This window comes from Hypomesus nipponensis, chromosome 22 (assembly GCF_054491055.1).
Source record: "Hypomesus nipponensis isolate SF chromosome 22, ASM5449105v1, whole genome shotgun sequence".
NCBI lineage: Eukaryota > Metazoa > Chordata > Actinopteri > Osmeriformes > Osmeridae > Hypomesus > Hypomesus nipponensis.
Genome location: NC_140382.1, coordinates 10,326,720 through 10,395,573, shown reverse-complemented (window position 1 = coordinate 10,395,573; position 68,854 = coordinate 10,326,720). Strand labels below are relative to the sequence as shown.

General features: G+C 44.3%; 5 protein-coding genes across 19 annotated transcripts; 3 read left to right on the top strand and 2 right to left on the bottom strand.

The window, feature by feature from the left end:
* The first annotated feature begins 12,267 nt into the window (after positions 1-12,267).
* On the top strand, positions 12,268-18,355 carry frg1 (FSHD region gene 1). 2 transcript variants are annotated; one of them, XR_014741037.1, is made up of 10 exons: positions 12,268-12,388; positions 12,608-12,675; positions 12,795-12,917; positions 15,355-15,412; positions 15,624-15,738; positions 15,993-16,097; positions 16,318-16,409; positions 16,729-16,810; positions 17,951-18,061; positions 18,175-18,197. XR_014741037.1 is itself a non-coding variant. In XM_084687895.1 (9 exons), exons 1-9 carry the CDS (start codon positions 12,330-12,332, stop codon positions 18,209-18,211), a joined length of 768 nt encoding a protein of 255 aa, XP_084544021.1. In that variant the 5' UTR covers positions 12,270-12,329; the 3' UTR covers positions 18,212-18,355. The 2 variants fall into 2 exon arrangements, 1 of the variants encoding a protein (XP_084544021.1); XM_084687895.1 differs by lacking the exon at positions 16,729-16,810 and having other exon boundaries at positions 12,270-12,388; positions 18,175-18,355.
* A 2,038-nt stretch (positions 18,356-20,393) lies between these two features.
* asah1b (N-acylsphingosine amidohydrolase (acid ceramidase) 1b) lies at positions 20,394-24,764 on the top strand. Its single transcript, XM_084687971.1, has 14 exons — positions 20,394-20,543; positions 20,696-20,742; positions 21,121-21,211; positions 21,318-21,404; positions 21,527-21,605; positions 21,719-21,793; positions 21,941-21,986; positions 22,100-22,244; positions 22,398-22,452; positions 22,531-22,612; positions 22,999-23,130; positions 23,715-23,838; positions 23,958-24,014; positions 24,143-24,764. The coding sequence occupies exons 1-14, from the start codon at positions 20,475-20,477 to the stop codon at positions 24,230-24,232; spliced, it is 1,179 nt and encodes a 392-aa protein (XP_084544097.1). The 5' UTR covers positions 20,394-20,474; the 3' UTR covers positions 24,233-24,764.
* A 1,216-nt stretch (positions 24,765-25,980) lies between these two features.
* pcm1 (pericentriolar material 1) lies at positions 25,981-45,136 on the bottom strand. Its single transcript, XM_084686361.1, has 39 exons — positions 44,927-45,136; positions 43,422-43,529; positions 42,961-43,209; positions 42,506-42,805; positions 41,729-41,899; positions 41,068-41,187; positions 40,740-40,923; positions 40,436-40,545; positions 39,949-40,222; positions 39,698-39,842; positions 38,970-39,358; positions 38,509-38,762; positions 38,258-38,400; positions 38,033-38,162; positions 37,773-37,937; positions 37,359-37,531; positions 36,865-37,080; positions 36,386-36,683; positions 35,960-36,105; positions 35,508-35,749; positions 35,082-35,250; positions 34,614-34,954; positions 34,212-34,373; positions 33,860-33,916; positions 33,244-33,416; positions 32,933-33,064; positions 31,865-31,997; positions 31,379-31,558; positions 31,147-31,238; positions 30,916-31,050; positions 29,021-29,230; positions 28,873-28,929; positions 28,466-28,595; positions 28,220-28,368; positions 27,987-28,059; positions 27,596-27,798; positions 27,241-27,333; positions 26,991-27,114; positions 25,981-26,628 (listed from the first exon to the last, which is right to left on the bottom strand). The coding sequence occupies exons 2-39, from the start codon at positions 43,518-43,520 to the stop codon at positions 26,603-26,605; spliced, it is 6,447 nt and encodes a 2,148-aa protein (XP_084542487.1). The 5' UTR covers positions 43,521-43,529; positions 44,927-45,136; the 3' UTR covers positions 25,981-26,602.
* osbp (oxysterol binding protein) lies at positions 44,215-56,646 on the top strand. 12 transcript variants are annotated; one of them, XM_084686360.1, is made up of 22 exons: positions 45,953-46,262; positions 46,344-46,383; positions 47,195-47,364; positions 48,445-48,653; positions 48,818-48,980; positions 49,150-49,261; positions 49,388-49,586; positions 49,706-49,820; positions 49,893-49,950; positions 50,126-50,293; positions 50,498-50,743; positions 51,562-51,682; positions 51,801-51,904; positions 52,021-52,116; positions 52,325-52,512; positions 52,773-53,002; positions 53,117-53,155; positions 53,364-53,411; positions 53,689-53,727; positions 53,870-53,902; positions 54,550-54,588; positions 54,899-56,646. In XM_084686360.1, the coding sequence occupies exons 2-22, from the start codon at positions 46,357-46,359 to the stop codon at positions 55,039-55,041; spliced, it is 2,547 nt and encodes an 848-aa protein (XP_084542486.1). In that variant the 5' UTR covers positions 45,953-46,262; positions 46,344-46,356; the 3' UTR covers positions 55,042-56,646. The 12 variants fall into 12 exon arrangements, with proteins under 12 accessions (XP_084542480.1, XP_084542478.1, XP_084542486.1 ...); XM_084686350.1 differs by lacking the exon at positions 53,689-53,727 and having other exon boundaries at positions 49,896-49,950; XM_084686349.1 differs by lacking the exon at positions 53,689-53,727.
* Positions 56,647-56,753: 107 nt separating this feature from the next.
* Positions 56,754-64,985, bottom strand: LOC146236434 (putative E3 ubiquitin-protein ligase HERC3). 3 transcript variants are annotated; one of them, XM_084687883.1, is made up of 23 exons: positions 64,698-64,985; positions 64,458-64,569; positions 64,229-64,305; positions 63,266-63,487; positions 62,820-62,911; positions 62,552-62,682; positions 62,225-62,349; positions 62,022-62,095; positions 61,835-61,929; positions 61,471-61,530; positions 61,243-61,348; positions 60,900-61,098; positions 60,466-60,617; positions 60,245-60,370; positions 59,876-59,977; positions 59,580-59,744; positions 59,309-59,449; positions 58,918-59,081; positions 58,737-58,800; positions 58,111-58,181; positions 57,821-58,004; positions 57,594-57,696; positions 56,754-57,190 (listed from the first exon to the last, which is right to left on the bottom strand). In XM_084687883.1, the coding sequence occupies exons 1-23, from the start codon at positions 64,921-64,923 to the stop codon at positions 56,979-56,981; spliced, it is 3,003 nt and encodes a 1,000-aa protein (XP_084544009.1). In that variant the 5' UTR covers positions 64,924-64,985; the 3' UTR covers positions 56,754-56,978. The 3 variants fall into 3 exon arrangements, with proteins under 3 accessions (XP_084544009.1, XP_084544010.1, XP_084544011.1); XM_084687884.1 differs by lacking the exon at positions 64,698-64,985 and having other exon boundaries at positions 64,538-64,557; XM_084687885.1 differs by lacking the exons at positions 62,225-62,349; positions 62,552-62,682; positions 62,820-62,911 and having other exon boundaries at positions 64,698-64,984.
* Between the last annotated feature and the right edge of the window lie 3,869 nt (positions 64,986-68,854).

Sequence of the window (68,854 nt, the reverse complement as noted above, 5' to 3'; positions counted from 1 at the left end):
TGAGGACCATTGTTCTGGTCCATAGGTAAGTGCCGGGATTTTCACTTTTCTGGCTCCAAAAGCGTAGACACACACACCAGTCCCATGCACACATATACACACATTCAGACTCACACACATTCAAACACACACACATACACAGGGACCAGATGTGTTCATACACTAAGGCTTTCTGTCAGGGTTTTGCTACAGTATTCTGTCACTGAGAGTTGCCTTGACTCTTCTACTCACTGAGGCCTCACCAAAACAACAATATGCAGTTTATTACTGACACAGAGCCCAGAAAATATGTTACAACTGTTATTTCAAATGTAAAGATTAATATAATCAAATAACACACAGGAATAGGTGAGTGAAAGGTGAGTACACACATGGGAGGGGAAAAGACCTGCAAGACAGAGCACCCCAGCTTGACCTGCAAGCAGAGCACCCCAGCTTGACCTGCAAGCAGAGCACCCCAGCTTGACCTGCAAGACAGAGCACCCCAGCTTCTCACAGACAATTTTGCACCTTAACAGGGAGTGTTTTCCCAGCGCTTGAAATCCCAGAATTTTGCAGTAATTTTTATTTCAGTTGGCAGGTTTCCCACACTGACAGGTGCTAGACTCTATTGGGAATCTCATGAATACATTTAAGACTATTAAACACATTTTAAGTTGCTGCTTTGCATGCATACAGCCCAATAATTACAATGGTTATGAGACCCATGGGATGGTAAATAAGAAGCTGGTGAGAGGTGGAAATCTGTGGTGGCCATATTGTTTTGGGGGGTCTGGTGCAGCCAATTTCAGTAATGTTATAATAATGTATGTACGTAGTTACCATCTGCTTTTACTCTAAGAGTACAGAGGATTGCACGTGCTAGCTTTTGGTCTGCTGTCAAGTAATCTCTGAGTAGCACCCTCCCCCAGTAGCATAGAGAGACAACCTTTTTATAATGGGAAGAAATGTAATTAAAACTGCAGCGGGAAGTTGGATGTCTATACAGGTATCTTCGTGGATATACATATTTCATCAATACAATATACAGTGCTTTCTCAGTAGAGCAATTACAGTTGTCTGCCAGTTTCTGCAACTTGTTTATCTCCAAGTTGTGCTTCAGAACCAGTCTCACACAGCTAAAATGACAAATGATAATAACATATCTGCATATGCTTACCGCTGCAAATGGGATTTTCTGCACCAAAACAAGAACCTAAAAATTGACATCTGTCACCATAACTTTACGCCATCCCCTTCATTACCCTGCTGGGGACACAATGAATATAAACACATGATGTGTGACAGGAGACCCATTCTATCGGGGGAACAGAAAGGTGGCATTTGCAGCTGCAGCGTACGGTGACGGCAATCTGCCAGAGGCGCTCTGGGAAGCGTGACCTTCCCAGCGCTCTGTGACCCGAACAGGTCGCTCAGATAAACCCCCTGGGGCTGCTGTGGTGCTCCTCAGCCCTGGAGGGGTGAGGTTTGACGGCCACGCTCTCAAGCTATTTTCATCCATCACAGGTAAACAAGAAAACTATTTAGGCCTCATGCCTGGAAATCATTGTGTCAAATGCCACCCTACTGAACACAGAGGCTTTCTAACATGAGTAGCACATGTAATACAATTCAAACAAATGTACATGAATTATAATGTTTATATTATCATTCATTGTAAACTATGTAAGTAAATAAACGACACGTTACAATTAGCTACTTTCAGCATGCAGTGTCATGGAAATTCATGTTATGGTTCTCCTGACACTCATGAGAAAAGCAGTTCTCCTTGTTTTATGACTCCGGTACCAATATGAACTTACTATTCCAACATGGTACTAGGAACATCATGATACACACACACAGTGAGAATATCCCTGTAAAATCAGTGACCATATTCCTCTGTCCCAGGTCACATTCAGGTCTGGATTCAACTCACAACCACAACAATAAATATCACTGTAAACCTCCCACCACAACTTTACGTTAAAAAGTATGACCCGATTGATTGACAGATGGGCCAATTGATGGCAGATGAGTGGCTCGAGGCATGGTAAGTTGAGCATAAGTTGAAGTCCATCACTGCTGTTTGTCAGAGATGAATGTGTGGAGTCAGTATGCCAGACAGAGTGGGCTGTGTCCACCTCTCAGAATAGATGGAGATCCTGTCAACTCTCTGCAATTATATGTTGGGGCAAACCTCTCATCAATCTGCAAACTGACCATATTTTGATTTGCGAAATTAAACACAAAGGGTAGTGAGTACTACCTGGAGTTTCGCTAAGCACGTAATCTGAACAGGAAAAACACCAAGCTCTAGGCCTGACTTATGGCTGCGGGACCCACAATATAGCTCTTCCCTGTAATATCATGAGATAAGGTTAGAAACTTGTTCCCATAGTGAGAATGATAGGAATGTACTGTGTGACACAGAGTAAAGATTTCTCCAGTTTTAGCCTCACTGTAGGTAGAAAAAAGTTATTATCAGGGCTAATTAAACTAGAGGGTGAGACTGCTGCATTGGTGTTACCAGCACGGCAGTTTATTTTTCCTGTATGAACAGTTGAGTGGCAGTCTGGAAAAGAGGCTGACCCTTCTCTCCCTTCTCAGTCTCTGCCGTTTATGCTCAACCTCCTTACATAAGCCAGCAGCTGAGGTGCATGGTCCTCACACACACACACACACACACACAAAAACTCCCAGTTGATAGGTGTTCATTGTTCCAGAACAGAAAGGAATGTGCACCTGAAGCCTAGATCTAGTCTAACTACTGAGAAATCTTGGCAGTCTAATTGTTTTACTGAAACATACTTAACAAGAGATTTGCAGCTCTGTTTAGTTATTCACTTTTATTTTGGAGGTTATGCTTTGTGTCTTATTACACAGGCAAGTAGAGAAGAGGCTTGGGGAACATTCAGGGAAAGAGTATTACTCATAAGCGAGCACTGCCAATTTTGTTTTCCTTGCTCAGCCCTTTTTTAGAACCACAGGAATGATTTGGTGATACTGGAGACTGTGACACCACGAGGGGCTATGTGCTGGATGGAAGATATGTCCCCCTCCAGTGGCTGAGGTCATGCGGGACTACAATCCACAATGGTGGCCTCAGCTGCACGTCAGACAGTTCTAGCCTCCGCATCATCCATTCATTCCTGATAATGGACACCTCGTCGGGCATTATCCCTCGTCTTTAATGCGCTATTTGTCTTCTGAGGGTTCTAATTCTGTTCTTTCCTGTGTTCCAAAGAACCATCAAACCTGAACCACGCGCTCACCGTCTAATCGCCGTCTGCTTTCCATTTACCTGCCGACCCGCTACCTGCCTGCCCATTCTGCCTAGCCACCCTGCCAACCGGTCCCACACCCTCCCCTTCGGCCTGGCCGCCGTCCCTCTACCACCCCAACCTTCAGTAAACCCTCTTGCTCTCCTGAGTTTGTTGTGTTGTGCACATGGGTCCACTAGCTGGCTCTCATAACTGCTCATGTAATGCCTGGGAATTTGTCTTTTCTCTACAAGCTGTATTTGAAATCCTTTTAGTGTCACTGTTGTATAAGAGACAGCACCCACAATTGTGTGATGTTGCACTTCAGGTAAGATGTTTTTGCTGCACTGTTCTGTGTAATAATGTTATTTTTGCACTGTAGTTGAGAGTTATTATTGAATATTGTTGCACCATGCCTGGTAGCTGAGACGCGATTGCTTTATACTATGCCACGTAAATACAGACCGTTCCTTGACCACAGAAATGATGTTATAATTGTGCACTTCTGATCCTTGATTTGCTGTGGTGTACGTGGACTATTTGTATGTCACTTTGGATAAAAGCATCTGCTAAATGGGTAATGTTTAGGTAACCCATGTAACCTTGCCTTTTTTACCACTGCCCAGCTCTTTTCAAACAACCTCCCTCTTTATTCTTTTTACCACTCTTCTTTCATTTCTCTATCTATTCTTGTAGTCTGGCTGTTTGTATATTCTTCCTCCTTTTCACCTTGCCACTCTCTCTCTCTCTTTCATTCCTCATTTCTCAACTTTGTCATTAGCATCCTGAAAGGTTACAAATGGGGGACTGGAGGGGAAAGACAAGGGTAGACGGATGGGGTGAGGGATAGAGGCAGGTAAAGAGGCAGAATGAGAGGCAGGCAGGAAGGCAGGCAGACATCTGGAGCCTGATTGCCAATTAATCTAGAGAATAGAGACAAGCTAGTCATGTGTGTTTGTTGACTCGGGCTGTCAAGGGGGTGGAGACTTGAAGATGCCCAGGACATCTGTGAAGTAATCATGGCATATGCTCTCTGGAGTTGTACAGTGGCTGTGAGAGAAAGTGAGTGTATGTATTTGTCGGGAGGGGATTATGTGTGTTGGGGAGAGAGTTTTCTACCCTTTAAAGTTAAAAGTTATGACTCTGACCTTTGAGTTAACTTTCAATAAAGGCAACATGTTTTCAGTTCTCTATAGGGTGATCTTGGCATTATGGTCTTCATTCCATATGATTCTGTTTGTTTTCTAATAGACAGTGCTGCTGCAGTTGAAAATGTCCTAACAGACAGGGATTTCAGACAGAGTCACCTCACCATGAAGCCAGAGTGTCATGCTGTCAGGTCACAGTAGATGTTAATGAGAAATGTGCACTTGCATCACAATGACCGCTGACCCACACAACGGGTTTTCATTGGCTCTGTCTGGCCCTCTGGGTGTCCTCTGAGCAAGGTCTCCACCAACCGCTGCTCAGAACCTGCTCAGAATATTCATAGCCTGGTGTGTTTATGGAGCCAGGAGACAAGAATTGATTTGTTTAAAATGACCCAGGGCTCTTCTGGTGCTCTGTGGCAGCAGCTCAACTTCTCTTCCCTGAGAAGGAAAGAGATTTTGAACCTTTGTTTGTGTCTCGGAACAATCCATTGTAAACCTATGTTCTCAGTAGGGGTGAAGTGGTGCTCTCACATGGGGATGAGATATTGTGGGTTTTTTGCATCCCGGAGGGTACCATTAAAACCCCATTCTTTAAGGTAAAGAGATGCCAGTATAAGGAGGGTCTTGCCTTTTGACACAATTCGATGATCCAGTTTGTCACATTGGCTGTAATCTCTAAGCTGGTGTTTGTGATGGGATAGTTGACCTCATGCCACTCAATGAGTGGAGACTTTCTCTGATTGAGTTCTGGCAAAAATGTCATTTTTTTTAATATAAGAACAGATGAACTGAAGCGTGTATGTATGTATGGTGCACATGTGCGTGCATGTGCATGCATGCGTATGTCTGTCTGTGTGTGTGTGTGTGTCTGTGTGTGTGTGTGTGTGTGTACTGTACTCAGTATTTCCATGCTGTACTGAGTCTCCTCAGCCAGAGTGCTGCTGGGACTGAGTTCCATCTATCATTGATGAATGCCACCATCTCCTCACTGCTCCACTGATTTGTGTCTCTGTCCCAACTGTGATTTCCAGTGCTGGGTCATATGCTAGGACTTGAACCCTCTAGCACACGCAAATCAAAATACCTCCATCCCTTGTTTTGTGCCGAGTCGGGGTAATACGAACAAACTCATCTTTATTAAATATTTAGGCAGAAACATGTTGGTTGTATAATGGTTGCATTTTTGTATACAGTTTTGTCATCAAAGAATAGCTTGGTTTGATGGTGATCGAGTAGCATTCACCTGGATCAGGAGTGGCCATGTTCCGAGTCCTCCTCCACTATGTGACACGAGGGAGAACATTCTTGAGAGTTTAACACCTTTAGCCTCTTGAGTCTCTCTCCCTGGAGCAAAGTGTTGTCTCTCAGATCTGGGGATTAAGAAGCAGCGTGGCGGCCCAGGGGCATTCCCTAAACTCCCCAAATCGGAGAGGAGATATGGCTCCTCTTAGATAAGCAAATCTGTGTGTCAATCCATTATACATGAACGCCACAGGATGTGCATTTGGTGTTGGTTTTTACACAAAGAAAAGGTTAGAAGAAACAGACAGATGGTAAACAGAACAGAAGCCGTTAGAGCTGAGGGAAATGTAATATGACAGAGTAGTCTCGCATTTACAACGCGTTTTGTTAATGCATGTGTAACAGACTGTACAGAGGGTGATGCATCAATGATGTGTGGAAAAGAAGCGAAAGGGCCTCAACAATGCAGATCCACTATATCTCTCTTGCTTCTTTTTGAAGATGTCTAAAATGCAAATGGAGGACATATTTGATCCCGCTCTCTGTTGATTAGAGCCCACTGTCAAGCGCAAAGATCTGCCTGTGCGGCTGATTATTGAGACTCGAGACTCACACATCTGTCTCTCTCTGATATGCCAGCAAAGGGGGAAAAAAATGCCTCCAAGAAATTATCTGGGTGCCCAGACTTGAAGATGAGTAATGTGTGTTGATTTAAAAAAGAAAAAGAGGCGTGCATCGTTTTAATGTGTCAGAACAAGATGGTGCTTCTCTGAGAGCCTCCATTACATGGTTTTGCTAATCCAGACATGCTAATCCATGTCCGAAATGCGTCTTTTGTGTATAATCCCGACACAATTTCCATGGGATTAGGGTTTAAGAGGGGACTGGAAAGATACACTTTGTTGGCCAATATGACCCAGTATGCGTTTGCTGAGTACCACTGGTTGAGAATCACACAGAGCATTCAACTTCAGAGACTACAGTTGGACTTAGCTGTTTTAGGATGGTGAAGGAGACATATTGAGAATATTTTGAGCCTAATCCTTTATGCTAATGTCCTGGTGTGTTTCTTAGAGCCTGAGCCTGTGCATCTCTATGTAAAATCCCATGGTCTCATGGCCCCAGGAAACTGCACCTCCTCAACAAACAGAGTCCGGGACATTACGTGTGTGTGCTCTGGGAGGAGGACCTGCCGATTGCAATGACAAACCTAAAGAACACTCACACATATGCACAGCAGCTGAACTTCAGTAAGAATCACCACGTGTCTGTATGCGTGATCCTGATACAGTAACTGGACTGGACGAGACAATTCATCCAATTATAATTATGCTTTTGGTAAAACTTCTTATCTCCTTATACCAGGTGCTAGTAATAAGTGTTAGTTATGTAATAAGGCCTTTCTAAATTAGTCATATTAACACATATTAATGTTAATAAACATGTTAATAAACGTGTCTCAGACATATTAACTCTTGCCCTTACAAATATTTTTAACACTTACGTCGTTTTATTAACACACTGTTAATAAGTATCTTACGAGGGCTACTTTCCTTCATCTCACTAAACTATCCTTTTACTGAGTTTTCTTTGAACATTCGTAACACTTGTTTCCAACCCTGACCTTTATAAACTTTCATTGTTTTCACTGTTTAGTTCATCCTCATTATGCAGTATATCTTTGCTGCGTATAAACGCGCCACAGGAAGGATTTAAGCAGCTACAAGGCATAAAGTACACACCGCTTAACATTGAAGGCACTGATTTCAGCTGACTCCCTATTATGTCAGGTTGAATCTCTCTCCCACAATTACCCTCCCTTCTCACATCGCTCTCCGTGGCTTTGTTTGGAGCATTTATAATTCAGAGAGATTATGCTCCACTTTCCAACTTCCTTTCCCTCGTCCTATTCCCTCATCCTACTCCTCTCTTTCATCCTCGAGTACAGATTTCCAATTTTCCCTCTTATCTTTATTTTTTTTTAAGTTGACACTCTTTTCCTCTCCATAGTAAGGATCAGTCTTTACACATACACTGTCACCTTCTTCTTCATTGAGTCGGATGCGTCTGTTAACGATGGGCTCCTGCTGGAACGTTCCATTGTTGCGGTGATATGACTTAAAGTAGCCTACGGCAATCGCAGATGAGAGCATCAAGAAAGTAGAGAACCAGTGAGAAACAAAGAGAGCAGGAGCTAATCTCCCTCTGTGGGAGCCCGTCACATTCCAGGGCATCTCTCACTCCAGAAGTGTGTGTGCTTTCGAGAGACAGAAACAGTGAGAACAGCAGAAGGATATGTTTGTGTGTAGGTGTGTGTGTTCTTTGCAATGTGGAGAGTAAACACCGACTTCACTCTGTCCATCAAGATATTGAAGAATACACTTCTGATCTTTTATCTCCTACAGTACTTTCGATTTTCACCATTCATACGTCACTTAGGATACAAGAGTCTGCTGAATGAGAATAAACCAAATGTTTATGAACGTGTGTGTGCCCATGGGTGGAGGTAGACACTGAAGGATTAGCAGTATGCCAGTCTTGTGGCAGCTGGAATATGATTCACATCTCAATGCATTATAAATGTATGGAATGGTTTAAAAATATACAGGATTTTAAATTATTCAACCTTGCCTTCACTCTGGGAGAAACATCTTAGCCTGAATGCTGTTCTGCAACTGCGTAATGGGACAAACAGCTTGAACATTATGTTTGACGATATGGAAAAGGAGAACATTTTAGGCACTGGAATACACAGATTGCACAAAAACAAGTCATCCTGCTCGACAAATGCACCTGTGGTTCTGTCTATCCAACACTGGACATGGGTTTGGGAGATGATTCTAAGTAGAATTTAAGACAGTGCCACATAACATTTGTGTCTTCGGAAACAGACTCTCTTGTATGTGCATTAGGAAGTAGATTTATAAAACCCAGCAAGAGTTGAAAATTAAAAAAATAAAACTTTAAAACCCTCTTCTACCAATTCAAGTTACCGGTAAACTAACGTTATCCAATCTCCTCAGGTTGTCTGACCTACAAAAAAAGCACTCAAAACTGTTTAATTTATTTATTTCGAATTACCTCCTAAAACTAGAATTGGCACACAGACATGACAGGATGTGTTGTCGTGCAGACCAATGTGGATGTGCCTAAGACCATGATGGACATCCATGAGTGCATTACGCCCCCCAGTGGCTGCATGTGGAAGTCCAGGAGACGATGAGTCATTCCTGCTGTAAAACAACTTTGCCCAATCTGCAGGTTAGGCCTCATTTGAGAGACAAATGTGTCTCTTTTAACAGTCAGCAGTGATGGAGTGATGAAGCTTCAAGGTCTGTGAAAGGATGGGCACTGAAGGAACAGTACAGGGTTATAGGAAAAAGATGGAAGGGGCATGAAAGGAGGTGCAGAAAGTGACAGAAGGAGCGGGCGAGGGAGCCGAGGTGCCGTGATGCGGAAATGTAAGTGTGTGCCAACAGTGAGCAGAGACTCTCCCAGCATGCAGCTGCCTTTGAGACAGGAGGTGTGTGTGTTTGTGTGTGTGTTTATGCATGCAGGTGTGAGGGCCACACTGAGAACAATTTGGTAAGAGCCAGAGTCTGTGCATCCATACGGTAAGATATGAAAATTATAATGATTTAATGCCTCATACAGCTTTCCATCTGTGATTGGAAGATGCCCACTGAATGATTGTCTTCAGACTCAGAGCACATGCAGCAGGTCCACTGCAGTATCATTTTCCCTAAACAGATAAAACACAAGCCGGGAGGTTTTCAATTTTTTTTATTTTCATTGGGCACCAAAATGACTAGTTTCATCACCGCTGAGAGTTTGTAATTACAGAGGACCGGCTGTATATTTAACCCTACCAATGAACATTATATGGCATGGCAGAACATTGAAAACCCATTATTTCACATATTTTAATTTCTCCAAAACTAAAAGTTAAAATGATAGTTGATGTACCTCTACTATCCAGTAGTAGTAGATTGATCAACAATAACATATTTCTTTATCATGTCTCGCTTTGAAAATAGGCAGAAATGCTTTGGTGAGGATTGTATGCCCGGTAAGCACATGTAGTCCCCTACCTATACGCACCTTTACACACCTTTATTTACTCTTTGTTACAACCAAATGAAACCCTTCAGGCCAGGGCCTGTGTTTCCTCACCAGGAGGTGTGAGTAAGCCCCTCTCCTCTATGTCCCTCCTCTCTCCTCTCTTTGGTGAACTGGAACAGGAAAGCTTGTCTGTTACCTCAAACTAGGCACTGAAAGGGTATTTCATGGGTGTTTATCCATTCGCTCAACTCCTCTCAGCCGTATATTCCTGCAAAATTGCAAAAAAAAAATGTTTTACTTAAGACTGTAGCCAATTTCTAAACTCAGAGCCCCATGAAGCTGAGTATTACCAGAGACCAATCCACTATGTGAAAAGTACTCACCTGAAAAACACTGTTTTCACAGTTAATCCATTTCTAAACTGTATGAGTAACAGGAGGGTTGAGGACATTAGTCACACCAGCATTGTGTCCAACACCCTGACACCCTGACACTTGCATGTATTCAAATTGTACTTACTTCACTCTGCTTTCAGTTGACTCAAAATATTTTGGGGGGAAAACTAAAACTATCACCTTTCCACAACAAGAAATACCCACCTGTCTTACACGTTCGTCAATTAGACTAACGTCTCCTTTAAACCTCACCCTTTTAAAACGTGGGAAGAAATGACATCATTATGTCATTTTTAACCAGAGGGCCTCCTATGAGACTGCCTCCTAAATGTTAGGTTATCGAATCGGTCTTGGTCTCTCTGATATCTCCTATTTCAAAGACCCCCACCCGTTTGAGAACTTACATGAATGCTATGCGTTTGGCCCTCTGTGACATTGACAAAGTGAGAGTAGGGCTACAGGGCCTCAGCGCTGTGCGCTGTCACTGAAGAAGAGACACCTGCTCAGTGCTGTCATGACTTAGCCCCACATCACTCGAGTCTTACCCAATTGAGTTTGAGTGACCCCGCATTGAGAGATATCAAAAGAGGTAGCGAGATGGGGGGAGGATAGAAAGAGAGGTAGTAGGAAAGAGAGTGTGGGACATCTTTACATATTTGAGCTGCAGTGTTGTTCATATTCAAGTCTTGTGAATGGAGATAAAGAGAGTTTTCTCTCCATCGTTTTGAGTTTCAGCCACACATAATGGAAGATAAATGCTCTTCTTCACAGTTAAGAGGCAACTAATGGGGTACAGGGAGTTATTAGACAAAAGGCATTTTAACAAGGACAGAAGGTCACATATCAGCGTGGATTCTACTCTGCTTCTTTTAACTGTATTCCTTTGAGAAAGATTTTTTTGTAAACATTATACATAAAAAAACTGATCCGAAATTGGATACTTATTTAAGTAGTGCTGAATCAGCCAAAATGTAAAATAATGTTAACAATGTGTTTGCAGATGAAGTAGGGATTGGCAATTGAGAATGCTACTCACTCCCCAGACTCAAACTGTATATGGTTAGATGCACAAACTTCAAAGCAAATGTCTTCATCATCTCCAAGCATCATGTGGACACTTAAGTCAGCCAGCCAACCGATCTTCCAGAATACCCTTACCTCTTTACTGGAAGTTTTTCTGATGACTTCAGTGAACCATGTCAGCCCTTTTTTGTGTGGTTCTTGGTGCAGTGTGGAGGTAGAGCTCTATCTAGCATAATGTTTTGACGAAGGGCAGGTCACACAGCTTTCTGTCGCATTTAGTTGACTTCCTGACAATGTCAGCCAATGATTTATTACCTCCCGCCATTTTCTACCTGATTGGGCCATTGCTCTATAATAGGGTGTCATTAGCATAAACATTATTTTGAGCATGCCCCTGTCACCTTCCCCTCTCAGGTTCATGTGGTTAGCTTCAAGAGACCGAAAGAGGAATGTGTGCAAAAGAGAAAAAAAGGGAGTGAGAATTATCAGTATGTTTATATAAATTCATAATGTGTTTGTGTGTGTGTGAGAAGGTCTAAGCAGTCTGTGTGTACACATGCATGTGCACACTGTGCTCATACCCACAATCCTTGCATGAAGGAATACGACACAGAGCCAATAAGGTCTGGGCTATAATTTACTGTAGTCGGCTGGTCAGAGACTGCAGACCCACAGTCTACTGAGATACGAGCCAGACTAGCAAGAAGGAAGGCCAGGAGACAGTCACTCACTCCTACACTGCCAGTATGGTTTGGGGGAGTTAGTGTGTGTGTGTGTGTGTGTGTGTGTGTGTGTGTGTGTGTGTGTGTGTGTGTGGGTGTGTGGGTGTGTGGGTGTGTGCATGCGTGCAAATGTGCGTGTAGGGTTTGTGTGAATGTTGTGTGAATTTCCCTCACACAACCATCAGTGACTCACTCAACCACAGTTGAACAAACTCAACAACAATACAAATGAGAGTTTGTACGTTTACATATCTTATTCCACGTTTCATGTTTTACGCATTAACTTTATGAGGACTATGCCTATGTAGGCTCCGTAGGATATATGGATGTTTTTACGTTCATGCCAATGTGTAGGCTACATAGGTACATTTATGGCAGGATCACCAGAGGGTGACGCTGTTCTAGTTTGAAATGAATTGGAACCTCACGGCCACCGTACTTACGGATGTTGTTGTAGTGCTGGTTTGTGTGTGCTAGCTAAAGGCTGAAGAAATGGCTGAATATTCGCATGTAAAATCTACTAAACTCGTATTGAAGGGTCAGAACAAAGGGTGAGTAATTTATAAAAGTAGAGACCCAGATGCAAAACATTTTTTGAGAGTTTTTTTTTTAGCATGCAGGCTACCTAGATAGCTACATACAGTAGCTATCGTGGTTAAAGTCATCCTTTCACACAGAATGCATAACTAGCGAGGAGCGTATATTTTAGAGCTAATGTTTGTGTGTTATGCGTGCGTGTGTGCGCGCGCGCGTACATGTCTTCCATGCAGAAAAAAGAAAAAGAATAAAGACAAGAAAAGGAAAAGAGAAGATGGAGAAGGGAAAGTTGACATTGTTGGTATGTGGCCGATTCGCCTGTGTTAACTGGGACATTCCCCCGTTCTACAGCCAGATATGAAATGTCGAGGCGAGGTTTTTTTTACGGTACATCTTTATCACCTATACTTACACCTACAGGTGGATGGTGGTGCGTCAGCAGCTTTGGAGAAATCTCAGGAACTGTTGCTATAGAGATGCACAGTCATTCCTACATCCATGCCCTGGACACTGGCCTGTTCACTGTTGGCGCTCCACACAAAGGTAAAGGAATAGACCACGTGATGTGGACTGTGCTTGCAACTGTGTAATGTACATCACTCCTTATTACGTGAGCTTCACGACAACGTACATTCGTAAAGACAGCAGGTCATAGTTCTATGAACAAATTCTAAACAAATTTAAGTGTGAAATATTTACAGTAAAATACTCAATACAGGTGCTTTTTGCATAATTGAAAGACCAAAGTCGTTGTCAATGTCTCCATGTGTCCACCCCAGGATACAGTGCAAGAAAGTTACATTCTACAATATTATGCATGATCAAACGTTTTTACTGCTTGTATGGAAACTCAAACTAACTTCACAATTATTGTACACTTGGAGTTTCGAAATGAGCCCTTAAAGGTTTCAATAATTCCACTTTGTCTAACCCCTGCTATTCAAACAGGCAAGGGAAATGGGCCTTAAGTGATGCCTCAGAGGCTTCTAAATTCTTACTGTATTCTCTTTGAGAAAATGTCATACTGAGCCAGGCCTGAGTCAGTAGAAATTACTGCCACAGATTCAGTAAGCCTCCTTTAATTGCACAGTAAATGGAGCCAGTAATTGTTAAGAATTAATAATTCTAAGAGAAGAATAGAAGAGGCTCTCTGGGGGGCCCGTTTCCTGATATCCCCATGCTGGGGAAGGAAAATAATTGAGCAGTAATGGACGTCATGTTCTGTTAGGGTGCCTAGTCTGGCAAAATGGAAGCAATCTTTTACTGTTCATTAATTTTTGAAGGAAGAATCAAAAAAATAATAATTGCCTCCACAAATGTTTATTCCGACTACATTTGCTGCTGTTCTATGACCACGGCATTGAGGTGCATTGCACACTTTTAAAAATAAAACACATTTTGTACTAAGTGGCAGGCTATTTGTTGGTGCTCCTCAAAATCAATATGGAATGACATTCTATCAGAGTGAGTATTGGGAAAAAAAGTGGACTCTATAAGACACTATTGTTCCTAAATCCATTAGCAATACATGCCTGCTATGCTTTCCAGATAACACACACACACACAACTCATTGCTCCTGCCCTTAATCTATTCTTTGACCTCTGAGGCATGTTATTTAAGATCATCAATTGAAGCCTACAGACCAGGGTGATTAATGGTGTCTATTCCACAGCAGAGGAGCACAGTCGGCTTCTCTTACTTGTGAGTTACCGCACAGTGCCTCTCTGTTTCAGAATGCAGAGGCTGTGGCCACGAGAGAGAAGGCGGCTAGGCTTGTCAGTTCTGGTTTTCTCTTTCTTTGGTCTCCCTCTCTCTGTTTACCTCTTCCATTCTTTCCCTATTTTTCTTTTTTCCCTCTCTGAATCTGCCTGACTCTGTCTGCCTCTTTCTCTTGTCCTTCTCACTTATGATGGGGGCACATAATAGGTGCAGAGGGATTGATCAACCGAGTCTCATGTCTGGCCATGGTCCTGCAATGGCTTTCAATTCCAAAGAATAGCAGGAAAGGCCAATTGGGGTTGTGTTTATGACAAGCACAGTAGTTTCCACCTGATTCTCTGCCTTCAGGCAAGAAGTAATGTCCAAAGATTTTAATAAAAGGGTATGGAATCTCTGCACTTGGAATTCATCCAGTTCACTATTTGACCGAGAGACAGTGGAAAAAGTCTGGTAAGTTGAAATATCTCCATTCCCTAGTCGTCCCTCTCCTCCTCTGCATACCCACAGGCTTGAAGAGAGATGAGAGAGGGATAGAGTAAGCTCCACAGAGACAAAGGGAGATACAATTCATCCTTTCTGGGAAATCTTTGTATGGACTACAGTGAGGGGTTCAATCATCCCTTGAAAAAGAGGGGAAAGGTCTTTTAGCTTTCTTCTTGTAAGGGAAAAAGTTATAAACCACCACCACTTTGCATGTGAGAACCTACCCGTAAGTAAATTTTTGATGGGGAGGCCATTTGAATTCAAGTTGTGCATTGATCGAGCATGTTTGGCAATTACCTAGAGAGCTTTGTCTTTGTGTGGCTGCGCATCTGTTTTCAACAGCATCATGAGTCTGAGGTTATAAGATATTAATCACCCTCGCTTGTTAGGAAGACATGAAGGCCCACAGTCTCAAGGGTACGCCCACTGTGTGAAGAAATTATGCACGATGTCCAAATCAGAAAAAATGACACATCATTATTATACCTTTCAATACATGGGAGATTAAGTGACCCGTTTTAGCACAGCGACCGCTTTCTCTTTCAAGTTCATTTCCATGAGACAAGGTGACTCACGGAATGCTAAAGCAGCCGCTAGGATGTTTTTTTTTTTTATCTCTCCGTCCAGGTCCCTCATTAAATACAAATCTGAAGACATAAAAAAAGAGACCTGATTGGGAAACCCTTTCAACCTCCTCTGAATAGAACGTCAGTCAGATTAGTATCCTCCTGATATGCGACTCTTAAAAGGGATATATTGTCTTTGAATTTGCTTCAGATGATGATGGACCAGACCCACCAGAGCAGTTCACTGCCATCAAGCTGTCAGACTCGAGGTAGGTTAAAGTGAGAACTAACCAAGGCCCATGTAAAGTCTCTTCTGAACCATACCCTTCTTTTCCATGTGCAATCTGCAGAGTTGTTCATTCGGCGTTTGAGTCTGGATTGTTTGAATGCCAAGCAACAGGGCTTTGATTTTGAGGCATTGAGAAATAATTGCCTGACAGTATCTTGTTCTATTATAACTGTTTGTCTTGTTTATCTCAGGGTTGCCCTGAAGTCTGGCTATGGCAAGTACCTGGGCATAAACTCTGATGGCGTGGTGGTGGGGCGCTCAGACGCCATTGGCTCCAGGGAACAGTGGGAGCCAGTCTTCCAGGATGTGAGTCGTACAAACTTGCTGTTCATTAAAATTTTGGTCCTTTCCCAAGAAGTCATTATAGAGACCAGGAGACAGGATGTTTTTAAATGAACATTTCCCTCACAGGATGCTCTTTCTGAGATGCATCTAGAGTTCAATGTTTGTCTTCATCCTAGCACACACAGGATATGCAGATGTTTACTGTCAGTGGAATTTTGGCATGTTATGTACTCATCATTTCTTCTCTGTCCTTGTCTTTTCCTCCTTTTTTCCAGGGTAAAATGGCTCTCATGGCTGCCAATAGCTGTTTCATCTCCTACAGCGAGAGTGGCGACATTGAAGCCAAGAGCAAGATGGCAGGGGAGGAGGAGATGGTAAAGGTGAGGGGTTCATATTGTGTTGGTTCACACCCTGATACACACACACACTCACTTCCCCTCACACAAAGACAAATTATTTGGAAAGGGTTCTGGAATAAATACCGTCCTTTTTTCTGTTTGTCTTTCTCCGTTTCTGTCTGTTTCTCTCTCTGGTCCTCTCTTCCTCGCTGTTACTTCCCTCTCTCTATCTCTCTTTCTCTCCATCTGGATACTAAAACAGATCCGTTCATGCGCGGAGAGGGAGGTCAAGCATAACGACGACATCGCAGATGAAGACCGGGGCAACGTGAAGAACTGTGAGATCAATTATGTGTACGTAAACTCCGACGTTCTCTCCCTGGCTCTGAAAGGTGTTGAACCTTAAGCTGGGTTGTAGACCCATACCCTCTGTAGTACCTCTGATGACTGATGTGTGTGCACACTTATGTCTCTCAAGCTTCAATATTATCATCAGAAAATGTATGTTGGAAAGACATACATTTAGTTACAATTTCCAGTGTTAAAATACACTACGGTTGTTGTGGCATTTTGTGTTGAGGAGAGGAGGTAGGTGCCGGGTGACCTTTAGTAGTCTTGACAGCCGTTTTCATCCCAACGGCCTGGTAACCTCCCTGCTCCACAAATCTGACAGCTAAATGACCAGCCCAGACACGGAGGCGGAGCGGGAACGGGGCAATAAGTCTGTCACCCCATCAATCCAGGGCATGTTACAGGCAAGGAAGGAATTGATGTTGTGGGAGTAATATGGGAAGGTGGGTGACCTCCCCACCCTCCAAAAAGCAAGACGCCGCCTGTGGCCTTTTCAGCTCCATTACACTCCCAGCCATTTACATGTGAGGCTCGCTTGTGTCTTCTTTTTTTTTTTCTTTTTTTTTCTCTCCTACTCCACTTTTTCTTCATTGTATTTTTCAGAGGGGTGGGTTGAACAGCAGGGAAATTGAGTCATCACATTGACATGATGATAACAGCTGCCCTTGAGCCCATGCCTTGATCTAGTGCTCAGCATCCAGAATGTTCTTGCGGAACCGAGTGCTGTTTTAGAATCATAAAGCACTGCCAGAATACCTAGTGCTAACTCCACCCTAAATGCTGTTAAAGTGCCTGATAAAATCACTTGTTTGTCCATAGCCACGTTGCGCTCGGAGTTCATTCACCATTCAGGTTGTTTATTGCGATGGAAATAAGCTCAAAATAGCATGCGTTCTCCCAGACACATTTGTTATTGATGAAGCTGTGTTCTGCAGTGATAAGTCAGGTTCATGTTCAGTCACTGAGAGTGCCAAGCTCGGCAAAGTCATTATGAACTCATTCTAGCTGAATAATAGGGGGTATGTTATAAGAGTGATGCAGAAGTAGGTCTCCGAGTTGGCAATTCCTCAGTTTGAAGTCTGCACACAGGCTTGTATTTCTAAGTGTGTATTTTTTTCAGTGAGTGTGTTGTTTGTAAGTCTCTGCTTGTGTGAAGGTTGGTTAGTCTGTTTTGCAAGTCCATGGTTGGTTGGTTGCGTGTGCCAGAGATGAATGTGTACCATGAATGTGTTGATTGTTTTTTTACAGGTACACTTGCACTTTTTGAGTTTTGTGTTGTTTAATTGTAACTCCTTTAACTGCATGCTCTTATGGTTCTTCCCTTTGGCACTCATTTGGTTTTCATAATGTATGCTTCATGTTTTGGCTGCTCGCAATGTTTAGGGCTATCTCGTTGTTATGATCAGTGACCTATGCACTTTTTTGTAAAGCTCTCTCTTGGAAGTTGCTTTGGATAAAAGTGTCCGCTAAATGCATAAATGTAAATGTACCACTTACAGTGGATGTCCCATTGACACAAAAAAATGCGGTATTTTGATTTACAGAAAAAAGTTTCAGAGCTTCCAGGATCGTCGACTGAGGGTAAATGAGGAGGATAGCGTCACACTGAAGAAAGCAAGAACAGATGGGAAATTTCACGAATCTTTGTTAGACAGGTAAGAAACACTACCAATGTGTTGGTTTGCGTTAGTTAAACATGACATGTATATTAATTTGAGGGACAGGCCTTGCCAATCCTATGAATGAAAGTCTATTTCGTTGTCCACAGGAGAGCCAAAATGAAAGCCGACAGATACTGCAAGTGAACATTCATAACTACCTGGATGATCAACGTCTTCAAATTTCCTATTTGCATTAATTAATTTGTTTGCTTCTTTTCTTTTTTAATGTTTTAATGTCAGACAGAACATTTATATACATTATGAATAAATCCTATTTGGTCAAAAGTACTCAGTGCTCCTTCCCCTCTATTTCTGAGTATGTAACTTGGGCCATGTAATACACCTTGGTTGTAATGGTATACTGACTTTTTACCATCTCATCTAAACAATAAACTGCAGAAGTGTTTTTACATATTATTACACAGCAACTCAGCATAGCTTATTTCAACAAAAACAGTTACATTATGAATGACATGGGGACACAAATTCATCTGTTATGTTTAATTGATAGTGGATAAATAATTAGGCGCTCTGACCAGACAGATCTTAAGTAAGTAAATTGTATTTCAAAACTCAAAACACAGCAAGGCTGACCAAGGTGCTGAACAAAAGCACAAAAACAGAATCAAAATACTTTTTTTTTTAAACACTATAAAAAACACATGAAACAAAAAACAAAGTCAACAACAGAAAACAAGTAACAGCACAAGTCAAGTGGTGGGAAACGCCAGAACATAAAGGTGGGTCTTAAGCCTGGATTTAAAAACAGACAATGAAGGAGCCTGCCTAATAGATAGGGGAAGTTGATTCCACAGCTTAGGACCAGCAACTGCAAAGGCCCTATCACCTGTGCGTACACAGCGTGATCGGGGAGTGTATAAAAGAAGCTTGTCCGCAGACCTCAGTGACCTAATGGGTGCGTGCAATTTTAAAAGGTCCGAGATATATGAAGGGGCCTGTCCATTAAGAGCTTTAAAAACAAACAATAACATTTTAAAACATATTCTAAACTGGACAGGAAGCCAGTGCAAAGAGGCCAAGACTGGGGTAATGTGGTCAAACTTTCTAGTGGAGGATACAATTCTGGCAGCAGCATTCTGCACCATCTGAAGACGGGAAATTGAGGACTGGGGGAGACCATCATAGAGGGAATTACAATAATCTAAACGTGAGGTGATAAAAGCATGGATGGCAATTTCAAGGTCTGTAAAAGAAAATGCATATTTAACCTTGGAAATCAGTCGTAACTGATAGAAACTGTTTTTTTTACCACAGAGTTAATCTGCTTGACTAACCCAAGGTCCGAGTCAATAATGAACTCAAGGTTCCTAACATGAGAGCTGACAGTAGGAAACAAATTACTAATCATGTTACCAAAACTAGCTCTCGAGCCCACAGGACCAAAAATAATAACTTCGGTCTTTTCCTTGTTTAGTTGGAGAAACTTACTTGAAAGCCATTTCTTTATATCAAAAATGCAGTTTAAAAGAGGTTGAACAGTATCATTGGGTTTCAAAGGCAGATAAAGTTGTGTGTCATCAGCATAAAAATGAAACGAGATGTTGTGTTTCCTAATGATATCTCCTAGAGGAGGCATATACAGATTAAAAAGAATAGGCCCCAGAATTGACCCCTGCGGAACCCCAGAGGAAACAGGAGCTACGGAAGAAGAAAAGCTATTTACACTGACTGAAAAGGTCCTGTCAGTGAGATAGGACCTGAATCACTGTAGTGCAGTCCCCTTAACCCCAGCCCAGTGTCCCAACCTCGCAATGAGGATGTCATGATCCACCGTATCAAAGGCAGAGGTAGGATCCAATAAAATCAAAACAGCATTATTCCCATAATCGACAATACTATAGACAGTAAATCATTAAACACTTTCAATAATGCTGATTCAGTGCTATGGTGAGCTGAGAACCCTGATTGCAGAGGTTCAAAAATGTCTGACGACTTTAAAAAAAGAAGTCGTTGAGATAACACGACTTTCTCCAATAATTTTGGAGAACCTTAACCCCATTGAGACAGCCGTTTTTGCTTAATTGATGTCTTTGGGCTAGGTCATGTGCATTTGTTTTCACTTCCACCCTAGGATTTTCAAGCAACTACTGGGGGGGGGGAGATTGCGTAACTATGATAATCCTATGATTTTATTATAACCGCCGTTTTAGCTTCACTCTGTTCCTATAATGAAGATATTTGACATTCAATAGATTAAAGATCCAAACCAGCATGCGTCTCATCAAAGGAACTCGAGGATTTTGAACCTGTATGGTGTACTTGCCCCTTAAGTTTAAATGGTACGTTCCAACACTGTCAAATCACGAGGAAAGCAGCACTTCCGCATTGACTAAACAACCTTAAGTCACTTGTAAATTCAGAACAAATCTCGGATAACAACTGAGAAATGGGCCAGCTAAATTGGCTTTTCTTTGTGTCCCTGTTTACGGCAGTGTATGGACAGTTTATACCTCCAGTAAGTGTCTTTAAAATAACAATTTGTTCTCTTAGACGCTATGCTTGCTTGCTAACTTTAAGTAGCCCAGTGGAAGTGTCACTGTTGTTTCATTGTTATGAAAGAGATCTGGGCTTTTGTAATTTAAAATTGTATTGATTGAACTGTTACAGTATACGGAAGAATGCCAAAAGAACATGTACCCACCTAAAGGCCCAACGTAAGTATATTACTCAAAGATTACACATTTACTTAAGTGAGAAGATATGTTGGTACGATGGATTTTATAGGGGTGGAGTTGTGTGCAGGTACTTTCAATCACTTTCTTAAATTAGCCTTGGAGTACGGTATGTTATGGCACGCCGTCTAATAGTTAAGAACAAATTGGCCAAAGCAAGGCCAAACATGCAAACCCCTGTTCTACTGGCACTGTGTTGCCAAACAAAGGGCTCAATAGATTGCACCCCATGTATAAGGGCACAAAACCTTTAAATATTTACAGAAAAAAAATCATACCTAAGGTACCTTTTTAAGCATTTATACTATATCACTTTGCAGCAGCAAAGTTCAATTATTTACTTCCCATTCCATTTAAAAGGTTTAAAGGAGGAGTCACCTGGTACACTGTTGATCTTGATCTACACCCTAGTGACAGATGGACTGCAATAATCACGGACAAAAAGGCAGACGTAAGAATTTCACATAAGATTTCAGATTCCAGTTGCTCAGGTTGCATAGGACCAGTACCACTTAGAACCAGTTTGTTTTTCTGAAATTGGGTGTCATTTCCTTTAGCTGGTTGACATGATCCAGGCCATCAGGGATTTGGCTGACGCCTTTGTTCCAAGCGGGAAATTGATTGAAATGGTTGACATAGGTTTGGTGAGTGTGTCTGATTATCATTGTACTTTGTCCTTCATGAAACCTTGGAGATGTTTACTTCCTAAGTGCCTTGTTGACTGACTTGATAGCCATCTGTGGTTACGGTTGTCTGTTCTTTGTAGCCCTTGGTGGCAAGCACCCTCCCCTACCCCTTCAGGGATGAACTAAAAGGAATTGCAACCGCCTCTGGACTCCCTCTTGGTAATAAAGCCACATCTTTATTATTGGTTTCATACTTGCTCTCATAATTCTCTCTTTAAACATTCTACCCTCTCTCTCTCTTCTGCTTTTTAAATCTGTTTCCTTTCCTGTAGGTGAGGTGGTGCTGTTCAACATCTTCTATGAAGTGTTCACTGTTTGTACTTCACTTGTGGCTGAAGACAGTGACGGTAGGTTTATGATGAAATTGATGATGCATATCCTGTGGACATGACACGTGATTGAATGTCATCAACTGGACTGGATGTGCGTCTTTTTGTATCTTGGAGTACACTTATCATCAAATACTCTTGGTCTCTTCTTTTTTGTTCAACCAGGTAATCTAATCCATGGAAGGAATCTAGATTTTGGGTTATTCATGGGGTAAGACAGTAAATATATTGAAAGCCTCTATTACATCTAGTTGACAAATGTTGTAAAATAAGGTTTGTATCAAACAGATGGCTATGATTAATGTTGGGCTCTCGGTCTCCCAGCTGGGATTTGAAGAATAGGTCATGGATGATCACAGAGAAGCTCAAGCCTTTGGTGGTCAACATTGACTTCACAAGAGATAATAAGACGGTTTTCAAGTCCACAAACTTTGCTGGATATGTGGGCATGTTGACCGGGATCAAACCGGTAGGTTTTAACTTTCTATCAATAGAAGTGCAATTGAGATGACAAACACAAATTACATTCTGTTTTCCAGTAAGTAAAAGATGTTCAATGCAAATTGGTTACATGCGAGGCTTGAATAATATTCATGAATCCATTCAATTTTTCTTCATTAAGCATACTTTCACACTGACCATGAATGAGCGCTTTAGCCTGGATGGAGGATACATTGGTGAGTTTTTCAAATACGGAGTGTATTGCAATGCAAAACCTGAGACGGGTCATAATCACCCGTCTGTTTCTTTGCTAGGGATCCTGGAGTGGATCTTGGGAAAGCGGGATGGGATGTGGATGAGTTTCCTTACTCGCTCTGTCCTGGAGAACGCCACCAGGTGCCTGTATACCTTGACAGTTGGCCAAATAAATGCTGTTCTGGCATCCTGGTATTAACATGATGTGAAGCTGTGTAAATAGGGTGTAAATAGGCTGATGGTGAACAAGGCCAGGCATGAACAGTACCTCATTTGGACATGGTGAGCCGGATGAAACGGCACACTAAGCTAAAAGGATGACACAAAGGCCTAAAGAATAAGACTATCAAATGTACCAATGAGTTAGCATCCTTGTTCCCTTTGTATGTACTTGGAAGACGCTTTCATCCAAAATGACGTGGTGGTGTGGTGTGGGGGGGATTTGGACCGGAGCTGAACGTGGCCTTTTGATCTACAGTCAAATGCTTTATCTCTGAGCTATACTCCTCATTTTTTTGTGTATGTAGCTACGAAGATGCTAAGAAGAAGCTGTCCCTGACCCAGCTCCTGGCCCCAGCCTACTTCATACTGGGGGGAAACCAGACAGGCCAGGGCTGCATCATCACCAGGTCCAGACTCCTGAGCCTGGACGTGTTGGAGTGAGTGGACAGATTACATTTTTATATTAATAACTTTTAGCATGTGCTTTATGCAATAAACAGGAAGTGCAGAAGATATCTAAGACTAGAAGTGCACAGTTCTAACAGTATTGAAGTGGAAATATGTCAGCAAGGAACTGCCAAAAGGGAAATTTTGCAGATACCAGGGGCAAATATAGGTTCCCACTTTTTTTTTGGGGGGGGGGGGGGGGCTAAGCCCCTAGATAAAACCTATAATTTTTCCTGTGACCCAGCAAAACTAGGGGGTCTGGGGGCATGTTCCCCCAGAAGAAATATTTGAAAATATCCTTTAAATAGTGTCCTCTAGTGGGTTTTAGAAAGAGAAATTAACACATTTAGATTTATAATCTCCAGGGGGCTCCAGCCCCCCCAAAATAGTGCTAGCTATGCCCATGGCAGATACCTTGAGAATTAATGTACAGTATCCATGATATCCATGACACTGACACTGATCCAATGACACTTCCAATATCAAGTCCCTCGATGCACTTCCAAGATGGCGTAGTCCTTATCTGTGTCTGTTGGTGTCATTTATAGCACGGTGTTGATCTTGTCTCTGTAAGGATTGACCTGAAGCAGGGCCGTTGGTACGTCCTGGAGACCAACTATGACCATTGGAAGGAGCCCCTCTTTCTAGACGACCGCAGAACTCCAGCCATGAAGTGCATGAACCAGACCATGCAGGCAGTGAGTAGAGCCCGCCACACGTCAACATGAAGCAGCAGATGGGGACAGTTTAACAGACTTCCTCCAGTTTTATCATTTAGTCGTTTAGCACCTTTTTGGCCTTTCTTATATCTTTCCAGAATATCTCACCGGAGACTGTTTATGATGTGCTGTCCACAAAACCAGTCCTGAACAAGGTAACCCTTCACTAAGATTTCCAATGTACTTCCAGTGCATTGATGTACCTAAAGCAATGTCATAATACAGACTGAAAAGTCCCATTTGTGACCGTTTTGCTTTCCTTCTCTGGCTGTGCTCTCTGCAGTTGACCACCTACACTACACTCATGGAGGTGTCCAAGGGGAAACTGGAGTCGTACATTCGTGACTGTCCAAATCCCTGCATGCCGTGGTAAATGTCCTCAAAGCAGAAATGTGTTTAAATCAGGTTTTAAATGCTCTAATTGCACAGAGTGGCCTTCTGGTGGATTGTTAAGTCTTTGCACAATGACTTACCATTGAGAACCAATAATCACCTCGTAACCAAGCACTCGCTTAGTGAGATTGACAGTGAAATTAATTTTTTGACAGCGTAGGTACATTATTTTTTCGATGTTTAATCATTGTTGGAAATAATAATAGAAATGATAGCCTTCCTTCCAACTGCTTATGTTTTTTTCTCAATGTTTGTACACAAGAGTAAATGAAAAAGTCTTGATCTGGAGTTTTGGAATTTATGTTTATGTCTTCTGGGGTGGGGTGGTTAGGGGGTGCATACAGCCAGTTTTAGCATTGGGGTCATTGCAGAAACGGCATCTCAGTTGCACTAGGCTACGTATGACCTTTATTCTTCCTGTCACTGACAATTGCATTTCCAAAAATATGATTTAGCTAATAATAAAATTGTCTTTAAAAAAAAGTTTTTTCCAAATAAACAATGTAATCAAATCTTATGGATGTGTTCAATTATATATTCATATAGAAATTGTATATGTTTAAAATTACATATTTTGATTGATATGGGAAAAAAATGTACAGAACAGTATTTGTCAGTGAGTCACAAGAGGAAGGGGAGGAGTCATGGGAGTCCAGGGCTAATAAGAGCATGGTGTGAGAGTAGGACTGAGAACGATTACAGGATGGAAGGTGAGAAATGCAAGAGGACAGACCTTGTAGTTTGGTAGATTGTGTCCAGGTGGAGATTTGGAGAGTGGTGGTTGGGAAAATGGTAACTGACAATAAAGGGAGTGCAGTGAGGGTCCACTTCTGGAGCCAATTGTGTGAGTTTCTGAAAGAGACAAAGTCAGCAATTGAGTTGTGGTGGATGTAAGCAGTTATAACAATGAAACTGTGTAACAATGGAAATGGATGGATAGTCAGTCAGGGTTCCTGCAGGTTTCAGTAAGTGAAATTTAAGACCTTTTTTAAAGAGAAATGTATTCCTTTTAAATAGTGTTAGTGTAAATAAATGTCTTCAAGAAAAGTCTACTTATCGTCACTGTATTTTGTGAACAAGTTCTTAGAAATCCTTTAGCAAACTTTCACTTGTTTAAGTATGATTAGAAGGCAGAGTATTCTGTTTTATAATTTGGCATTAGCAGAAACCAAACATCTGTTGTCCTTTTAAGTTGTATTTAGTAGTGTCATAAGGGCAATTACACCGTCTTGTATAAAGTAACTTTGCAAGAAACTTCTGGCTCAGTGGGTAAGCATGTGTACCATCGAGTCTACTGCCAAACACGGTACCCCTGGTTCAAATCTCACTCAAACCAATTGATAATTCAGTTAACTGATATAACTTAAGTAATATGTTATTATATGTAATTTTAGACTTAAGAGCCCATGGGTACCTTGGTCAGTGAGCTTTGAGGCTGGTTAGGATTGTGGGTGCATTTAGAGAAAACATGGGGGCCACTGCAGTCATGGAAACTATTGTTTCCTGCAGTGGCTGAGAGGAAGGCAGAGAGCTGGTGGGATGGAGGGGGGCGTTCTGGGAGAAGTGCTTTCCAGAGATGAATGGGAGTGCCGCACAGGGAGGCTAGGGTGGAACAGCCAGCCGACATGCTGCAGTAGATTCATGTGGTGTCAATGTGACTAAAACCATGCTTTTATATGATGGTTCATATAGTATGGTTGGTTGTACTTTACACACAAGACAACTGTCAAAAGTTTCATTGTTTTTATTTTTTTTTACTTCATACAGTAGTCAACAATTTTATTATATGGAAATCATCATGGCTTTAAAAGGTAAAAAGAAGATTTGAAAAAGAAAAAAAAAAGAGTGCATACATTTTCCCCAACAAGCTCCAGATGCATGTACTCAGCTCTGATCTTCCTGCAATGTTCTGTACATGGACGACATGCTTCCACTAGTTCTCCAAGTTCAGGGGTCACGTGCGGGAACATGTGGGTACGGTTTTCTGCAACTGGTTTTATGAAATAAGGCTGAGACACCAAATATAAAATGATTAAAATGACAATGTTTCAAACTGATCATTAAATATCCCCTAGACAGGACTAAGGCAATTCTCAACAAGTTGCAAAACTAACGGTTCAAACTAAACGTTGAAAAACGTTATCCATAACACAGCATAAAGCCAGCCCATCCCCCAACCCAACCATAACCTTCCCACAAATCCCAAACCAGCAACAAATAACGACACATTCAGAAAAAAAGGAAACAAAGTTGTTCTGATGTTTCAAGCTAGGTTTCAAGAATATGGAATTTAGGGTGCAAGAATTATGCCAGCTTAGTGTTTCCATAGTAGTCAAAAGCGGTAGTGCTTTCATGCACTTTGTGCACTAACTGTTTCTAAGAGAGGGAGAAAGAAAAGAGAAAATAATATATTAAAATATTGTACTTGGACTGGTCTACGTGTCATTCAACTGGGAGAATCGAGTACTAAATTATCAGACTTTTATCCAAAGTGACAAAGGGGAATTTAAACGTGTGACCTGCTCTGTAGTAAAATTCTCAAACCACTGAGCTAAACTTCCTGTACAAGTTCACTAAATTGCTTACACAAGAACACAATGCCTGGTCAATAGTGTGTTACTAAATTGCAGGCAGGTCAAAGTATGTAGAGTGAGTGTAGTCGGGGTTTAACATAGCACTCCGCAGTCTATAAGGTTCATAAGTGTATGGTCAGAGGTCTGACACACGGTATAACACACCTGGTTCTTTGAGGGCCAGTTCGCTGCCCACGAGGCTGGTCAGTGTGTCTGTATTACCACTGAGGATCTCTGCTGACAGGTTGTTGCTCTGCTGTTCCTCCACCATCCTCTTCTGAAGCTGCTCCTTGACATGGAACACACACTGGTTTAGACCTAACACACGCTGGGGTATAACCAGCATGTGTTAAGACCATTGACTGCACCCAGCAGCAGTCATTTCAAGATGGGTTTGCCTCAAAGCATCACTGACCTCACACACAACGGTAAGCTGTAAAGGCAGGTCCTCCACTTTGACAAAGTCGTCCTCATCAGATTTCTGACTGGTGTTTCCAGACCCCACCTCCTGTTTAAGACAACCCATTAGGTAACTATCAGTGAACACTTGGACAAAGTGCTGCTCACCAGTCATGACCTCTAATGGGACAAAGGGTATACATTAAGAGAAGGTTGCACAAGTATACAACTCAACTGTAAGATTTAAACAGTTAAAAGAGCCGTATTAAATTGATGGATACATTCTTTAAAGTATTTTGAGGCTAACACATAGCATGCATCATTGTTAAGTTTCAACCATGAAACCCAGCTGAAAGGTGTAGCCGGCTCACATCTGCGTTGACCATGACAGGTGACTCAGTGTTGGGACTGCTGCTGCTGCTGCCTGAGTGGGAGGGCGGCTTGGTCATGGAGGTGGGAGCACTCCCATGGGCGGGGCTCCCCCCCTCAGGGCACTGGGCCTCAGCACCAGCCTCCACCCGTTCATCCTCTGGAGAGTCCACCACTTCTATGGACTCTGACTTGCTGCTCTTCACTGTGGGGCAGGAGGGGACAGATGGACAGACACGGGAGGGCAGTGAAGGGGGAGGAGGAAGGTTCAGGGAAGAATCAAGATTATTGGAAATCAGGGGCTAACAAAACATGGCTTCCATCATACGATGGCAACTTATACAATGTCAATTGTTGCCTGAGGTGAATTTGGCCATGGAACATAGGTCTTACCGTCATTACTTTCTAAGCTCTCCTGGTCTGACTTTGTCTCCCTGACGCCATTAGGTGTTTGTCCATTCACCATCTGAAATACACAGAACACAAAAAAGTGTGATGACGATGGTGGGTATTTACAAGTATTCACAATCTGTTTGTGCATGCATGAGGGAGTGCCTTAGATGCGTTAAGTGTGTGCATGTGGGAGAGTGTGTGTGTGAGACGGAGAGGTGCGTGTAAAGTGGGACCTGCTTCTCTGCCAGTGCGTCGTGGCTGGCCTGCAGAGAGGTCTGGACGTCTACAGGGCCGGCCTCAAACTCCTCCATCTCCTCCACCTCATTCTCATCCTCCCCGCTCCCGTAGTTAGTCAGAGCCTGGGTCTCTGCCTTGGACAGGCCTGCCACCACACACATTCAAACATATTTAATCATACAATTATAAACAATGATCATATTAAAATCAATTAAAAAAAGCCCCATTGGGCATTTACGCACTAATAGAAAGGGGAAGTCCCTCTCCATCTTCCTCCTCTTCCTCTGAGGCCGCGCTGCTCCCGCTCACCTCCCCCTGCTGGTCCCTCTCTGCCAGGAGAGACCGGCCGCTCACCTCGGACTCGTCCTGGTCCTGCAGGTGGGGGCAGAGCGCGGTCAGGACTGACCATCCCTTCACCTCTCCACATGAACAGTCACGGGTGGATCCCTTCACCTCTCCACATCAAATCCAATTTGGATCTGATGTGGAGAGGTGATTCACAGATCAGCACCTATAGCCAACCTAAACTCTCAAAGGAGGAACATTTCCGAATTGCTCTTTCTGAGTACTTCTTTTTCTTCTTCTCTCTCTCGTAGGGGACGCCCTCCACAGTGTACAGTGAGACTGTGTCGTTGGAAACGGCACGTACCTTGTCCTCATCCAGATACACGGGGCTAGCACACTCTTCACCGGTTGTCTCTTTTTCCTGGTGGGATGCATTCAATTTTTAGTATGCAATCCAAAGCCTCCTCAAAAAATGACACACACACACGCACACACACACACACACTTCTCACCTCAGGTGGGTGGAATTGTTTAGTATTGTTCTGCTCGGCCGTCTTCTTGGGTCTGTGTCTGGCCCCCCCCATGGGGCCGCCTCCATTACTGTCCAGGTCCTGCATAAGCCTGAAGAAGGCCAGCTCGTTGAACAGGATCTCAGAGATCTCCACCAGCAGGTCCTCGCCACAGTCCTTCAGGGTACGTCCCGCAAACTTACCCAAGGAGTCCTGGGGGTGGGGAGGGGGGTGGAGGGCAGAAGCGGTCTGTTATGGGACTAGGCAAGGTCCATGGACTGCTGTCCGCTGCACTTCAGATATCATATCCTCCAAATCTAGAGAGACTGGCCTGCTGGTGTTGTGATTCCTACCTGTTTCTGGTAGGGCTGAGTGATATGACTATATATATTGTTTGACGATAGAAACATTTGTTTCCCATTATACTCTATAATTTATATCTATCAGAAAAGAGTTTTAGTCTAATTAAATTATTTTCTTGAAGAAAATAACATCCTGGAAGTCTTGCAGTCAGGTTTCAGGAAATCATAGTACTGAAACTGCTCTCACCAAAATAATTAGCGACCTCAGACTTAACTCTGATGCAAATAAAGTCCCTATCCTTATCCTGCTAAATCTCAGAGCAGCATTTGATACCATTGATCGCAACATCCTAATCAATAGACTGGAAAATATTACTGGGTTCACGGATAGTATATTGAACTGGATAAAATCATATCACAGGAAGGAAGTTTTATGTTAGTTTAGGAGACCATAGGTCCAAGAAACATGAGAACTGCTTCGGGGTTGCTCAAGGAAGCTGCCTAGGTCCATTACTTTTTTCTCTTTATATACGTTACCACTCAGCGACATAATCAGAGAACATTACATAGATTTCTGTAGCTATGCGGATGACACAACTATATATCCACTGAACCCAACGATGCAACAGCCATCAATTCCATTACCAACTGCCTGTTGGCAATAAACAAATGGATGAATGATAACTTTCTTAAATTTAAAGACATCCAGCCAGCTAAACTACTGTAACGCACTTTTCACTGGTGTTCCCAAGAGAACCACTGAAAACCACTGCAGCTAGATCATTAAGCAAAACCAAAAGGAGAGAACACATTAGTCCTGTCCTAGCTACTTTACACTGGCTCCCTGTTACCTTCAGAATTGACTTTAAGGTCCTTTTCCTCACATACAAAGCTCTACACGGACAAGGACCTAGCTACATTGCTAAATCCCTTATAAACTACACACCAGCTAGAACACTGCAATCATCAAATGCAGGCCTATTACAGGTCACCAGAAGCAGTCATAAGAAGATCGGTCATTCGGTCTTTGTCAATTACGCCCCAAAACTATAGAACAAATTACCCATAAAATATTAGGGAAGCAAACACACTAGACATTTTTAAAAGACTGCTTAAAACCTACCTTTTTACCGAAGCATTTAAGTAATTTTATCTCAGAAGGGTTTTACTACTTTTATTAGTTATACTATTGTTGCTATTTTAATGATTACTTTTATCACTTGTATTATTGTTTTTATGAAAAGCACCTTGAGCTACAATTCTTGTATGAAATGTGCTATATAAATAGTCTTACTTACAGCGCACGATTATACACAATTATATAATTATAGGGTTTGCAAGTGTACAAAAAAAGTGCAGTAATTAGCAAGCCTTTTGGAGAGAAATGAAAACAGGTTGCACAACAACAATTATTTGCCCTCACAATAAATGCTCCTGTAAGTAGTTGGAAAGACGTGTAGTCTGCAATCATCTCCCTTTTGGCACACACCTTTGTGAGTCATTTATTCAAGTGGGCCTACAAATACTTTTTCAACAGAAAACGTAGCTAGCCACCCACAACGTAGCTGCTGGTGTTGTGTGTATTGCGGTTCCTACCTGCAAGATGCCTCCCAGCTGGCGGTGGAAGAAGCGTACAAACTCCTTGCTCTCATCGTTCTGCTGGGTGAGGGTGAGGACCATGCGCCTCACAGCCTGCAGAAGCTGGAGGGAGCACACCTCCTCCATGTGCTCCTGGAGAGAGAGAGAGAGAGAGAGACAGAGACAGTGTGAGTGAATGAGAGAGAGGGGGAGACTATCAAGAAGTGCGTGACTGGTGTCCTCTCCCACCTTGAGGAAGGGGATGACCTCCGTCATGATGGCCTTGATCTGTCGGTCCAGCTGCTGGGTATCGATCTGGGGGCAGCGCACGTCGCCCGCACCTGCGCACACATCATCATCATCAACAGGTCTCAAATGTGGGTTAGGGTTAGTGTAATTAAAACCAGACTAGTAGCAGTGGTGCCACCCGCAGCACTTAGGAAGGACACAAGGATGCAAGGATTTAGACAAGCCTTGGTACCTTCTAGTAGCTGAGCAATGCTAGCAGGAGTACGCTCAGCCCTACAGGCCTCTGGGCCATAGGCAGCATCTGCATTAGTGATAGTAGTAGCAGGGGCGTTGCAGGGGTTAAACTCAGACTTCATGCGGTCGTACTCTCTCATTCTGGCCAGAGCTTTGTCTAAGTGAATCACCGTGTTACCTAACAGGACAGCATGGAGAGGCAGGGAGGGGAAGAGAAGGGGGGGGGGATTTAGAGGAATTAGACAAAGGAAGGGGAGAGAGAAAGGTAAGGGAAATGGTAGAAAATGAAACGGATAGAAACGGAAACAAAGAGGATCAGAGGGAGACAGCGAGCGAGAGACAAAGACAGCGAGCGAGGGAGGGAACAAGAGGGATATTAGTGTAATCTCCAGCTCAGCTCTCGCTCCCCAAAGCCATTAAGCAGAGCAAATGATATCGATGCTGGGGAAATGAACCCAGGCCCCGGCATGTGCCCGTCCTCTACCTAGGTCATCGTTGGCAAAAGGCTCCAGGTTGGAGGAGGTGGACATGCTGCTGTCGTCATCGTCCACACGGTCTCCCACATTCCTCCTCCGGTTGGACTCTGGCTTGATCCTCACGTTCTTCTCCGAGCCCTCCTGAAGGGAAGACAGACACACACACACACACCTGTCACACACACGTGTATAGAGAGGCCGTATAACAAGAGGATGACAGAACATCTCTCTGAGGGACCCTGGGGAGGGAATCTGTCCTGCTTAATCAGTGACGTGGGCAATACCCTACGAAAGATCCAAATGTAACAGGTTTCAATCTAGTCACTTGAAGCGCAGCGCAATCCCGACTTCTGAACCCTGACACCTCCCAGACAATAGGCCTTCATCCGTCATCCTCCACCACAGTGTGGGGGAAAACAGGAGATCTATCAAGAGACACGCCCACGGGCCCGCCGCCCACCACCTCTCCTTGAAACCACAAGCCCAAAACTCCCATGATGGATGCGTCAAGACGAGAGGAATTAGCGGTAACACTGAGCAGGGACAATGGTGGTCTCCTGTGGACGGAATCCGAACGCTTCATCCATCACGCCGGAACAAAGTCAGGTTATTTAGAGAGACAAAAGGCGGCACTTCCAATTAGCGGAACCTCGGGGAGCGTGGCACAGAACAAAGGAACACACGTCTGGGTTCTGTCAGGGAGGTTCGGAGCCACAGACACCGCTCCTCACCAGACCTGACAGGAGGGACTCAGATCCGATGGAGACGGAGAGGAGGAACAAAGGACACAGAGAGAGAATGAGAGAGATCGGAGAGGAAGGTGGATAACAGAGAGGCTGACAGGAAATGTCAGCTGGCTGAGCAGTTAGGGAATGGGGCTATTAATCAGAAGGTTGCTGGTTCAATTACCGGCAGTGAAAAATGAAGTTGTGTCCTTGGGCAAGGCACTTCACCCTACTTGTCCCTGTTCTTCCTGTAAGTCGCTCTGGATAAGAGCGTCTGCTAAATGACTAAATGTAAATGGAGGGATGTATGGTGGAAGCGGAGAGGAAAGGAAAAGACAAACGGAATCCCACCGCATCGCTGGTGGCCAGACTCTCGCTGGGCGTGAGCTCCGACTGGGAGCCCCCAGCCCAGGCCGCGGGTCCCAGGGACGAGGCCTGGTCCTTGGCTGCGCTCTTCTCCGTCAGGTGCCTGGTCACAATGTCCTGGAGGACGGAACACACAGGTACAGGAGGTTAAGTGCTGCAACTCCACAGCGATCTCTGAAGTGTTACAGCATTAACATGAATGATTAACCGAGCGATTATTTATTTTTGATTCCCCAAGTATGTCACTATTGTCGTCACTAAAATAGGAGACCCAGTGGGGAACTGACGGCACCAACCTGCAGGGAGTAGAGCGCCCTCTGGCGCAGGTAGTCGGTATTGAGCAGCTGCAGTTCATGGAACAGCTCAATAAGGAAGTGGGGTCGGGCCTCGTTCTGGGAGATGAGCGTGGCCACCTCAGAGTAGATGGTCTCCCTCAGGGCCTCAAACAGGGAGAAGTCACTGCTAGCATCTGACATGAGGGAGGGAGGGACAGACAGAGAGGAAATAAGAGAGGAACAAGGAGAAAGACAGGAATCGAGATAGGGAAAGAGAGATGGGGGGAAAAAAGCAAAAACAGAGAGGGAGAGACAATATTATAACTAAACTCCTTAAAATATATTAACTAATCATGGTGAGCCTTTCTTATCAGGGGATCCAAATGAACATTAAACAGCAAAGCGTTCTGTGTTATGCCTCTAGTCTTTGAGGTACAAATGTAATCCAGGTAAATCAGAGATAAGGGTTCTGGTGTGAGTGTCAGTTAGAAACAGCACATACCTGAGTGTGAATGGCACATTTAAGAAATAACAATTAAATGAACTATAAAAGCCCAGGCAGATTAGCAAGAGGGTCACTTAGCACTGTCGGGGTGATGGAATCTTAGACATGCTAGGGGATGCAGGGTGAGTTTACCTGGTGCTTCAGTGCATGCTATTCTGTTAGACAGGAAGGGTGTTCTCCAAGCATAGGCTGTGAAGAATCGGACAAAGTAAAGACAAAAAGTGACAAAAGCAAACCCCCAAATTTTAAATTAAAACACCAAAACAGGCGTGGAACACAAACACAAGGACACAAACTTAAATAAGGATAAAACTTTAACTGAGACAGAGCATGCATCTGAAAATAACATAGCTCCTTTGGGTTGGAGTGACAACGTATAGAAATCCCACTTTTCTGTGGAGAAAGTGGGATTCTTCAAATATTTCCCTCCAGGAAGTACACCACCAATCATGGACATCCCTCTCCCTCCCCCCCAGACCTTTACCTGACGAGAGGTCGTTGGGCTTGTTGCCAGGTTTGGTCTTGCTGTCCAGCTTTTCCTGCGTCAGTCTGTCCAGCAGGTTCTGGTTGAGGTCCCTGGGACGGGGCTTCAGCGCCCTCTGCTGGACCACGTCTGCGGCGCTGGACACACTATCACTCTCTCGCCCTGGGGACAGGTGGACACCACGTCAAGCGACACAGTGTGGCCCGACATCGTCGACATAACGCAAACAGCCTGACTAAGGCCCCTAGCTGGGACTTGAAAGCCCTTACATCCTGGGTCTACCTGTCTGGGGATGACTAGATTGTAAAAACAGGGTTAATGTTGAAGCTGTTGGACACACTGGATGTGTGTAGAAGTGCTTCCACGCAGTGTGAAAAGGCCTCGGGGTGTCTGCTCCCATACCCGTGTTCTTGGGCTGTCCCTTGCTCCTGCGCCGGCGGCCCTTGGAGGTTGGCGTCTTGTCCCTGGATGCCAGGCTGGCCTGGGCCGAGGCCTTGCGTCCCGCCCTGAAGGTCTTGGTGACGGTGGTGGGGTCGACAGGGTCCGCAAGGCTGCTGAAGCTCTCCTGGGAGCCCTGGGGGTTGAAGCTCATGGGGCGGGGGTGGGAAAGGGAGGGCGAGTCCTGGGGTTGCAGCCGGTTGTGGAGGGAGGTGTTGTTGGCTGGAGGGTGGTGGTTGTGGAGGGTGGTGGTGTTGGCTGGGAGGGACGTGTTGAGCCAGCCAGGTTCTCTCTGCCTCGCAGGCCTGGAGCACAGACAGCAGGTGAGGGGGACATCATATCAACATGTGCTGTTTACAATGCACCGTGACACACAGCCGGACACTCGTCCCTGTGCACACACACACACACACACACACGGGCACACAGTACCTTTTCTCTGTGGAGGTGTTTAGCGGCGAGCGTTGCAGGGGAGGGGGGAAGCTCATGTACTCAGTCCTGGCTGAGGTGTTGGGGTCCAGCTGGAGGTGCACCTGGTCGGGGCTGGCCTGAGCACCCTCAGCTTGAGGGAAGTCCCCAGTCACGGATGGGAAGAGGGGGTTCAAGTTAAACCCTGACAGATGTAGGAGACACACAACAGGGTTTGGTTGAATATTAGAAAACAGTTCATTCACACAACAATGTGTTTTTCTTTGTTAAATCAGCACTTAAACACTACTCAATCTTGTGTAAATCACTATTCATTTCACATCCACTGCATCAAATCCTATAACATACAGTCTCAGTCGAAAGCTAGGTCAAGGTCACTGTGTGTGTGAGGCATGTGACTGAACAGTGAATGTGTGTCTGCATGTGTTCATACCGACAGGGAGGGGGAGAAGGCGGGGGCCAGACCAGGCAGGTAGAATGCGTTTCCCGAGGAGGGAGGTGGTGCCAGGGAGGCGAAGGGCAGGAAGAGGCTGGGGGAGCTGGAGGGGGGAGGAGGACAGTCCTGGGAGGAGGTCTGGGTAGAGGCCTGGGGGGAGGCCTGGGCCTGTTGACCTGACGACACAGGCTGCTGCTGCTGCTGCTGGATGAGCTCACTCAGGACCTGCTTCAGCCTGGCAGAGGAGGGGCACACAGGACACACCTTACACAATCACACTACAGAGTCACAATGACAACGATTCTAATCAAATGTGACATTCCAGTTATTTACACAAGTGTGTATATTACACACACTTAAACATGTTTACAAATACTGACTGCCTTCTAAATGAGTGTTGAGACCTTGTGCTTGCACTGTGTGCTTGCAGTGTGTGTGTGTTTACCTCTGGACGTTGCTCTGCTGCCAGGCCAGCTGACTGTAGCAGTGGTTGAGCTGGTGCATGACCAGGTGGACCTGGGGAGAGGCCAGGTTGTTGGGCAGCACGCTGTACTGGCCCGTCAGCAGGGTCTGCAGCATGTAGGACAGCGTCTGCAGGAATGGAGATGGAGGGCAGACAGGAGGGAGACAGGAGGGAGACAGAATGAATGGAATTCATTCACCTGTCCAATGTTTGAACTAGATCTGACAAGCTGAGCTCAAAGGGATGACAGCGCTGGCATTTTCACTTGAGAACGACCATGAAATCCACAACTGCCCCCACACATCAATATACATCACTAGTGACATCGCAAAGTACGCCTGACAAAGAGAAAAATACACGTGCGGGACCTGCATGGGTGTGTGTGTGTGTGTGTGTGTGTGCACCCACCTGCTGGTCTTGCAGCAGTGTCTGACACATGCTGGTGCTAAAGTCCAGCTGTCTTTGCAGCTGGGTGACCTGCTCCTGCCAGTGGCGCGAGCCCTCAGAGAAGGAGAGCTCTGAGGCCCAGCGCAGGTTCTCCTGGCGCCTAGAGCTCCCTGGCCCTCCTCCTCCTGCTCCTCCTGCTGCTGCTGCTGGCCCGGGCTGCTGGAGGCCCTGGGCCTGGAGCTGCTGCTTGGCCCTGGCTCTGGCCCTCGGAGACGGACGGCCCGTGCTGTCGGAGAACGGCTGAGGAGGCTTCAGGTTGCTGGAGAGACGAGAGAGGAGGACGGAGATGGAGAGGTGGACAGAGGGGGGAGAGAGTAAAAGACAGAGAGAGTTAGTGTCTGATTTGCTGCTTTGGCATCGTCAACCATGTGAGAAACCCCAGAGGCGAGCGCTGGTGGTGACTCCAGGTCCACCCAGTCAGGTGGGCTGGGAGCTCTAACCTGGTCATGTTCTTCCTGGTGCTGTGGCTGCGTTGGTTCCAGCTGTTAGAGTAGATATGGACGTCATCGCTGGAGCTACTCTCAGCCCCTGCCCCCTCCACCTCTTCCTCATCCTCCTCCTCTTCTTCTTCTTCTTCAGCTCCAATCTCAGACGGGTAGCCGTCTTCATCCTCGTCCAGCTGGCAGGGGGTGGAGCCACCCCAGGTTGCCATGGTTCTGTAAAAATCAAACATGACACGCCCAATCAATCAGTTGGATGTATTGATCCATGAGGGGGTGGGGAGGGGTTAATACAACTCCAGCAATGTCTACAAAATGATTTGTGTTACTTTCGCAAAGTTGTCCATTTACAGCCATATGGCAGTCTTACAGAAGTAGATAACTATAAATATGGCTTTTGGATAGAAATGGACCTATTCCAAATCCATAATGGGCTGAATGTTCCTCGGGGACAGTGGATTGAGTGGTGAAGCCAGCGCCCTCCTCCGTCCTACCTCTCGTCCCTGCTGAGGGCCTGGGAGGCGGCGTGGAGCTCGGGCTCCTCGGAGGCGTGGTCGGGGCCGCTGCTGCGGCGCTGGTGCTCGGCCATCAGAGCCTCCAGGTGCTTCCTGCGCTGACGCAGCTCCTCACGCAGGATCTGGTGGCGACGCATCTCCGACCACAGCTGCTAGAGGGAGAAGGAGGAGAGGGGGGAGGAGAGAGGGGGAGGAGGGAAGAGGACAAGGAGGAGGAGGGGGGGGGAAAGGGGGAGGAGGATGGTTCAGATAAGCAGGAGATGGTGTGTAGTTAAATGTTGGTGTTAAAGAAAAAAAGGTCCCTACTTCCCACCCAGGGCAGGGAATGTCCCGTTAATGGTGTTGGTAATGAAGTGCAGGTTCTTCATGTGTGCTAACTGGGACGGGGCTCACCTCGTTGTCTGTGACTGAGGCGCTGGCAGCCTCGCCGGTGGGCTTGAGCGTGGCAGCGTTGGCTTTGGGGGCGGTGCCACTGGGCTGCAGTGTGGGGGTGGAGGCCGCTCCAGGGAGGTTCCTCATCACAGGGCCCTGCTGACTCATCGTGCTGGACATGGATGACTGGAGAGAGAGAGAGTTCATTGTGTGAAATAAGTATTTTTTTTACAGTGTGCTGCAGTAACACTGTGGTGTGCGTGTGTGTGTGTGTGTGTTACCTGGAGGTCGGGGCAAGCCCACTGCAGGTCCTGGATCTTGCCCTGGATCTCCAGCAGTCTCTGGCGCTCCTCGTGAAGCTGCTTGAGCTCCTGCTGCTGCTGACGCAGCTTCTCCTCGTACAGCTTCTCCCTGACCAATCACAACCGCTCGTCATTGGCACAGTCACAGATGATCCACGGGTTTGAGAGAAAGAGACTGTGAGTGTGTGTGTGTGGTGCCCATACCTAGCCTTGTCAGACAGGCTGACCTCTCGGGGCGTCTTGGGTCCCCCGCCCCCCCCTCCCCCAGGTGCTGTGTGTCTGGTGTTGTTGGGTTGCTGGTGCAGCGCCTCGTCCTCATTGGCTGTGGTGGCGTCCGTGTCATCACTCTGAGACCAGCAGAGAGAGAGAGGGGCGTCACACATTCTCTATTAGCCATCACACAATGACACTTATCCATGTGTCTATCCATCAGTCTCTGTGTCTCCCTCCATCACCTGCACCATGGCCACCAGCTCCTGCAGCTGTCGTAGCTTCTGCTTGGCCGTCTGCAGGCGGTGGACCTTCTGGGCAAAGTCGGCGTCGTCCCCAGCCAGGCTGCTCCTGCGGCTAGAGCCAGACCCGTCACTGGGCCGCCCCCTCCGCCTGCCTCCACGTGCCCCCTCCTCCACACCCTCCTCGTCATCCTCCTCTTCCTCCTCGTTGTCGTCCTTGGGATGGTCGTAGGGCCGGTCTTGGTTGTACTGGCACTCTGAGGGTGGCAGAGGTAGGGGAGAGGAGTGTTCAGCCAAACGTGCATGTGCGTGCGTGTGCATGTGTAAGAAAGACGGTTGGTCCCACAATGTGCCCAGGTGTGTGTGTGTGAGTCAGAGTGGGGAAGAGAGAGAGAGATTGACAGAGACAGAGACAGAAAGAGAGAGTCTGTCACCCAGCGTGTGTATCAGTGCGTCTGTCCTACCTATGACAGAGGGGATGTTGAGGCTTCGGAGGTTAGCAGCAGAGCGGTTATTGATCTCGCACTCCGTGTTCAGTCTGCCGTCGCGGTTGTTGGTCCCTCCTCTAACTCTCCCTCCTCCTCCTCCTCGTCCGTCGGTCAGGCTGTTCATGTCGGTCCAGTTCCCGCTGTGCTGAGGGTTTCTGATGTTGGTGACGGGCGGCCGGTTCTCCTGCTCAGAGTCGAACATGGCCTCCAACATGGAGCCGTCTTCAGTCTCGTCCTCCTCGTCCTCCTCGTCCTCCTCCTTCACGTTCTCGTTGACAGTGTCCACCATCATGTCGGACGTCTGCTCGTAGTACTGCACCAGCTCCCGCAGCTCGTTCAGACGCTTGTGAACCTCCTTCAGCTTTCTGTGGAAGAACGAGGAGGGGAGAGAGGGGGAAGGAGAGGATGTTGTTACTAATCAGTCTGATGTGGCTGGCTCTGGTCCCCTTTAGGATTGGGTTATGGTGGTGCCTTATAAAAGCCTAAATTAAATGACATTAAAGAAGGTAAATATCAACTTGAACTATTACTAAATACTTTGTTGAACATGCCAATGTTGGAATCCTTTTGAGCAAAATACAGCCCCACTTTCAAACTATTAGTTGTTCCACCATGTTTACTGTAGCTACCAACCGACGGGAGGCTACCTGCTGCCAACAGAGCAAGTGTAATGCATCCAGCGATGGTACGTGTGGCGCGCGTACCTGAGTTTGTCTGCAGAGTTGGAGGTGTCCTGTTGTGTGCTGTGGAAGGAGGCGGAGCTCCCGTTGGAGCAGAGAGCAGAGGGGCGGTCTGACGAGCCCGCAGCCACACTCAGGCTGCGCTGGCTGGGCACGGGCAGGCCTCGACCTGGGGATACAAGACACAGCAAGCGTCTTACCACTGCTTAATGCTCCCCTCAGCTGCACTAATAGACCGGCCCCACCATGCGCCTGGGCCTCGCCTGGGGTCTTACAGGAGTTGTTGTTGAGCGTCTGGTCCCGGAGAGAGTGCAGCTCCTGCAGGATCTTGTCCATGGTCTGCTTCTTGTCCTGCAGCTCCTGCAACTTGGTGAGCTTGGCGCTGGCCGCGGAGCTGTGGGGCAGGGAGGAGGTGGTGAGGGGGGAGGAGGAGAGGAGGGAGGCGCGGGACGAGGGAGGAGGGGGAGGCTGGGAGGCCCGCGACCGAGACACTTCCCTGGACAGGGAGAGGCTTTCGGCCTGGCGACGGTTGTCTGGGACCGCCTTGGTCTGGGGGAAGAGACACACAAACACATGGTATCAGTAAGACAAATCTGAACTATTTGAGGACAATAAAACATTGTGTGGATACACAATGTCTTTCACTAAATACAGTTTCACAGAGACGCAAAGATGTCCGAGTTTCGCTTGTTGCCGTGATCTCTTGTTGCCGTCAACAAGCTTAAGGTGGCCAGCAGTTCTAGCAGGGTTCATGTCCTGTACCTGGGTGTCGTGGAGCTGGTTGTGGAACCTCTGGATGAGGTCGTTGAGCTCGTCGTTGAGCTCCGAGGTGATGCTCAGGCCCGACACGCTGCCCGTGGTCTCCGTTACCACTGCTGAGATGGGGCGGAGAACCACACAGGAATACAAGCTCATATGTCTGTTCATGTGTGTGTGAGAGTGTGTAAGGGAGACAAAAGAGACACTGAGTGACTGTGTGTGCGTGTATGAGTATGTGAGGCCGTGTCAGACCTGTAAACGAGTGAGTATGAGAGTGAGCGAAGGAACACGTGAGTGTGAGTGAGACCTGTGTCGTCCATGGCGGCGATGGCGTGCTCTGCGCTGTGCTGCATGGTGAGCAGAGCGGCCTGGCGGCCCTGCAGGGCCCTCAGCTGCTCCTGCTGTTCCAGCATCTTCTTCAGCAGCTCGTGCTGCTTGCGCAGGTTCTCCAGCTCCTCCTTCTGCTCGCCCCGGCTGGACGCACCGCCGCCCTGGACCACACACACAACAAAATAACAATCTAAAAGATGATCGGATAAACAGACCAGTGTGTCTGTATGCATGGGTGTGAGTATGCATGCAAGAATAGGAAAGCATTTGGTTAGTGTGTGTGTGTGTGTGTGTGTGTTGCTTACAGTGGCGTTGGACACGTCGGAGGAGCGCACCTCAATGTTGAGGGAGGTGCTCTCTGCCACGGAGCCTGAGCCCACGGCTGAGTCCAGCGTCCCCTCCTCGTCCTCCTGGTTCTCCCTGGCCTGCAGGGAGCAGCAAAGCACCACAGCACATTTAAACCCAGGTCTACGTGTCCTCACAGACAGGGTCTGAACACCACGCCTGAACCCTCACGACACACACTGAGCACACATGCCCTGCAGCACTGAGGTCAAAGCAAGAGTCTCATTTCCCAGTTTTTCCACCCAAGGGAACAGGAGACCAGGCTGGCATGTCTGTCTATCGGATGCAGTGTGTGTTTCAGTAACACACAGGAACGCAGGCATTAAAAATACATCCCAGCCACGACCTGTGTAATGGAGCTCTTCCACAACAACACCCTGGCAAGTAGTCTAGAACCAAGAGGCATGTGTTAAGGCACAAAGCTGAGTCATAGCTGAGGAAGGCTCGACAATGTAAACAACACTAGTCTGCAAACGTCGAACTCGCAACAACAAAAAACCCTGAATACAGACAGCCAATCGAATTAACCAACAGTCAGGGCTATTGACCAACAGCAGGAGAAGTGTGTATGTAAATAATATACATTTATACACATACGTATATATAAAATAGACAACTGACCAGCATCTTCTGCAGGAAGCGCAGGTAGGACTTCTCCTGCTCCTTGAGGTGGCAGATGAGGTGAGACAGGCGCTCCACGTTGGCCGGCACGTCTTCCTTCTCCACCAGGTCGTCCCTCATGGAGCTGGCCTTGCTGATGTATTCCCGGATCTGCACCAGCTTGCTCACCACCTGGGGATCACCGCCGGGGTGGGAGTGCGGGTCAGGTTTGTGAGTCGTAAAACGAACGAGATTAAGAGTGTTGTCGTCAGAGTCCCATATCATGAGTGCGGTGTGGTGTGACCGTTCTAGAGTACAAGGGTGTGTGAGTGAGCGAGCGAGCGAAAAGAGCAAGTGGTGAGAAAGAGAGGGAGGGAGAGGTCTTGTGAGAGGAGTAAAGATCCTCAGCCAGTGTACAGACTTTAAGGGTTTAAAGGAGGGCAGAGCGAGGGAGAGGACGATGCCAAACTCACTCCGCACCAGGGGTGGCATATTTATAAATTGCCCTAAATACGAACTGCCTGCATCATCTCTTGCGCTCTCCTTTTCTATTTCTTTCTCTGTATCTTTTTCCAATCCCCGCTCTAGTTTCCACAGAGGGAGTGCACACTGGGGAATGGTTGTGAGACATGTATGAAATGTTACTGTCCACGCAGGAAAAAGGCTGACCTTTTTACATGACTGGACTGATGTCATGTGTCTATTCCAGGCGTCGATACTGCTAGAACTTACATGGCTTTTGGAGGGCTACAAAACAAGCAAAGTGCCCAAAAGTTCAGCATGTGCGATCTGCGTTACCTGGCTGCTGTCAATACCAGGCCCTTCACGCCCATCCTCCCTGGGGGGCCCTCTCTCCGGCCCGCGGTCCCGACCAGGTGTCTCTTTAGCCAGGGTGAGGGTTCCCCTGAAGCTGAGGCTCTGCTTCTTAGCCACCGCGGGGGTGGCAGGGGCCGAGGAAGAGGGCAGGAGAAGCTTGTCCTTGCTCTTGTTGGTGTTGACGTGCAACGGCAGGAAGTTGAAAGGCTTCTTGTTCTCGGCCAGCTGCCTCTGGTTGTTGGCGGCTGTAACACGGCCCTGGGAGTCACTACCGATGCTCCTCTGGATATAGGGAAAAAGTGTATAGAGAGGGACACAGAAGTCATTCTACCTTACTGTCAATGCATAGTGACTTAAAAGCTTGAAATCAACCAAATCAAAGACGAAATACTATTGTGCAGGTGAAGGCTCCAGCGCATCCTTCCTGTGGCTCTCACCTCGTCCAGGTCGGTGAAGTTGATCCTCTGCCGTAGCCGGTCCAGCTCAGCCTGGTCCGGTACAGACATCTGGGTGGTGTACTTGATGTGGGGGAAGGAGTGAGGGGTTCGCGCCCTTCGCCGCCCGGCCCCAGGGGTGGACTCCGGCGAGATGTCGTTAGTCAGCCGCGCCGTCTCGGCCATGCCAGAGAACTTCTTCCTGTTTTTCTCTGAGGAACGGTTGGCCCTCTTTTGCTGGACGCCCCAGTCCTGATCAGCAAACGGGGTTGAAGGGTCACCCATGGAGGGATGGGAGGTGAAGGATTGATGTGAGTGTGTTCATGAGACTGTAACAGACTCCGCCCACACATATACAGTAATCATCTCTTTTTGTTGTTGTTTGTTTGTTTATTTTTTAAGCCATTCAAAATCCTGTGAAGGATCTTACTTTAGGCATTTCAATGTTAATAAGCTCCACGTACCATGTTGTTGAGCCTGTCCTCCAGGCTGCTGTTTGTTACCGTCCAGTTGTGGAGCTCTTGCTCTGAGCAGTCATCAAATGGAGTTCCCCCTGTTGCCATGCCCACCACCTGTTCAGTTCACAATGACATTAGTCAACACAAAGAGAAGAGCTGGAGAACACATACTACTTAAGTACCTTCACACAAAGAAATATGAAAAAATGAATGAACTTACAAAAACAGGCTCACAAACCAAACACATATTTTGCTGAAGATATGACACCATAAAAATCTAACATTCAAGTCTGAAGAAGGCAGAACAAATCTACTGTAACCTTTTCAATGCTAATGTGGATTCTCGTAAACCACAGCATGTGAGGTTTTTTTCAAAAAAGCAGTACAATGATTGTAGTTGATTAATCAAACAATTAAAGGTCACATGTGAGACAATGTCTGATAACGTTATCTTACCTAGTGTGGATAGTTAACCGTCCTAAAAGACACAATTAGGTCTAATATTTCCTTGAAGACTGGGCTGATAACGAGTGGCCAATGGTTCTTACTAACTAACCTTGTGAGTAGTGTACCGTTCAAAATGAGTTTCTGTTTAAATGAACCCTGGGAGGCGATAGGATGATTCCCGGGATGTAATCACAAATTCCCTCCACAACGACACAGTCAAGCGCGACCTTTCTGCCACAGCACAGTCTGATGTTATTCGCTACAAACTAACTTCAGAGTTACCAGTGGATGTCATGACAACACCTTACCCCCCCGCTAAGAAACTTTGCAACAAACGGTTCGTCGCACGAGCAAATATTTTATTAAAACTACAGCACACTACAGAATAACTTTTGCCTGAATAATTAGTTACTCAATTTACAAACAATTTAGCTAACAACTGTAGCTAATACATGTAGATAAATCTTGGCTAGCTAGATATATATCTAGATTATCCGAAAACCCAATGTCACCATAGCAACTCCTGACCCCCATCCCCGCGAAAAACAGGGGTGACGTCCCATCACCAGCTAGTTAGCGAGAAGCTAACTAGCCATCCAGCTAAGAAGGTTTAACAATGTCGCTTGCTACTTTGTTAGCTGTATGCTAAAGAGTTTACGTTGCACAGCTAGTTGCTAAGCTAGCGAACTAGTTTTTAAGTAAGCTGAACTACCACTGAGTCAGCTTGTCGGCTAACGTTCGGCTTGCAGTACTTACTGCTGGGTAGGTAACTACTGTACAGAAGAATAGCTACACCAACGCATTTAGGCCGACTTATCATTGCGTATTGCTAGCAGGCTGACAAGAAGTAAACACTGTTCTGGTTGGTAATAAAATGCTAGCTTGTTTCGACACTGCTGCAGGCTAGCAGAGTCGTGAAGTGCTAAACTAGTCTAGCTAGTTAGGCACGGTCCTGGAGAAAATCACGACAAACGGAACGCTGAGCTAGCTATGCTAGTGTTATCTTAAAACATTATAGAGAAGCTAGCTAGCTAGTTTGAGTAGGCAGCTAAATAAATAATTACCTCAGTGCGTGCTTCAGAAAATGTGGAAGCCGTTTGTTGTTATTGGCTCATTCTCTAAACCAGGATTATAACTCAAATGAAATAAATCCAAATATTGTGGAGACGAGAAGTGTGAATGCTTTGATATTCTATAGGAATTCACTTCACTCACTCAATCCTGCAAGTCGACCGAATGTCAGCCACCTTCTCTCGTCGTAAGCGGAGTGATCATCAGTGGCCTTGTACACAAACGAATGATTTCACACTTTAGCACATCCCTGCAACAAACACTGCTTAGTGCCAGCTATTTACACATATTTAACTGTCTAGTTAAGTGGAAAATAATGTTTATGTTGGAAAATATACACAAGCCTACGGCACTATTTTTTCTTACGGACTTATTTTTATTATAAAGTGCAGTGACGTTAAGAAAGTTGAGGTAGTGTAAATCTGATGAGAAAACAAATTTCAAGTTTATTTTTAAGTATATTTGAATTTAAAGTCCGACACTATTGTGTGACTTGTATATCTGCCTCGTATATGGCACATCTGTAGTGTACATGTAGCTTAATTGGCATGTTTTACGTTGTCCATTAGGGTACTTCAAATGTATAAATTACTCAGATGTTTGCATATATTTTATGGCATCGCAAACTCAGCAACAAGGAGCATCAATAAATAGCAAGAGCATTTGGTTACAAAAATTAAACGTATTGCATAACTTAATGGTTAATAGAAATGTGTTTAGTTGGACAAAAACAAGCCGCAATCAACAGCAATAAGAGCCTTGATGCGCATGATGCGCAACTGAAGTATTGCACATTATTACCAATGAAAGTGCCTATGACTAAATAATGCGTCTTTTCGTTAGATTCGGATAATGGCAAAAAATTGCAAAGCCATTCTCTTTTATAGCATCACTGTGCCTGTATGAGTGTATTGTTATAAGACTCTTATTTTGGTAATTACTACAACGGATGCACTGATCAGTGTAGCCTATTTGTGAATGTCTCTGACTGCACACCGGTACTTTAAAGGTATGTAATGAGGGATGCAGGATATGTTTCGAAACCTGTAATTAAACAAATGTATGTTACAGTAGCTATGTTGTCAGTCAATTAGATGGTGATACACTCCAGAAACCTACAGACATGAAATCGCAGGTTGTCAGCTAGCACACTAGCTATAGCCTCTATAGCTGGAAACACATCAAAGATTTGAGGCTTTTCACAAATGACTGAGTGACCGATACTGACAGGAGCGAGCTGTCAAACTAGCAAGGGCTGATTCTATTCTAATGATATACCGTCAGTTTATTTGTTATTGGTTACGTATATAGCCAGCGAAAGTGTTCAAGGTTTGTATCATTTGTATTAACTATTATCAAATATTGTAATTTATTTATTGATATTGTAAGATGTATTTTTTTTGCTGCTAGCTTGATAGCAAACATGGACCCACCGCCGCCTGTAATTGTCGTAAGTCCGAAGTCAATGAACTACATCAGGATGTGCTTAGTGTTAGCCTACTAGCTAGAGCTAGCTAGTTGTTAGGCCTCTAACAAGCTACCGTTTGCTTGTGTTAGTAGTTTGCACTGTGAAGCATAGAGATGTAGTGACTTAACGACGTATTGTGTGTTTTAGTGCAATGAATGTAGATGTCTGTCATTATAGTTTATGTTAAAGACATGGGGTTATTTACTCTTAGCTATCTTGCTAACTCACGAGTCTGCAGGTTCTCATCCAGCTCAGAGATTAGCAGATAACCTGATCTCAACTCCATGTCTGTCTTGTTAGATAGCACAGCAAATTTTAGTCGCATTGAGCTTTCCTAGCTTGACAACTGTGTGTGGAAGTTGCATTTATCAACCTAATAGTATCCCGCATAGACATACATGATGATAAATACATTGACAATGTCATACTGTCAATATACACAAAAAAAAGATTTATTTTGCCTGAATTTTCAGTAGTCAACTACATACATCCATTGTATTCTTGCTCACCGGTCAGTAGGCAATAGCCTCCCAATGAATGTATTGTTTACAGTAGCCTTCGGGTGGGTTTTGAACCAACAACCTCTTGGTTGCTTGTCTAATTACATTTGGGCTACAACATACTGTATTTCTCTGTTTTCACCACATAAGAGTAATTGACCTGCTGTTAACACATGATGTAGCATGTAGCGCTGTCTAATCAACCTTGGGGGCTATCTTGCATAAACCGCTCTGCAGGCTTTGAAAGTTGTTGCTGAATTGTCAGTGTGATCTTCGGCTGCCTGTTTCCTCAGGTCCAACCTGACACCGCCAAGCTTGGGCCTTTGGTAATGTCGGAGCCCAAGGCACCCACTCCGACCCCCGGAGACACGTACAAAGGCTGGCTTTTCAAATGGACCAATTACATCAAGGGTTACCAGCGGAGATGGTTTGTCTTGAGCAACGGTCTCCTCTCGTACTACAGGTAAGGATGATGCAAGCAACACTCTCGTCTCCCATTCACAGGAACAACCCTGCGTTTGGTCAGGAGGACAATGGCAAGTCAAGACAGTCAAAATAAATATATAATGGGACACAGTCAAATGTTTGGTTATACTTATACTTATAATGGTGCCATTGTAATTAGCTGTGTATGTCTACTGCTGTAGGATTACAACATCACACAGTCTTCAGTATTCCCCAGAAGGGTGTGAGTCTGTGTGTTTGCCAACCTGTGAGAAATGAAATCCTGGCTCCTGGCCTGTTTGCTTAATCAGGTTTGGAGCCATACCCTTCACCCCTCTGTGCTCCGTCAATAATTAATTTATCCCAACACGGTGTGTGTGTGCATTTCTGTAAATAGCACTGTTGGTCCATCTGCTTTAAGATCAAGTGATAAGCCTACATGGTACTCATTAATTCTGCCTCTGCCATATTCCTATTCCTAGATCTTCTGTCTTTTTTTCTGGATGGAATTTTGGCTCTCAAGTGCTGGCTTATAAGTGCTTGGAAGGAGTCATGGCAATTTTTTTGTTTTGGTCATTGCAAGTGACATTAATACATCTTCGTAAACTTGAATATTAGAAGTTTGAACAATAGATTTTGGATTGCGGGTTTTGATTCCATAGGAGGGAGAAATGGCTATGACTTATACCTTTTTAGGTTACTGCCACAATACCTGAAACGATTAGTTATTGTATTAACATTCTGTTTATATCAGGTTAAAATTGCTACAGTTGGGGCAGCGCCAGATTTAATGTAATCAGAAAAATAGGCATTGGGTAAGAGATTTTAAACTGGCCTTGCAAGCTGCTTTCTCAGCTGATGCAATTAAATAGTCTTGGATCAGAGTCCAAATCTCACTGTGGGATTGCAAATGGAAGGTGAGGAATGGTTATCCAACAAAGTGCATTACATTTTATATGTTTCATTTAACAATCTTGTGAAACTGAACTGTTCTTGAATGTAGCCTAGAAGTCGAATAGGTTGCTATAGGCGACTGGGATTAATGTAGCCCACGCAATGGGCCTGACATCAGATAACACTCTCCTTCCCCTTCGTCCAGAACCCAGGCAGAGATGGGCCACACATGCCGGGGCACCATTAACCTGGCCACAGCCAACATCGCAGTGGAAGACTCCTGCAACTTTGTCATCTCAAACGGCGGGGCACAGACCTACCACCTGAAAGCCAGCACAGAGGTGGAGCGCCAGCGCTGGATCACCGCCCTGGAGCTGGCCAAAGCCAAGGCAGTCTGCATGCAGGCCGAGTCTGGTGAGGGCGGGGGGAGAAAGAAGTGGGAGGGTGGGGGTGAGAGGGGAAGCAGGGAAGGAGCAGGGGATGGATGGCAAGGGAAAGATCAGGTGGAGGGAGGAAGTAAGGAGGTATAAATAACAGTTTTGCCTTTATCTGGATGCTCTCATCTCTTCCACCCCCAGATGACTCCGGAGACGAGTGTCCCATGTCGCCCCCCACTGCAGGACAAGGCGGTGGCTCCCGCAACTCGGCGGTCCAGTCCACGCTACGTACCCTGGGCAGCAAGGTGGAGGACCTCAGCACCTGCAACGACCTCATCGCCAAGCACGGTTCAGCACTGCAGAGGTCAGGGGTCATTCACGGACCAGAAATACCTACAGCACTGTAGCATGTGGAACTGTATGATCTGGTCCCTTCTCAGAGCATGGCAGAGATGTGTTCTCTACCCGGTGTAACAGCAGCACACATACCACAAATGTGCTCGTTCAGTAGGGTCTGTTCTCTACTGTCCTAGATCCCTTTCAGAGCTGGAGGGCGTGCGCGTTGGAGGAGAGGCGGGAGATAAAATCCGCCAGGTGACAGAGAGGGCCACGCTGTTCCGCATCACCTCCAACGCCATGATCAACGTGAGTCACCTGGACGGACGCAAACTGCAAAGTTGTCCAAATGTCGTCTTGAGATTTCCTCCAATGTTTTACGTGCCATGCCCTGTTCAGACTTATGAACAACCGACATATCCCTCTCCTCACCAGGCTTGTCGAGACTTCCTGGCCCTGGCCCAGAGCCACAGTAAGCACTGGCAGAAGGCTCTGCAGGCAGAGAGGGACCAGAGGATGAGGCTGGAGCAGACCCTGGAGCAGCTGGCCAAGCAGCACAACCACCTGGAGAGAGCCTTCAGGGGGGCCACAGTGCTGCCCCCTTCCCTCAGTAACCCTGACATAGACAGCAAGGGTAATGTCCTGCCTGACCTTTTTGAGCTTGATATCACCAGACCGCTCGGCTTGAGGAATATATGCTAGCGGAGACTTCCACAGTTCGCTGCTGTTTAATGACGGCTCTCACTCTCTCAGGGTCGGGCTCGGGGAAGGGGGACGCCAGCGACGAGGACGACGAGAATGAGTTCTTCGACGCCATGGAGGACCCGGCAGAGTACATCACCGTCCCGGCCGACCCCAAGTACCACAGGTCTGCTCCTTTCCACGTCTCTCCCTCTCTCTCCCTGTCTCCTACAGAACTAACATCCCACTCTCCTCTCAGAAGGTCCGGCAGTAACGCCAGTGGTTTCAGCAGTGAGATGGGGATGGATGATCAGTCAGTAAGTCAAGCTCAAATCTTCCCTCGGGGTTCACCTCCACTTGGATGTCAAGAAGCCAATTGTTTTCTTTTTGTAGATTGCCTTGTTAATTGATGACTAAAACTGATGGAACAGTATTGTGTATTTTTGTTATTGTAGACATTACTCACCAATAATGTTTGTCCTTCCCTCATAGCTTGACGAGCAGTCCCTGGCATCCAACCCTGAGTCTCCACATTCTCAGGAGGTGGAGCCAGTGAGAAAGAGGCGGAGCCATATCCCAGACAAGCCAAACTACTCCCTCAACCTGTGGAGCATCATGAAGAACTGCATTGGCAAGGAGCTGTCCAAGATCCCCATGCCTGTAAGAAGCATCACTGGGTGGGAGGGAACAACAGCAAAATCAAACGCAGAGACAAATCTGACAAATGTTCTCTGTTCATTTTCAAATTCATCTCCATCTTTCTACACCCACTCTCATACCTTACACCACCTATTTTTCCCCAATTCCTATCTCTCTCTCTCTCCTGTGCCTTCCACCCCTCCTCCTCCTCCTCCTCCTCCCCAGGTCAACTTCAACGAGCCCCTCTCCATGCTCCAGCGCCTGTCTGAGGACCTGGAGTACTACGAGCTGCTGGACAAGGGCGCCAAGTGCCAGAGCTCTCAGGAGCAGATGTGCTACGTGGCGGCCTTCACTGTGTCCTCCTACTCCACCACAGTGTACCGCACGGGCAAGCCGTTCAACCCCCTGCTGGGAGAGACCTTTGAGTTGGACCGCCTGAAGGAGAGTGGCTACCGCTCGCTCTGCGAACAGGTGAGGCAGGTGGGGAGGGAAGAGGAGGAAGGAGGCTGGAAGAGAAAGGGAGGGAGAAGAAAGGGTTAAGGGAGGAGGATAGAGAAGTTGTATTTAGAAAGGATGAAGGAGAGACAAAAAAGAAAGTAGGGTAGGAAATGTCAAAAGGAGAGAAAGACAAGACTAGGAACATTATGATGCCTGAGGGCAGGCTGCAGAGTGACAGCAGTCAGATGGAGCTGTTCTTTGTCTGTGGTGCTGAAACAAAGACTCAAACACGGCTCCTTCTGAATTCTATAGGCTTCCAATATGCCCTCTAGTGGCTGACCCACATTACATCGTACACATGCATTACTTCTTTGAGCTGAAGCTTTAAAAAAAGGATGTACAAACAGTGCATACAAATTACAGCAGAATGTCAAGTTTGAATTCTGTTCATAGTTTTACAGTATTCTAGTGGTACAGTTAAGTTAAATGTTGAACAAAACAGAATATTACGGTACAACAGTTACTTAAAAACAGTTCAACAATAACTATCTCAATAACTGTAGCTAGCTAATTACTGTAATATATATATATATATATATATATATATATATATATATATATATATATATATATATATATATATATATATATATATATATATAAATAAATTAGTAGACAAAGAATAGTGCAAGATAGTGTCAGTTCAACTACAGTCTGTCAATAACGTTTCAAGTACATTACTGCAATGTACATGCAATATCACTCTATGGAATCAAGTTGTCATTAGTTTTTGACGTATAAAGTGTAAACGCTTTGACTCGTCGCTGTATTTTTCCTGCCCCTGTTGCTAGGTGAGCCACCATCCACCTGCAGCAGCCCATCATGCCGTCTCTGAAAAAGGCTGGACCCTTAGACAAGAGATCTCCCTTGCCAGCAAGTTCAGGGGCAAATACCTCTCCATCATGCCCCTCGGTAGGACTTCAGAGTGCCTGCCAACTGCATGCCTGTGTTTAGAATAATTCCCTCTATTTTTCAAGACTGTCTCCACGTCATGTCGTTGCTTTGACCACCCTCCTTTGTCCCTCCTCAGGTTCCATCCAGTGCATTTTTGAGAAGAGCAACAATCACTACTCGTGGAAGAAAGTCACCACCACAGTTCACAACATTATCGTAGGCAAGCTGTGGATCGACCAGGTACTGCCACTCCCCAAAACTCAGCCAATTACTGCAATTACATGAGAATAGTCTTTCTCCCTTCCTACCCCTTTTCTGTAATCTCTCCTTTTTCTCCTTCTTGCTGCCTGTGTCAGTCAGGAGAGATAGATGTGGTGAACCACACCACTGGAGACCGCTGTCACCTCAAGTTTGCCCCCTACAGCTACTTCTCCAGAGACGTGGCCCGGAAGGTGAGGCTCTGATCTCACTCAGAACCGACACTCCTACTCTTTAACACACACACACACACACACACACACACACACACACACACACACACACACACACAGGGCTACAAGTTTCTCACATACACACAGAGAACTACAAGTCTCTCTCTCACACACACACACACACACACACACACACACACCATTAACCCTTCCTCTCTGTCTTCCCCAGGTAACAGGGGTGGTTACCGACAAGGAGGGCAAGGCCCACTTTGTGCTGTCAGGGACCTGGGATGAGAGGATGGAGTTCTCCAGGGTGATGCAGAGCAGCAAGGGGGGGGAGAATGGCGCTGAGGGCAAACAGAAGACGGTCTACCAGACCCTGAAGGCCCGTGAGCTATGGAAGAAGAACGAGCTACCGTGAGTACAGGCCGAGGTCCCCCCGCTGGAGAGCAATGAATCCTTTTGACCATGAAAAGGCCACGAGATTACAGTGCATTGATGACACTTGACATTTCTCTTTTTTCTTCCCCCCCCCCCCCCCTGTCTCTCACTACTCAACCCTCACTTTCTCCCTCCCCCCTTTCCTTCCCCTCACCCAAATCTCTTCCTTCCTCTTCTTTCTCCTTTTTCTTCTTTTCTTTTTCTCTCTCCTTTCCCCCCGTCTCTCTCAACCCCAGTGAGGGAGCGGAGACCATGTACTACTTCTCCACCCTAGCGTTGAGCCTTAACGAGGCTGAGGAGGGCATAGCCCCCACCGACAGCCGCCACCGGCCCGACCAGAGGCTGATGGAGGATGGGAGGTGGGACGAGGCCAACATGGAGAAGCAGAGGCTGGAGGAGAAGCAGCGCATCGTGCGGAGGGAGAGGGAGAGGGAGGCGGCCAAGACGGCCATCCCACCGGAGGAGGGTAAGAGACATAGAGAGAGAACAGAGAGAGAGGATCAGGGGGGAAGAGGGAGGAGGGTGTCTGTCTGTCAGTCTGTGGTTCACCTGTTTGTCTGTCTTTCCCCCCCTCCCCAAGCTGTCAATGAGGATTCCTTTACTGACTCACCTCACAAAAGCAAGTACTCCTCTCTTCCTCCTCTTCCATTCTCTCTTTCTCTACCTTTCCTTAACCACGCACACACACACGCACACACACGTATGTACCACAAGGTAAGTATATAGACTTAGTCATTCATGCCCATCCTTCAAGGCCCATCTCATCGTTATCATTTTTTCCCCTCATGTTTTCCCCATCCCTCTATCCACGTTTCCATTCCATTTAGCCGACACAGTGGAGGTTGGCACGGAGGCAAGCGAGGCTTCAGATGAAAGCAAGTACCTCTGCATCTGCTTCCCTCACACTTAGACACACACGCAACACACACTTGCTCTTTCTTTCTCTCTCTAAACTATGCCATTATTCCATACAATTCCATCAAATTCTCTCTCTTCTACTGTTGAGCATGCAGTAGTTAGTAACCAGCTACAATGTATCCCATATCAGTACTACTAGTAATATAGTGACACGTTTTGCATCACATTTGCATGTGTTTTGGGGGTTCCGAAACATACAGTTAGACATCTCTTTTCCCCCCTTTTCTTGTTCAGCTGACACAGAAGACTCTCCCCCTCACACACCTGTTGCATGCAAGTAGCTCTATCTATCAATCTACATGGCTGTCTGTCTGCGTGTCTATATGTCTATCGATCTCCTTTCTTTATTTTTCATCATAATAATTAAATAAAAACCTTTTTACACATTACATTTTTTCCCACTTTATCACTGCAGCTTCCCAAGGGGCACCCAGCTCTCCTTATCAAAGCAAGTATTATTTAGGGCCCCTACATACATACAGACACACTCATGCACAGTCCAACACCTGGGGCCTCATTTATGAATGTTGGCTACTAAAGAAGGCGTAGACTACTTTCTAAGCAAAGTTTGGGATTTACAAAAAGAATGACTTGACAGTGGACTGTGTGGTCGTCCTTACGGACCTACAGCAGTAGGATGAAACTTAACAAACGCTTTGAAATTGGTAGCCTAAGCCTACCATTGTGTAGAATAAATAGAAATATTATGGTCTGGATATCTCTCATATTATATGTATGTATGAAGAGTAACCTGAGTGAACACATTTAGGATAAAAAATACAAAGATATTAGGAATTGCAAAAGAACCTCTCATATGTTTTGAGAATAAAATTACATTTTAAGTATTAAACAATATGCCTTCTGGCACATTCAGAAATGATGCGGAGAACGGTATGATAAACTACATTTCCAGCTTGTAAGGAGTGTGTGCACGCTTTTAAATCAGAATGTCTTTGTCCATAAGCACTTTGTGTTTTGTTTATATGCCACTTTTCGATGTTAATCTTTTATAAATGAGGCTCCAGGCAATCATCATGCCATTTTAGTTCCTCTTCACCAATATTCTCCCCCTCATCTATCCATCTTGTCCTTCAGTGGAAGGCTCTGAAGCCCCTAATGGATCTACGGTCAAAAGCAAGTAACACCAGTCCAGTTCTCTGTTCTCTCTTGCTTTCTCCCACTCGCAGCCCTACTACCGCTTCCCCATAGTCATTTTCTCTGTTTTGTGTTGTTCCTGTGTTGGTCTCTACCTTCTTTGCAGCTCCTCAAACAGCAATGATTGCTGTGTACTAGGATTTAGAACCAGTACTACTGTTTAGAACCAGTATGAGTAGTACTAGTATGACTACCTGGATCTCGCACCAGGAATACCCCCATCTTATCACAATGTGGCATCACAGTCGATGCGTCGCCACCTCTACAGCTTCTGGTATGTTCTCTTCAGGTTCCCACCAGGACAACTACCAGGCACTGTGGTTCGAGAGGTTTGAGGACCCTGTCTCGGGAGAGACCATGCACGTCTACAAGGGGGGTTACTGGGAGGCTAAGGAGCAGGGCAACTGGGACATGTGCCCTGATATCTTCTGATTCAAACCAATCCTCCCCTCCCCCAGCTAAATGGACTTATCCAGACATATGGCAAGGCATCCTTTATTTCACTAAAGGGGGGTGAGGGCATATTGGGGCATCCTGTGTTATCCACCCCCCTACCTTCCAGCTGAGATAATGGATTGCCCCAGCATCTCTGTGTATATTGCGTGTGTTTGGGCTGCTACAGACAAACGGTAGGACAGAACTGGACAGGGTAACCTGCTTCATGCCTTGATTATTACAACGACAGACACCAAATAGATGCCCCTAGATCAACTCTGCCCTCTCTCTCTCCACCCACTCCATCTCTTCCTCAGACTCACTCCCATTTCTCTATTTTCACTCTTCCTCACTCCAAAGTCCACATTCTTGACCTCTTCCTAAGTAGTCTCACTGTGAAGACGGATGCAGCTCATCCTTTCACCTGTCAAACAGAAGAACTTTAGAGAGTATCTTCCTTCTTTTCTGTTTGGGTGTGAACAGCCATGTGGTGACTGATGTTTGGTCAGGGTAGCACTAGAAATTTGGTACACAGTGCTTCACAGATGCTGTTTTGTGTGTGTGTGTGTGTGTGTGTGTGGGGGGGGGGGGTATTTAAAACATTGTAATGTGGGACTTAACTTTCTTTTCTAAAACTCCATGAGTTGAAGTGTGTGTGAGGTCTGTTTGTGTGTTTTCCTAAAGAAGATAAATCCACATTTTATTTTCAAGTGTACTTAAATACAATTTAAAAATCAAGAGTCAGAAAAGCAAGAATACATAGGAAAACTATAACACTGCAAATATTCCTGTATATGTACATATCAATTAAAGTTACTAATATTATTGCTATTAACATTATTAACCACTACCTGAGTGATTGTGGTCGTTGGATGTCAAACACAGCAGAGATTACAAGTTTAGAGAGCCGTGATATTTTCCTTTTTTCCCGTTTTCTTTTCTGGACAGGATGTCCAATATTGCTTATTGATTCACTGTTCTTTGACAATGAGTCAACTGTAGGCTTACATTTGTTTAATAATCTGAGGAGGGTGTGTTCATCCCTACCTCTCAGCCTTGACCCACAATTAGTTACTAGCTGGTCCAACTTTTTGCTTTATACTTATATAGTTTCACAATTGTATGAAGCACAAATGTAATTGCATTGAAATTGGGTAGCTATGTAATATAAAAGGACTCTATTCTATGATATTAATATGCATTATTTTGTGTAGAAGGTTGGTAGATCACTTAAGTATATATCAGCGTCAGCAAATAAGGCCACCATCTTTTTGTTGTTGTTTGTTTCCCACCATCTCTTTCTCAGTGGTTAAAGTTGAATGTTATCTGGTTAACTGTAAAAAAAATATTTAAAAAAAAAGCGTTATTGATAATTGTAAAATTGTGGGCTACAGTTTTATTTCTCACCCGTCTGTTTCTATGCATTGTTTGTTTTGCCTTTTGTTATTTTTATCCGTTTGGGATTTTTAGCTTTTTCTCACTCCAATCATTCCATCTGTCTTCATTACATTATATTATGTTTTACTTTCTCTGTTATGATATTTTTCAGTGCTCTGAGACAGAGCGTAGCAGGATGATGTAATAAATCTGGCCACAAACAAAGTCTATTGTCACTGGTTCATTCAACTAACGATTCCTCATCTTGCGTATGCTGAAATAGTCAACCTGTGGTTTCATTTTCAGAAAGCCAGAGAGCATTGAGACACGGGTAAGATAAGGGCTCATTTTTATTGCATTACATTCATAATGTCTGTAGATTGGTCTGAATGGATACAGAAATGTTTTTGCCATGCCTTGAAATTCCTTACAGGCACATACAATGAACCAGATATGATTATATCACAGGCATAGGAGCACAACTACAGCAGGTCACATGTTTAAAGCTGAGAATCAAAGACGTGATGCCAGAATGTTCTTGGTGTTGTGGTGCAGGACTAGTCCCTCCAGAAGCCTCTGTTGTGACAAAGCGCCTCTATGAGTCTGGCCTGCAGTATCTCCTTTGAGCGGTACATGGGGAGCAATAGTAGAGAGTGGCAGGTCAGAGCTTCTGGGAAATGGTGTTCGGAAAAGTTTGCTTGGTTTCGGACCCGCATTCGGATCTGGTCCATACCCAAGATGGGCACCCGAAGACAACCTGTAAGGAACACTGGCAAAGAGAGAGACAGATATGGCTACAATCTGAAGAAAAAAAAACCTTTGTACAGTTTGTGGATCTGGAAAACAGTGCCGGTCAAAAGTTTTGGAAACACTGAGTCTTATCGTTTTTCAGTACCTATTGTTTTGCATGTACCTATTGTTTATATGCAACAAAATCTGATATTTGGATAACTCATTTTATATATACATGTAAGTTAAATGCCCTACAGATCTTGATTGATTGAAATCAGGCATAAAAATTAACAAAAATGGTGCATGTATCTCTGTATATTGATGAAAGGCTAGGTGTTTACGTACATTTGACAGGCACCGTAGCTCTAAAGCAGCAGCAAAGCTCTGTATAACTCATATAAAACTGAGTCAGAGTCATAATGCAGTCTTATTGTACTTACATAGGAAAGCTCTCTTTTTCTCTTCGGATAGTTCTTCAAACACCTCCCAAAATATAACAATGGTTGGATGGACTGCATTGTACATTCCTTCGTAAACGGTGTTCTAAAATTGGGAGAAAAAAACATATACTCAACATTCTACACATATCATAATTAGCAAAGCTGACCATGGCATCATCATTAAACCTATACATCTATTGCTTCTCTGGCTTTAGAGGTATGAGGACCTGTTTGAGTTTCTCCCAATCGTAGTTCTCAGAGCCAACCATGACCGCTCTCAGTTCCTCAGGCCTGAAGAGCAGGGCCGCATCCTCTTCACACACAGTGAAGAAGCCGCGCCGGAACTCTGCAAACACACCCTCCACCGATTTGTTGAAGACGTGGTTCACATAGGCTTCAGAAAACTCCATCCTGGCAATGGTAAAGTATGGTATAAAGACGTTTTACCAAGAACAGAAAAAGTTCAAATGTATCATTCTTTAGCCTTATGTTGTGAGGTTCTTCTTCAAAAACTTACTTGTTTTCACCTGTGACCAATTTCTCTGGTTCTTTGGAATCAAGTTCAACCCTTGTGTTGTCCCATATCACCTGTTATTGTGTATAAAGGAAACAATGAAGACTGTTATAGTTTAGCTGTTATAGTTATTGTAAATAAGATAATGTTCCTGTTAATTTTTTTAACTGATAATCTGACGCAAAAGGCAAAATCACGATTTGTATCCTCATTTCTTCATGAAAAGAAATTTGTTCACAAAAACACCAAAATGTAATTACGTAAATGGGATTAGGCAGTGATATTATGTAAATATATCGATTTAAACTATGCTGCTACTAGTATGCTACTATTTCAACCTACAGTCAAGGCCATAAGTTTTGGTAATGACAAATGTTTTTTTTGCGGTAAAAATGTTCAATATGCAAATAGTCCATTATTTACAGTCTGCTCTTAAAATCCAGTCAGAATGATAAAGTGGTTTCACCAGGCTAGAACTATTTCACTTTCCCCTGTGCTGATGATATGACTTACTGAAATTATGTTAGCAGTCATTTTATGCCAAGGCCCAGCAAGCTTTGCAAACACAAAATGTATGTCGCTCCCAATACTTTTGGCCACGGCTGTACAGTCACAATCACAATACTCACTGTGAATGTCATGTCCAAGTTTTTAACAACATCGTCAGGGTAGTCTAGGATGTCCTTCAAAATCCTTCAAATACATAAGATATCTCAATTTAGAGTTTAGTAATCAAGAGTTAAAAATGTATTCCTACAGTATCTCTTCTACATTACCAGTATTTGACAAGAGAGGACTTTGTTAACTTACTGTCCATCAGAGCTGAAATCTATCAGATCCTCCAAGGAGGGCTTGTTGTTCAATAGCTTCTTAAAAAGGGCCAATGGGAAGGGCAGGTGGACAACCATGTTGCCGTGTAAGGCCAGCCCACATAGAACCCCAAACAAGAAGTACCTCTTCTCTTCTAGTATGGGCTGTGAATAAAAATGTTTTATAAACTTCTTAATTTATTCACAAATAATAATAATTAAGTTAATTAATCCAAGTGAGCTCAAAGTACCATTAAAAGAGACAGCAAATTCGGTAGATTATGTTGCTGCAGTCTGCAAGATCTTTCATGATATCAGGTAAGAAATGTTTGGAAGCGGGAGCTAATGATGAAACCCCCTGTAGGCTACCTGTTCTGAAAGTGAGGCCTTACCATCGCAGGAAACCAGGCCAGCGTTTTGTTGTGATTGTACATGAACATCTTAGAATCAGGGTCCAGCAGGCTATCTAACACGTGGAGGAAGAAGTCCCTTCTGTACACATCTGACAACTGTGAGTCACCATCAAAATACACCTGAGAAAATTAAAGCGGTGCACAACATCTGTGTTAATCCACAATTCTATCATCCCTCCCTTCTTTTGGATAGCCATAGACACCTCATGTTTTAAGATTTTGTGCAGAGTAAATAATCAGTCGTACTTACTACAAGGTGCTTCTTGAAAGTACTGGGATCTGCAACATTCAGTTCTCTGAAAGTGTCTTCAATGAGTGATGCTCTTCTCAGCCTCAACTCAAAATAGAGAGAGGAGGAAGGCTGGGGTATTCCAAAAGGCCACATCCCATTCTCATGGTTGCCTTCAAGTTGTCCCTGCAATCAATTCACACAATTTTAATCCTTCACATTTACCCATCTGTCCTCATACTGTATGACATCAGAGCTGTGATGGAGCATCCGGTCACACAAAAGCCTTATAATCATGAGAAACATGACTGACTTACCTGTGAGAGATATGCAGCAACATTCAGAACCAATTGCTTGCTTTGCACATTCATCACAAACGGGTAACGGCAAATGATGGGTAATGATATCCCGTCTAATTTCTAGAAAAAAACAACATTTTTCAATCTGACAACCAAGATCTCTTATGTTCTCTACCATAAACACAATAATGAAGATTAATGTTGTTTTCGCTATCTCTGTTACACTATTACAGTATAGTACTGTACATCCTAATACAAATATATAATTGAACCAAGCAATACTTGCTTGGTTCAATTTATCTGCTCTATTTTAATGTATGTATGTATGTTAAGATAAAAGCATCTTCTCAATGTGTACATTGTACAAATGTATTGTAAAATATTTACCTTATTTTTTGACCACAAATGCCATCGTTTCACATCTTCCTGCAGGTATTGGGAACTGAATACAACATCCTCCATACAAAAGGCACTGCCTGGAATGTTAAGTGTCCCTCCAGCCTTCTGGGTTGCCTAAAAAGTTGCAGAAAGAGAAATCCCAAACTGAAAATGACTCATCAATGGCATTCTGAGTAAAGGCGGTAGGAGTATTGGCTGTGTACACTGACTGTGAAGAGATGCTGGAGTACATCGAGAAGGTCTTTGACTCCTGTTGTGTGGGAAGTAATACTGAGGTTCCTTAGAATGAATGAAAGGGTGTCCTTCCACACCTTTATCTGCTTGACCAGAGTAGATGGCTTCAGTGAAGACCACAAGTCTCCTACCATGTGGTTGGGGGGTGGAGGGGGATATACTGTTTAATACAGAAGCTAAATTCACAATAAAATGACTGAATGATTATAACAATAAAGGGTCAATATGAAGACAAATATAACAAATAAAATATTTTTATAAAAAGTAATTTGTCAGGGAAAAATTTGAAAATACAACTTGATTACCTCAACAAATTTGCTTTAGTGTACATTTAAAACACTAAACAGAGATGTTTCCTCATAACCAACATGGCTGTAGACCATTTTAGGTCGATTGACAATGACCTCACCCAGGATCTGGAGCTTGTTGGGATGCAGTCTTAAGATGGCGGCCGCAACGGCCACAGGGAGTTCTATGTCTGTGACCTGGTTTGGCTTAACTGTGGCCCTTAGGAGCTCTGAGAGGACAAGGTACACTCTCAGGCTCTCCACACTAAAAGGGTTCTCATTCAGGGTAGGAAGCAGTGAGTGCAGGACCACAGTTTTAATCTAGAGCAAAGGGGGTTACAGTATGTCTAGATTTAATTGGGTTATTGACCACCAGAGTACAGGTCAGTTCAGGTAAACAAATACATATTAAAGGCTGACTTGGATTACCATTAAACATATAAGGTAAAAATGTTCCCAAAATACCTCAGCCAACACTTTTTCCTTTTTCGCCAGCTTCTTGAAAACCTTTCTTGCAAGTGACAAGTCCATACCACTATATTTTGAAGAGGTTTGGTAGTGCTTGTTGCCGCTTATAAAATCATAATAAAAAATATATAATCATGGAACAATAAAACAAATTGTTTGAAACAATATAATAAATTAAATAATAAGAGTAAGATTGAATGTAAGAATGCAGGGAAGGACACTAACCTTTTTTCTAGGAAACTTTGATTTAGACAGGAAGAAGAGGAGAACTTTGCTTTGATTTCCCTGAAAAGATTATGTTAATTTAAATGTAGTTGACACGTTAAAATATGTTATTATATACTGTACATATATGAGAGACAGTGACTGTATTAGGGCAGGAAATGTAGGAGAGAGACAGGGGAGGACATACTGGAAATGACCATGTTCCCTGGAAATTGAATCCAGGCCCCTGCAGAAAGGCTTAACTTGGTGAGCACCAGTCACCTCAGGTGAGCAACCAGTCACCTCAAAACACTGATAAGTTTCTGTTTGAGTGTTGGTTTTCGAGAGGAAAAATAGTTATTTTGAGTTTTTAAATGGCTCTTACTTCTGTATTCTTTTCCAAGATTTTGTGTCACATTTAGAGATCCATTCGTCGACCCTTCCGTCATCCAATGTTTTCTGTCTCACCTTAATCACACCCTTTAAATTTAAGTAGCATTTGATTATAATGTACATTACAAAGCAGCAACAATGATAATATTGTTGACAGTTGTTATTTCTATTTTTAATACCTGTGCAGAAGTGGTCATTGCAAAGGAATGGTTTCCTCCTGCAAATATACGTTTGATTTTCTGGTCATCACTCTCTGAAAAGTAAAATAATTGTCTGTGGATGGATGGAGTATCATTATGCTATTGGTATCAGAATCAGATGGTGCTCTGGAAGTCTTAGTTTTAACAGTTAGTAAAGTTTAGATTCTACCAAAAATGTATACCCTGTGATATCTGTACTGGCAAAGGCACAGACTGGTCAGTCAGGATTCCATTTCCCAGCTGCCCGTGCTCTCCATGTCCAAAAGAATATACCTTGGCGGAGCCCACAAATGCCAGCGTGTGATGTCTAATGTTGCACAGAAGTAACAAAGTTAAAGTGAAACCCCTGTGGTATTATAATGTATTGATACAATCCAACATTTGAGGTCAGATTTCTCTCAATACATTGCTCACTCTGTACTCTGTGCAGTATGTTCTAAACACTGTAATATAAATGTTATGACTTAGTGATTGGTATTATAAAGGATCATGGAAGGAGTGTTGCCTACCTTCCACAAGCTACCTGAGTGACCTTTGACCCCCAGAGTTCTGCCACCACCCGAGGTCGGTGTTCATCTGTCTGAGTGTTGTGACCCAGCTGCCCATACCGACCGCCACCAAATGTGAACACCACACCTCCCTACGGGCAGACAAAATATTACTTAGATTATAATTAACTATATCTTGCAATGTAAATTATGTTGTTGGGGGACATAAATACATACTGCATTTGTTTCAAATAGTACAGAAGGGGGGGCCGTTCTCAGAGAATACAACCTTTGTCAGAATGACAGTATGATCTTTTCCACAAGAGATGGAAACTGTCTTCTTTCTGTCAAGCAATGTGACAGGAGTTGGGACATGTCTGTCTAGTAAGCAACACAAACAGATTTTCTGTTAGGCAAAAAATTACTTAACACTTATGCAGACCCCTGACCAGCATCTGCAAGGGAGGTCTCATCACCAAACTCCAATCTCCATTATGTGTTTGTGGCTGAATGGAAGCAAATTCCACACTGATGTCTATTGAAAGGCTGGCCCAGAAAAGTAAAGGCAATTCTAGAAACCAATCCATATTACAGTAATGCCCATGAGGTTCAACAAGTAGGTGTCCACATTCAGCGAGGTGTCCACATACTATTGGCCATGTATGTGTATATAACCTCTACACACTCACTGTAAACAGAGTGTGAGAAGTAATCATTGTCATTGTCACCACTTACCAGTGGTGTCCCCTAGCCCCAGCTGGCCACAGCTGTTCCTGCCCCAGGTGAACACAGCTCCAGAAACTGAGAGGGCGATGCAGTGGTCCCCCCCAGTGGTGACCTGGATCAGGGGAAGTCCCGACAAAGAGTGCAGGACCTGGGGGGGGCGGTGTCCACCTGTGTCCAGGTCCAAACCCAGCTGGCCAAAAGTGTTCATTCCCCATGTAAATACCTGCCCATCTAAAGAGGAGGGAGACGTTAGCAACTAGTCTCACCATAACACAAGTATTCCTATGACCACATTTTTTGTGGTAAATATCATACTATAATACCAGGAATCTCTGTGTGTGTCTGTTGCTTGATTATCTTGCGAATCTGGCACTGTGTGAAGTTTACATGTAGCAATTGTATGGCTCTGGACCCAAGGACATGCAGTGAAGTGTGTGAAGTTTGAATTAATTTTTGCTTTTGCGAAAAAATAAATAGGCGTGTAGATGCATTGTACCGAGGGATCCAGCCATGGATTTCAAAAAACCCTCATCCAATCTTAAAATACCCTTAGTCTCAGCTCCTAATGGTAACTGAAAAGGCTGCTAACGTTATTTCTTGCAAGCGCAAATTGGTCATCCAAACATTTACACACAACACAGTATGAAGATGAAATGTGGTAGGTGTATTGTTTGTCCTACTTGCTGGACAATTTTTCAATTGGCAATTCAAAAGAAAATTGAGCATACTGTCACTACCCAACCTTTTTATCACTAGCTGAATCACGGGCATGGGCATCATGGGTAATACTATCAAACTATAATTCCAGATATTGTAATCACCTGCCATACCACGGACACGAACATTACACTAGTAATTTAAATGCATTACACCAAACTAGAAATGTTGAATGAATTGAGGCAGGGTGTATGTGAGGAATATTTGTAGGCCTACATTGATGGGTCTCCAATAAAATTATAGTATATTCTTTACCTTGTGTCAGGGCAATTGAATGCTGGTCGCCACATGCAACTTGAGTCACTTGAGTGTTGCACAGTTCTTTTAGAGGCCTGAAGAAGACAGAATACAGGCAGCTAAGTATGGCGCCACACCATTTAAGTGAATATGGATTTACAGTATTTATAGTGTAATCTGTCAAAATGGTGAGTTGGCTATTATATAGCATAAAGGACTTGCCTCTCAGACTCACAAACATACTGACCTGACAATGTTAGACGACTCCATGATTAGAACCTTGCCTTCCTCAGACAGTAAAACAGCAAAATTGTCACCACAACTCACTGCATGAATCTTCTCCTCACAGTTCACACTCTCTAAGGATAGATAGGCCTACAATGTCAATTACCTACCATTTTTTCAGGGACACACATCATTTTCATCAACATATATTTACATACCATGATCTATCTATCTAAATGAAGGCAAAAAAACGTAAGCTTACTCAATTTTGCTGTGTACCTTCTTCCATCTTTGTCCTCTCGAATCCGAACAATCGAAGCTTTTCCATCAGTCCTGACGAACGCGACCGCGCTTAGACCTGCGGAGAGGTCCCTAACATCGGATCTTAAATTTGTAAAATTAATAAAATTATTCTGATTGATTGGATTTGAACCATCCAACTTCCTTAAACCGAAGCCATAATTAGTGTCTTCTCCCCATGAAAACATAATTTAAAGTATATTCAAAATATTGAGGTAGGTGCACTGTTCAGTTTCCACAGTCTGAATGAGCTCTGAAGATAACTGCCTATATATTTCCGCATTTACGTAAAGGCAGCAACAAAGCAAGAAACGAAAATGAAACTTGATTAGGATATGGTTTACTCGGAACAGAAACTCAAACACAATCAACCGGTTTTGAGCAGCATGGTTGAGGGCAGTGCTATCTGTTTTGTTGACAGAACTAGAATGCTCAGAAAATGAAAGTGATTCTTAGTGTCGGTGAAAAACCGACCGGGAGTGTAGTTTGGAGTGTAGTATAGTGTGTGTGTGTGTGTGTGTGTGTGTGTGTGTGCTGAAGATAAGGAAGTCGTGGATGGAGAGGGGATTGCTTATATTAATGTTTATGGCTGTTACTGCTGTAAATTGGTTAATTATTTCTTTGTATTTATAAATGTGGAAACGAAAGTTGGCTAGAACAGTTGGCTAGAACAGTTGTCTTGTCTAGTACATAGACTTGTATTTTAATTTTTTTATTTACCTTTATTTAACCAGGCAAAATCCTTTAAGAACAAATTCTTATTTCCAAGATGGCCTGGCAAAAAGCAAAAGCTTTTTGAGGGTGAGGGGGCTATGGAATAAAAATCTGGTTAAAAGCATAACGGCACACAACTACAGCAGTACAACATACAGAAGGGAATTTGTACATAGGGAATCAGAGCATATAAAAATGTAAAGCACAAGAACACTAAGCAAGACAGAGACTATTTACATCAGACACCAACCACAATCAAGACATAGACTGACTGGCAGGAATGAACAGAGGATGCAGGCAGGTGAAAAACAGACAAGGCAACATTGGTGCAACAGTAGGACTAAACTAGACAATTGGCAACAGATCATACAGACAGACCATGGGGATGAATAGACAAGACAAATCGATATGGTAGTGGCCAAAAAGTGAGTCTAACTGAACATTCTTGGGGAAATATATAATTTATCCAAATGTGGAATTATTTAATTTTTGTATAAACCGTAGAGTATGCTACCCAGCTGACACAGCAACGTTGTGACAAGATATATCTTGTCGAACCTGGCTCATAGTACTAGTTTTTTCATACAATAATTTTTCCAGATTTTTGCTACATTTGACACCAATCCTAAATGGGTAAACTAGCATCGAGAGATGGGTGGACGATAATGGGGCCCCTTACTTATAAAAAAAAAAAAATGTCGGCCACGAGAAAATGAACGAATCACTCTCTGAGACTCGTTACTCCCGAGTCGTATTGTACATTATGTGTAACTGTTTGCAATGGTTTGCAAGGGTACAAAGTTGTCTATCAAAAGGGTAGGCCTACCCCCACCCCCTCCAAAGACAAGCGTTTGTACCATTTTAAGTACACCCTGGTACTTCTATTTCTGAGTGTTAAGGAAGGCTTAAAATCCAGTGACTTTTCTCAATTGCTCAATAGCAGAATACCAATGTAAATTGACCTGTATTTTTTATTTATCATGATATCCTATTTTAATATACTGAATTGGCCCATGTCGGTCTGTAAAGTAGTTTAACAGTGCAGAGAGCTTAAAATTACCAACTATTGTTGCTGTTCATCAGGATTTCTAGTCTAACTATGCAGTGAAATTAATTAATGTCTATCCTTATCATTACTTGTTGTGATCAAGTCTTGATAAAGAAAGACCACTAGGAAGATAGTCCACAAAGTTTAGCTTTGCTGATCCCTTTCCAATAGGAATAAGGTGGTAGAAAATGTTAGGAAGCTAAATATTTGTCAGATACACTTGTTTTCGACACTCATATTGTAATCAAACCTGTTTTCTTTATTATTGTATAACCAGTCTTGACTATTACATTACTCACTGTTCATGTATCATATCAGAATGCAAACCAGTAACTTAATCTGTGTCTTAGACTTCCATGCTGTCCTGTCTATCTACGGTGTGATCCAAGCTGCTGGGACGTTGGACATCCACACCTCTTATTCAGCTTTCTGGATCACTTCACACCAGTCTGAGCAGAGCTCAGGGACTGCAGCATGTTTACATTATAGCTTACCTTTACATGTGTTTGTTTAGGAGATGTTTTTTACTTCTCCAGAATCTACTAGTAATAGGCTGTTGAGAGACCGTTTCTCTGTCATGGGTGTTTCTATGAAACACCACATTCTGATTCTCATCATGAGCATGGCGGTGAGTAGAAGTGATCCTTTGTATGTATGTATTTTTGTCTCATTTTACTATAGCTAAAACGAATGCCACCGTTTTTAGACTTAAGAAACAAACAAATCAGCCTAAAGGGAATAAAATAACATGGTATACAGTCATAAGTTGGAATCACCAATGATTGCTACATTGAGTAAGCATGCACCACATTTTTGTAAAAGACGCCTTTCATGTGAGCTATCCCTTTCACACTTGTGTCAGGCTGGTAGAGTAACCAAGGCTAACACAACAGCCTTGCACTCTGTTGATGACCAGTATCTCAACTGTGGAGAGGGAATACTTAAGAAAAGTTCTGGAACCAGGAGGATTGCTGGAAAAAGAACTGCAAGCAAACTCGGATTAATTGGAAGCTTGGAAAGATGGGAAAAGGTGTAGTGAGCAGATACCAGGAGCCCAGGAGGAGCACAGTATTGCACTTGTAGTTTTCACAAGCAACTTTATCTTCTATTATAAATTCAATTCCGAGGTAAGGACCAAAGGAGCAAATGCTGATATTTATAAAAGTGACTCGCTACAAATCTCTTCACTTTCTATTGACAGATGCCCTTAGAAGGCTGAAGCTAAATATTTGTCAGATACACTTGTTTTCGACACTCATATTGTAATCAAACCTGTTTTCTTTATTATTGTATAACCAGTCTTGACTATTACATTACTCACTGTTCATGTATCATATCAGAATGCAAACCAGTAACTTAATCTGTGTCTTAGACTTCCATACTGTCCTGTCTATCTACGGTGTGATCCAAGCTGCTGGGACGTTGGACATCCACACCTCTTATTCAGCTTTCTGGATCACTTCACACCAGTCTGAGCAGAGCTCAGGGACTGCAGCATGTTTACATTATAGCTTACCTTTACATGTGTTTGTTTAGGAGATGTTTTTTACTTCTCCAGAATCTACTAGTAATAGGCTGTTGAGAGACCGTTTCTCTGTCATGGGTGTTTCTATGAAACACCACATTCTGATTCTCATCATGAGCATGGCGGTGAGTAGAAGTGATCCTTTGTATGTATGTATTTTTGTCTCATTTTACTATAGCTAAAACGAATGCCACCGTTTTTAGACTTAAGAAACAAACAAATCAGCCTAAAGGGAATAAAATAACATGGTATTCAGTCATAAGTTGGAATCACCAATGATTGCTACATTGAGTAAGCATGCACCACATTTTTGTAAAAGACGCCTTTCATGTGAGCTATCCCTTTCACACTTGTGTCAGGCTGGTAGAGTAACCAAGGCTAACACAACAGCCTTGCACTCTGTTGATGACCAGTATCTCAACTGTGGAGAGGGAATACTTAAGAAAAGTTCTGGAACCAGGAGGATTGCTGGAAAAAGAACTGCAAGCAAACTCGGATTAATTGGAAGCTTGGAAAGATGGGAAAAGGTGTAGTGAGCAGATACCAGGAGCCCAGGAGGAGCACAGTATTGCACTTGTAGTTTTCACAAGCAACTTTATCTTCTATTATAAATTCAATTCCGAGGTAAGGACCAAAGGAGCAAATGCTGATATTTATAAAAGTGACTCGCTACAAATCTCTTCACTTTCTATTGACAGATGCCCTTAGAAGGCTGAATAAGATTGTTTGGGTGCCTACCACTGGGCAGGTGCTTTCATGGAAGGCTTTTGCACCACTGAGTTCAAGGTGGTGTCATGTCAAGCAACTGATGTGAATGATTATTCTTGTCTAC

What these genes read in the sequence shown, in the direction of transcription:
- frg1 (XM_084687895.1), top strand. Translation starts at nt 12,330, where the DNA reads ATGGCTGAATATTCGCATGTAAAATCTACTAAACTCGTATTGAAGGGT. An exon ending in TTGAAGGGTCAGAACAAAGG is followed by an intron (nt 12,389 to 12,607) that starts GTGAGTAATTTA and finishes TCTTCCATGCAG; the next exon opens with AAAAAAGAAAAAGAATAAAG. An exon ending in GGGAGGAGGAGATGGTAAAG is followed by an intron (nt 16,098 to 16,317) that starts GTGAGGGGTTCA and finishes ATACTAAAACAG; the next exon opens with ATCCGTTCATGCGCGGAGAG.
- asah1b (XM_084687971.1), top strand. Translation starts at nt 20,475, where the DNA reads ATGGGCCAGCTAAATTGGCTTTTCTTTGTGTCCCTGTTTACGGCAGTG. An exon ending in TGTTGACCGGGATCAAACCG is followed by an intron (nt 22,245 to 22,397) that starts GTAGGTTTTAAC and finishes TTCTTCATTAAG; the next exon opens with CATACTTTCACACTGACCAT. An exon ending in GTCCTGGAGAACGCCACCAG is followed by an intron (nt 22,613 to 22,998) that starts GTGCCTGTATAC and finishes TTGTGTATGTAG; the next exon opens with CTACGAAGATGCTAAGAAGA.
- pcm1 (XM_084686361.1), bottom strand. Translation starts at nt 43,520, where the DNA reads ATGGCAACAGGGGGAACTCCATTTGATGACTGCTCAGAGCAAGAGCTC. An exon ending in AGCATGCACTGAAGCACCAG is followed by an intron (nt 33,417 to 33,859) that starts GTAAACTCACCC and finishes CCCTCATGTCAG; the next exon opens with ATGCTAGCAGTGACTTCTCC. An exon ending in CATTGCTCAGCTACTAGAAG is followed by an intron (nt 31,239 to 31,378) that starts GTACCAAGGCTT and finishes ATGTGTGCGCAG; the next exon opens with GTGCGGGCGACGTGCGCTGC.
- osbp (XM_084686360.1), top strand. Translation starts at nt 46,357, where the DNA reads ATGGACCCACCGCCGCCTGTAATTGTC. An exon ending in CCTCCAACGCCATGATCAAC is followed by an intron (nt 49,262 to 49,387) that starts GTGAGTCACCTG and finishes TCTCCTCACCAG; the next exon opens with GCTTGTCGAGACTTCCTGGC. An exon ending in CCTCTCCATCATGCCCCTCG is followed by an intron (nt 51,683 to 51,800) that starts GTAGGACTTCAG and finishes GTCCCTCCTCAG; the next exon opens with GTTCCATCCAGTGCATTTTT.
- LOC146236434 (XM_084687883.1), bottom strand. Translation starts at nt 64,923, where the DNA reads ATGTTTTCATGGGGAGAAGACACTAATTATGGCTTCGGTTTAAGGAAG. An exon ending in TTGCTGCATATCTCTCACAG is followed by an intron (nt 59,745 to 59,875) that starts GTAAGTCAGTCA and finishes AATTGATTGCAG; the next exon opens with GGACAACTTGAAGGCAACCA. An exon ending in CTTTCAAGAAGCACCTTGTA is followed by an intron (nt 59,450 to 59,579) that starts GTAAGTACGACT and finishes TAATTTTCTCAG; the next exon opens with GTGTATTTTGATGGTGACTC.